The sequence below is a fragment of the Hyla sarda genome, chromosome 3, assembly GCF_029499605.1.
Source record: "Hyla sarda isolate aHylSar1 chromosome 3, aHylSar1.hap1, whole genome shotgun sequence".
NCBI lineage: Eukaryota > Metazoa > Chordata > Amphibia > Anura > Hylidae > Hyla > Hyla sarda.
Window position 1 is genome coordinate 392542421 of NC_079191.1, and position 72089 is coordinate 392614509.

At 44.3% G+C, this 72089-nt stretch overlaps 2 protein-coding genes across 4 annotated transcripts; both read right to left on the reverse strand.

Moving 5' to 3' along the window:
• Positions 1-886: 886 nt before the first annotated feature.
• On the reverse strand, positions 887-15981 carry LOC130360846 (uncharacterized). Of its 3 annotated transcripts, none has more exons than XM_056563401.1 (7): positions 15763-15981; positions 8126-8191; positions 5861-5952; positions 5718-5782; positions 3843-3994; positions 3083-3235; positions 887-1281 (listed from the first exon to the last, which is right to left on the reverse strand). In XM_056563401.1, the coding sequence occupies exons 1-7, from the start codon at positions 15941-15943 to the stop codon at positions 962-964; spliced, it is 1029 nt and encodes a 342-aa protein (XP_056419376.1). In that variant the 5' UTR covers positions 15944-15981; the 3' UTR covers positions 887-961. The 3 variants fall into 3 exon arrangements, with proteins under 3 accessions (XP_056419376.1, XP_056419377.1, XP_056419378.1); XM_056563403.1 differs by having other exon boundaries at positions 1041-1281; positions 3083-3174; XM_056563402.1 differs by lacking the exon at positions 3083-3235.
• Positions 15982-15999: 18 nt separating this feature from the next.
• LOC130361074 (uncharacterized) lies at positions 16000-29671 on the reverse strand. The gene is made up of 4 exons (XM_056563638.1): positions 29588-29671; positions 27189-27219; positions 16085-18282; positions 16000-16032 (listed from the first exon to the last, which is right to left on the reverse strand). The coding sequence occupies exons 1-4, from the start codon at positions 29663-29665 to the stop codon at positions 16000-16002; spliced, it is 2340 nt and encodes a 779-aa protein (XP_056419613.1). The 5' UTR covers positions 29666-29671.
• Positions 29672-72089: the final 42418 nt, after the last annotated feature.

The following is a 72089-nucleotide window of genomic DNA, read 5'->3' on the forward strand; positions in this document are numbered from 1 at the left end:
TAACAGGGTGACTGGGCGAATACTGTTGTCTGTATGACATAGATTCCTTAACAGTTAACTGACGGCCGAGGACACGACAATGATGAGGACAAGACAGACACTAAGCTGCCTGCAAGACAGATGAGAGGGATCTGGAGGAGCTGCTGCAGGAGTAAGCTTTTCCTCACATTGTGGGGCACCTCAACTGCCCCATGCGGCCTTGGGATGTCATTTCAGGTGTCTACATAGAAAGTAGTTCCTATACTAGTACTTGGCCACAGCTTACTTCATTTTTGCAAAAACAGCACCCATGTCCTGTCCAACCCATGTCCTGTCCAACACTACATAATTATCAAACTCCTCATCCTCCCAGCGGCCGGACGCCCTGGGATCTGACATCTTATCCGCTATCCTTTGGATAAGTGATAAGATGTCTAGGGGCAGAGTACATCTTTAACGCCAAATAGGATAAGCATTTTTTTTCTGGCTGTAGAGGCCAAAAAGAACAGATTTTGTATGTTTCTGCAGTTCTTTGGCCGTCTTCATCTTTACAAATGTTTTATTGCTTCTAAAAATGAAGCAGCTCTGCAATATAACAAATATCATTTTGCATTGTGCTGGCAGCTTCTCTACAGACCAATGTGTCTCCATGGTTAGACTACAAACAAAGTATGTTTTCAAAATACATTGTCCTGTACATATGCGCAGTTGCTTAGCAAGCAGTACAGAACACATGACTGACAGGTTAGACTACATGTTTGGTTGTAGTCTGTAACCATGAAGACACAGTATGTCACAGTAGGATATTTTGATTCACAACTAAGTTACAGCAATTCTGTTTTATTTACATGCACTGGAGCAATACATTTAATTATTGGTTATAAAAGTCTGTAGATACCATAGACAACGTTTATTAAATGTTTATTTTTTACTTATTGTTTTTTTATTTCTATACTTTATTCAGAGGCATACAATATAGTTATTAGCATGATGCTTGCTCAACAGTTATTCTTGTTAGCTCAAGTGTGCTCGCTGTATCCCTGGCAGTATGGTGCTCCCTGCCATGTCGGGGTGGTAAATGCCTGGCTTGACTGGAAAGTGGTTGACCAAATTTACCATGACGATCACCTCCTAAATGTGCTCCATGCTCTATTATTGATGGGTCTTGCAGGCTGAAGTCCACTTTGACTTGTCTCTTATGTTTCACCACACAAAGAATGATGATAATAAGCAATAATGTGACAGCGACAGTGACGATAGCACCAATGAGAATTTCCATGTGTTCTGAAAGAGAATGGATCTCTGTTTATAGAGAAAGAAGATAGCAAAGAATGTTAAAATAAAAACGGAAAGCCCATACAAAGCACAATACACAGAACAGCATCAAACGGGGAAAGTGAAACAGAATTTTTCCTGGATTAGCTTAAGTGACCTTTCTAGCAATGATACACAAAAAATAAATAAAAAAATAAAAATAAAACATTGCCTTGCAATAGAGATGAGCGAACTTACAGTAAATTTTTATTCATCACGAACTTCTCGGCTCGGCAGTTGATGACTTTTCCTGCATAAATTAGTTCAGCCTTCAGGTGCTCAGGTGGGCTGGAAAAGGTGGATACAGTCCTAGGAGTCTCTTTCCTAGGACTGTATCCACCTTTTCCAGCCCACCGGAGCACCTGAAAGCTGAATTTATGCAGGATAAGTCATCAACTGCCGAGCTGAGAAGTTCGTGACGAATCGAATTTACTGTAAGTTCGCTCATCTCTACCTTGCAATCAAAACAATAGTAAAATGTGCATAAAACTAAGTTCACAACATTGTATTTTCACGTGTTTAGCAGGGGAAATGGATCCCAATTGAGCAAAATTTAGGGTGTTAGGGATGCCCAGTGGAATATTCTCACCATCAGAATATTCCTCATCCGTGAGCATGGCTGCCTTTTATCATTTCTAAGATATGGCAGTAGGAGACATGGTCAGCATACTTGTTTGTTTTACTACATCTGTATGCAGTGTTCAGATGGCAGCTATTGAAAGTGAATGGCAACTTTCGGATGTGTCCTTTCAAAATGTTTACATGTTACTTTAACTGGACCAGTGGTTATCAGTGATTTATTTGTTTTTTTCTTGGACATAATGTATTTTGTTTGTGTTATACAATGTTCATATTGACTTCATGTTATAGGTCAACTGGATGGCACTGTCGGGCTATGTTGCGGTAGCTGGCCATGGAATTCTAGTTACTTGGCTGTCAGCTACAAGAGGAAGTATGGACATCAACATGGACCGGGAAGAGCCTTTTGTTGACTGGCAGATGTGCATGGTGATGCCTGTGTGCTTTGCCAATATGCTGATAGGAGGAGCAGTCAGGGGGTGATAAAAAGAAAAAAGATTCACTGCAAATAGGTACAGATGGTCCACAAGCAGTGCCTATTGTAACCATTTTGTTTTGGCCTGTGATATAATAAAGCCAGAGATCGGTCCACCGAAGTTGTGGTGAACTGGAAGCTGTTTAGGTTTCATCATCAGGAGAAACAGCAGTGTAAGAGGATAGTTGCAGTGCTTTGTGTAGGCCACTGCTACAGTCATGGCTGGTTCTGCCTATAGGCAAAATAGGCAGCTGCCTAGGAGCGCCCTCTTGATAGGGGCACTGCTCTGCCCACTGCAAGAAAGTTAGTAGCCCGCCAGCATCCGAAGCACCCCCCCCCTTGGGCTCCCCCCTTGGACTCCTATGGTGTTAGCAGGGTGTCAAACTGGTCAAAAGTTATATTCTGTTTACTTCGTGTTTTGAAACATTAGGTCAAGGTGCCACCTTTTAAATGACAAGATCTAGAATATCTGCTGATTATTGCATCTATCGAGTTTGCTGTGCAGTGCCATGTACAGAAAGTAAAATTTAACTGATTGAACTGACCCTGGGCTGCAATTGCCTTCTTTTAAGGAGTAACTACTGATGAACCCCACACATCTACCATAGGAAACTGTATGTGGTAGATTGAATATACATAATATAGAATAAAACAAGCTCTTATGTAAGACCAGTAATACAGATGCAAAAATGTAGATGCAGTAAGATTGTGCGAAACTAATGTTAAGGAGCTCACCTGCAAGCTTGGAATAGATACAAATAGTCCCTGCAACAGTGGCAGAGTGGTCCTCATATCCATCCATACAAGTACAAGAATAAGATCCAATCCTATTGTCACAAACAGCATTAATATGGCATTTATGTATCCCAAGATGGCATTCATTCACATCTATGTGGAAGTAGAAGACAACTATAAGTAAATCAGGAAGAAAAAAAAAAAAACCACAAAAAAAACAACATCATGTCATTCCTACTATAGGTATGATGTGCAGCAGCACAGGGGTCCAATGCTTTCTTAAAGTGTACCTGTAATTTACAAACAAACTTATGACATGTCACAGAAGAGGTCATAGCGCTGAGATTCCCACCAATCATTAGCAGGAGCGGCATGCAGTGATATCTGTCCTGTGCAGAATGGACCAATAGCCTTCTAATGGGGCCATCAGTAAAGCTGGACAAAGATCGCAGTAAAGCACGCTATCACGTGCGTCTTCATGCATTTAAGTTTCATAGCTTACAATTACTAGTAGACTGTTGGAGGAATGAAGGGTGCTTTGTCATGATCTATTGGAGATCAAGGAGACCATATATTGTACTTGCTATAGAGCAGTAGCACCCAGACCCTTGTATCGCAGTAGGTCCATGTGCTTTGATGTCATGTAATATTTCATGTCATTTACATTTGAGCCCAGGTTCTCTACGTTATTCCTCTCCTTGCCAATATTATGTCATAAAGCCTACATAAAACAGCAAGAATATTTAACGATGTCTTTTACCTTCAACTGTGAAAGATATTAGTGTCGCACTGGATGACCCAAAGGGATAATTTTCTAGTGCTTTTAGTTGAGATTTTAGGAAGTGAATCATTCCTTTTCCTCCTTGATTTAGTTGTAGCCAAAAGGTCAGTTTAACTCGGTTGACATTTATCCTAAACAAAATAGAATTTTTAAAAAATGATCCGGCCCTATATGATATGAAGAATAGCCTTATGCATAGATATCTGGTAGTACAAACTAATTCTACAAAACCTTACAATGGGTCAGGTCAGCCATAATCATTTATGTCCCCAGGGGGCCAATTTCTTCTAAGCTTGGGCTGCCACAAGTCCCAGCAAAAATATATCTATATTATACCAGTGTGAGCCCAGTCCTAGTCTCTGGAGTTTCCATGCCCTAGTTGTTCCATTTAAGGGGTTATCCGGGTTTAATTAACTTTTTACTATCTTGCCTATGATGCCAAGTTAGGTCTTAAGTGCTTTACCTGCCTTACATGTGTAGGGTGAGGTGACTCCTATTTTATAATTTCATGGTGCCCCCAGGTTCAGCATTCCTCCAATGTTTGGATGCTGATGTTTAGAGCCTTTTCCAGGATCCTGTTCGGCTTGAGACAACAGCTGATCCCAGAGGCGGCGGCACGTACAGCTGGCCCACACATGTCATCAGTGGCTGGTTTGTCACGGAAGACAAGAAGAAGCCAAGCCCCCCTGTGATCAACTGTTGTCTTGAGTCGAACAGGATCCTTGGAAAAGCTTGAGACAAGAGTCATCCAAACACCGGAGGAAAGCTGAACCTGGGGGGGGGGGGGGGGGGAACCATGAAGTTATAAAAAAAGGGGTCTCTCCAACCCTACATGTAAGGCAAGTAAAGCACTTAAGACATAACTTTGCATCACAGGAACGATAGTGAAAAATTAATAAAACCCAGAAAGTCCATTTGAATTGTCCTTTAGTGACTATGTAGCATCATTATATCGTAGAGTCCACAACTGCCCTATTAGTACTGACCAGGTATAAGGGCTCAGGGGGAGATTTATCAAAACCTGTGCAAAGGAAAAGTTGCCCAGTTGCCCATAGCAACCAATCAGATTTCATATTTCATTTTGCAAAGGCCTTGTTAAAAATGAAAGAAGCGATCTGATTGGTTGCCATGGGCAACTGGGCAACTTTTCCTCTGCACAGGTTTTGATAAATCTCCCCCTCAGTGTATAGGAGTAGCCCTGCCAGACAGCTTGACCACGGATGGTAACTACAGTGGTCCCTCAACATACGATGATAATTCGTTCCAAACGACCCATCGTTTGTCGAATCCATCGTATGTTGAGGGATCCGTGCAATGTAAAGTATAGAAAGCTGTACTTACCTGTCCCCGCCGCTCCGCACCAGGTCCTCACCGCTCCCGCTGCTGTCCCGCTGCTCCGGTGTCTTCTTCGCGATCCTCTGGTGTCTTGCGCATCTTCTGCAGGGTCCGGGCCTCGCTTTCTGGTGAAGTTATTACGCTGCTGCGCCGGCGCGGCGTGCGTAGTGACATAATAACGACGCCAGAAAGCAAGGCCCGGAACCTGGAGAAGATGCGCAAGACACCGGAGGATCGCGAAGTGGACCCGGAGCAGCGGGAATAGGTAAGCGAACCTGCCAGGGATGCTTAAACTGCTATCCGACAGCAGCTTAAGCATTTTGCGCTGTCGGATAGCAGCTAATGCGATGGCCCCGACATATAAAAGCATCGTATGTCGATGCTGACATCATATGTCGGGGCCATGGTAGGTCGGGGGGTTACTGTATACCCCAAGAATGTACCTAATGTGACACCTAGGTAACAGGCCTGTGGACCAATACTTATTTGACACCCATTGTATTTCTCACGGTTACTTACCATCTGAATTCCTTAAGAATTAGGGAGTTCCCTCCACCTGGGAAATAAATCATGCGCTCCATAATCTACAGAATAAAAAGAAAATTTGGGTATTCTCTATTTTTCATCTATGCCAGGACTCTTGTATATTTATTTTGTCTTACTTTATCTCTGACTGACTGGACAAGGTCTTCCTGGAAAACCTTTAAAACGACATCTTTGTTTTCAATTTCAGTGGTTATCACAAATAAGGAGTCTGAAAATAAAATATTTAAATCACACAATTTTACTCTTGAAAAAGTCAGTTGATGAAAGTGAACTTAAATGTATTTATTAAAATTTATTTATGTTTACTATATTTAAATTTAGAGCATATAAAACTGTTGTAAAGGGAAAAGTGTAAAACTCTTTCTGAAACCATCAGTGTTAAACAAATTTATATTATGAAACCTTGATGTGAATCTAAAGCAGCGGCAGTCGATTTAATTTTGTCTAAAAAGGTAGTTCCAAAGTATACAAGTGTTTCAAAGTCTAGAATGACTTTTCCAGGAAATCAGAATACTTGGGAAATAAAACTACCCGTATTTTTCGTTATATGAGACGCTCCGGCATATAAGACGCACCCAATTTTAAAGCATAAAAATCGAGAAAATAAAGATTCTGAACCAAATACAATGTAAAGTATAGCACAGGTCTGCAGGTTGAAGACCACTGGTATAGGAGGTAATACTCACATGTCCCCGCCGCTCCGGACCCGTCACCGCTCATCACCGCTGCCCTGGATGTCGCTTTCCATTGCTGTCACCGCATCCCTGGGGTGTCCCCGTCGCTCCGGAATGTCTCTGCTGCCCGGTATCCTCGCTCTCCTTCGCCGCCATCAAGTCTCTACGCACACCACTACGCACACCGCTACGCTAGCCGCTCCTATTGGATGACGGGTCGGCGTGCGCAACGACGTCATGACAACGAAGGAGAGCGCCGGCCATGCAGGGGATCCTGGCATGAAGAACACACCGAGGAGGCAGGTAAGGTCCCTCCCGGTGTCCTGTAAGCTGTTCAGGATGCCACGATTTCAACGCGGCGGTTCCGAACAGCCCAACTGAGCAGCCGGGTTAGTGTCACTTTCGCTTCAGATGCGGTGGTCAGCTTTGATCGCCACGTCTGAAGGGTTAATACAGGGCATCACCGCGATCGGTGATGTCCTGTATTAGCCGCGGGTCCCAGCCATTGATGGCCACAGGGACCGCCGGTTTTAATGTGTATTTGCCGTATAAGACGCAGCAACTCCCCCCCCCCCCCCCAAGTTCTGGGGAAGAAAAAGTGCATCTTATATGTCGAAAAATACGGTAAGCAAAAAACTAAAAACTGGGGATTTATACTGTAAATCTGCCCATCTCTACTGAATAATCAAAGCTGGATCTGTGGAGGTCTCAATGGAACATCTAGTCACCACCTTCTACATTCTGGAAAGAGGAAACTGGAGAATACTGCTGGAATTTTAGTTCCATACTTTTTCCAAATACCAGCATTAAGTACTGCTATACACTTCCCAAATACCGATGCCTACAGTCTACAAGTCAAAACTACCTGTCAAAGTATGTTTAGAGTAGTGTTGAGCGGCATAGGCCATATTCGAATTCGCGAATATTCGCGAATATATGGACGAATATTCGTCATATTCGCGAATATTCGCATATTCGTAATATTCTCGCTGTATTTTCGCATATGTGAATATTCGCGTGTACGAAAATTTACATATGCGAATATTAGCATATGCGAAAATTAGCATATGCGAAAATTAGCATATGCAAATTTTCGTATGTGCGAAAATTCGCATGCCGGTCTCACACAGTAGTATTAGAGCCTTCTTTACACCACACAAGCTGGAAGCAGAGAGGGATGATCACTGTGATGTGTACTGTGAAAAAAAAAAAAAATTAAAAAAATTAAAAAAACGAATATTCATAATTACGAATATATAGCGCTATATTCGCGAATATTCGCGAATTCGCGAATATGCGATATTCGCGAATAAAATTCGAATTGCGAATATTCGCGAGCAACACTAGTTTAGAGTAGGCTGCACATGGTAATGATGGGATGTGGTAAAGGGGCTCAACGCCTTCAATAGTTGTCACCTGAAGTTTTGCTATGCTGCTCTCTCTTCGTTTTCCCTTCTCTCCTGACCTTACATGATCTGTCAAAAGAGAGTCAGGAGGCTCCCCAATACACATGACAGAGCTGGCCAGTCCTGGCGGGGACAGAGACTTTTCATAAAAGGGTAAGATACAACTTAAAATAAAGAAACTGAAGGAAGCTGTTTCATGCACAAATAATGGCTACTTCTTTAGGATTTTTTTTTAGCAAATACTAGACAGTATAATACATAATATTTATTTTCACAGACATTAACATTACGTTTTACTGACCTCCTGGTTTGTGGTCAAGTGTAAAATCCGACTGATTCCCGAAAAAGTAAACGCCATCCTGCTCATCTAATGGAGAAAAGCACATGCTATTATGTATTTTATTTTCCAATTCTCTGATATCTTGATGCATGGTTAAGCCCTTAAAAGGGGTTGTCCGATAGAATTCATTATGTTACAATTGTCTAATAAAATAAACACTTTAACCAACCTTCCTCCGCTCCCTCATAGCTTCAGTATCTAAGAAGGATCTATATTGGTGTGGTCAGTTCCCCTACCTGTAGGTGCTAAGCTCTGCAGCCCTGAGAATCACCATTCTCCCCGATATTGGAACCACAAGGAAGCGGAGAAAGGAGAATTTAAGTTTTTGTTGTTATTCGGCTGGCTGGAGACAATTGTGAAATCTCTTTAACAGCTGTGCCTCAGAACAAAAATGACATTGTAATTACTATAAAAGTCAGCGCTGTATTGGACTTAAAAGTATAATGTAGATAAGTTATAAAAATCTAAAAAGATTAGTGTATACCAGATAATGAGATGTATCTTATGAAGCTGGAAGTGCTGGAGTGTCCTTAGTTTAATATTGTGCAATATCAATCCTTTGTAGTAATGGCTCCTGGAAAATCAGTCTTTTAATCCTAGAGTTTTGCTCCTATAGTTCAAATGATGTCTGTTTGGGGGATAGCAGGAGTCCGCTCCAGCCGGTGGCGTCTCTACTGCCGTACACCCCACTGCAAGGTTAGCTAGATGGAATTAGTGTGGGTAGTGACATCACTATGGGTCATATATGCAGTCCAAAAAATCCTTACGACGTGTTTCAGAGACTGGGTGGTCTCCTTCATCTGGGAATACGGTTTTCAGGACGTACTTGTCTTTACGTGCTTGCCAGTGGGATTCCTTTTAACTTGCGGAGACCTTCATGAGCATTATCGTCCCAATCCTTCATCCAATGTAACGCAATTTCTCTTAATAGTATGATAGTACTTATAAAAAAGTCTTTATATGCAAATGAAATGGGTACGGAATATTGAATCTAGATGGATATGAATAGCTAGTTTTTACATAAATCTGAACAATTCTAATTCGGCATTCAAACCAAATGGAATTAGGGTGTTCAAATTAAAAATCCATTTGGATTCTGCCCGAGACAGCTGGGCTATATAGTTGCCCCCACTCCAGTGGGGAATTATTTTTTCCAAACGGAAAAACGTTGATCCTACTCCTGAATTTTGAGGTTTCCCTGCAAAATGGACCGAAAGAGGGTGCCCCTCAAATCCCCTCTGAATGTTATATAGGTGTTCTGTTATACGTGTGTGTATCGCTCTTTTTGTTCTACCTATATATATTTTGTCACATGGGCATTTAATACCATAGGATCAGACCTGTAGTTTTACAGTGTATATGTTCCCTAATTTTATATTCAATAGAGTCTTTTCTATTGTTGCATAAATGTCACTGGGATCGTGTTTTTCATTATTGTGCAAGCCTTACATGTTCTGCATGGAAAAAAAACATTTTTGATTGGAAGAAAGTTCTTTTTCTTCATTTGGATCTGTATAGAAGTATTTTTTTTTTTAGAGATTTTATAGTGGGGACTATTTTTTGCCCCAAATTTTGTGCTTTGCTATAGATGAATGTGGGTTTGTTGGTAATATATTCCTCTATAATTTTATCACCATGGAGAATCTCCCAATGTTTTTTTTTTTTAACTATAGTTAGCTTGTTCCATTGTTGTTTTCTTTCTATTTTCCTTCTTCTCCTGGTTTGTGTTGATCAGTGGTTCTCCATTTTTCTTTCTTACTTGTTGCAGGACTTTTTCTACCTGTGTTTTTCCATATCCTTAATTTACAAATTTATTGAGCATCTTTTCGGTTTCCCTGTTGTAATCATTTATATTGTAATACATTCCTAAGTATTCTAAGGAACTGACTGCAAGGGATATTGTTTAAACACTTAAGGACCCATGACGTACCTGTACACCATGAGTCCGCTCCCGTTCTATAACGCGGGGTCAGGCCCGGCACCTGGCAACGGCCGGAACCCGTGGTGCCGCGCGCTATTAACCCTTTAGATGCGTCGTTCAAAGTTGATCGCCGCATCTAAAGTGAAACTAAACTAATGCCGGTTAGCTCAGGGGTATGTTCGGGATCACCGCTGTGAAATCGCAGCATCCTGAACAGCTGTAGGACATGAGGAGGATCCCTTTACCTGCCTCCTGCTGTCCGATTGCTGAATGACTGTTCAGTGCCTGAGATCCAGGCATGAGCAGTCAAGCGACAGAATCATTGATCAATGGTTTCCTATGAGAAACCATTGATCAATGTAAAAGATCAGTGTGCGCAGTGTTATAGCCCCCTATGGGAGCTATAACATTGCAAAAAAAAAAAAAAGGGAAAAAAAGAAAAAGTTAATAAAGATCATTTAACCCCTTCCCTAATAAAAGTTTGAATCACCCACCTTTTCCCACTTAAAAAATAAATAAAAAATAAAAGAAACATTGAAAATAGAAATAAAATTAAACATATGTGGTATTGCCTTGTGTGGAAATTTCCGAATGATAAAAATATATAATTAATTTAACCGCACGGTCAATGGCGTACGCACAAAAGAATCCCAAAGTCCAAAATAGCATATTTTTGGTGACTTTTTTTATAATGAAAAAATGAATAAAAAGCGATCAACAAGTCCGATCAATACAAATATGGTACCGCTAAAAAATTCAGAGCACGACGCAAAAAATGTACCCTCATACGTGGAAAAATAAATAAGTTATAGGGGTCAGAAGAGGACAATTTTAAACGTATAAATTTTCCTGCATGTAGTTATGATTTTTTTCAGAAGTACGACAAAATCAAACCTACATAAGTAATGTATCATTTTAATCATATGGACCTACAAAATAAAGATAAGGTGTCATTTTTACCGAAAAATGTACTGTGTAGAAACGCAAGCCCCCAAAAGTTACAAAATGGCGTTTTTCAATTTTGTCCAAAGCATAGGGGATAAGATGCCTGATCGCGGGAGTCCCGCCGCTGGGGACCCCGTGATCTTGCACGCAGCACCCCGTTTGTAATCAGTCCCCGGAGCGTGTTCTCCCCGGAACTGATTACCGGCGACTACAGGGCGGGCAGCGTGTGATGTCACGCCCCCATGTGATGTCCCGCTCCGCCCCTCAATGCAAGCCTACGGGAGGGGGCGTGACAGATGGGGCAAACACGCAGGATCCTGTGGCGGGAGGGAATCTATCACTGATTACAATACATGACCCCTCTAGCGATCACATACAAACTATTCAGAATATTCCTTTGTCACCACATATTACTATTGTGAGTACTAATACCGAGAGTATCACAAGACTTTCACCACCCACCTTTAGATATGAAGAAAAGACCCTCACTGTAGTACATCGAGACAGTTTTCCCCACTAATGTCAATGAGTGAAAGAAGAGAAGAACACTCAGAGAATACTAATAATAGCAGAGAGAAGAGTACAAGCAAACAAACCATCCCAAATCAACCACCAAACCTACTGTGAAGAAGACAATTAAAAAGGATTATTCTTCACAAAAAGAAGAGGGGTAAGAAACTCTCCAAAAAAGCGACGATTCAACATTGTCAGAACATGAATACACAAGATGGAAGTACAGGAGAAAGGGCACAAAAAATATACAACTTAAGTTAACATATACTGACCCCCAGTGAAGAATCATTGATACAGAAAGGTTTAAAATTTGCTCAGACATGTCCTCTCAATAAATGTGATCCGTACATAGGCCTGAAAAAATTCTTGTGTAACCTTACTCTTAAAAAATACTTTATAAAAAATCCAATGCCTAGTACAGACCCTACCCCTTCGATATACCAACAAATGGATTTAAAAAATCGTTCCACTTTCATCCCGTACCAAGAATATTCTGATCTACGAAAATTTAAAATAAAAAATAAATACCAACGACATAATTTAAGTAACAAAAGAACAGATTGCAGTTAAAACTCTACAGACTAATAACAATATAGTCATCCGCCCAGTGGATAAAAGGGAGGGGAGGGGGGTTGGCAGTATTGTTATTTTGGCCCAAGAAAAATGTCATGTGTGAGGCTTCTCCAATTTAAACTTAAAAGGTGACCCCACCTCCACATATAAGAAAAAATTATACAAATTTATACGAATTGGTAATCCACATATCCCTGTTTTCGATCAAATCCCCAAAGTTCATAAATGTACGGAGAATCCCCCAGGTAGACCCATTATATATATTGACACCCACTTGCAACCTTGTGTAGAAAAACTTCCAACACACCTTAAAGACAACGCATATTTTACACAGTGGAGCGAAGAATATATCATGGGCAGTTGGGCACCTTAGACATCATTTCTTTATACACCATATAAGGAAATAATATGCCCGATACACAAGTGAACTACATAGGAGAATGTATCTCATTCATTTTAAATCATAATTTTTTTTAAATATGAAGATTAATATTTTCTTCAGATATGGGGCATGGCAATGGGGACCAGATTCGGGCCCAGTTACTCTAACCTCTATGTGGGTCTGTGGGAGGAGACTGCTATCCTCCCAGAGTTGGGCGCAGATCTGGTCCTCTGGAGATGCTTTTATCGACAATGTCGTTTTTATCTGGGGGGGGGGGGGGGGTAGAACAGCTTGGCTACTTTTTTAACGGGCATCAATAAAAATGATTATTTTTTAAACTTTACTGCTACTATTAGCCGAGTGGGTATAAACTTTTTAGACCTCAACATTAAAATTGAGGACAATAAAATTATGACTAGTACATATAACAAACCGCCTGACAGCAACAGTTTCATCCATATGGATAGCTGTCACCTCCCTATATGGTTAAACAATATCCCTCGCAGTCAGTTCCTTACAATACGTAGTAATTGAAGCAGTATAAATGATTACGACAGGGAAACCGAAAAGATGCTCAATAAATTTGTAAATAAAGCATATGAAAAAAGCACAGGTAGAGAAAGTCCTACAACAAGTAAGAAAGGAAAATTGAGAAGAACTGATCAACACAAACCAGGAGAAGAAGGAAAATAGAAAAAACAATAATCAATGGAACAAGCAATAATGAAGGTGATACTATAGATGTGCCCATTATCACCCAATATAGCAACCAAAGCACCATCTTCCAACGTATAGTCCCTACTATAAAAACTCTAAAAATAAAAAAAAACAAAAAAACCTTCTATACAGACCCAAATGAAGGATAAAAAGAACTTTCTTTCAATCAAAAAGTTTTTTTTTTCCATGCAGAACATGTAAGTCTTGCACAACAATGAGAAACACTATCCCAGTGACATTTATGCAACAATAGAAAAGACTCTATTGAATATAAAATTATGGAACATATGCACTGTAAAACTACAGGTCTGATCCTACGGCATTAAGTACTCATGTGACAAAATATATATCGGTAGAACAAAAAGGGCGCTACACACACGTATATCAGAAGACCTATGTAACATTCAGAGGGGATTTGAGGGGCACCCCTTTTCGGTCCATTATGCAGAGAAACAGGAGTAGGATCAACTTCTTTTGGTTTGGAAAAAATAACTCCGCACTGGAGAGGGGGCCACTATATAGCCCAGCTGTCTCGGGCAGAATCCAAATGAATTTTTAATTTGAATACCTTAATTCTGTTTAAGAGCAAGTAAAATGTAACCAGCTCACCCCGCCTAGGACAGCAGAGCACGGATCCAGGTGCTGGACGGCACCAGCAGAAAGCAGGAAAACAAGGAAGGACGGATCCAGCTCAATGCAGGTAAAATCAAGTTTAATCCATAGGACAAGGAAGGAACAAGTAACGCGTTTCAAGCGCTATGAGCGCTCTTAGTCATACTGACTAAGAGCGCGCATGCGCTTGAAACGCGTTACTTGTTCCTTCCTTGTCCTATGGATTAAACTTGATTTTACCTGTATTGAGCTGGATCCGTCCTTCCTTGTTTTCCTTAATTCTGTTTGGTATGAATGCAGAATTAGAATTGTTTAGATTTATGTAAAAACTAGCTGTCCATATCCATCTAGATTTAACATTCCGTACCCATTTCATCTGAATATAAAAGGTTTTTTATAAGTACTATCATACTATTACGAGAAATAGCATTACATTGGCTAAAGGATTGGGACGATAATGCTCACGAATCTCTCCGTAAGTTAAGAGGAATCCCGCTGGCAAGCACCTAAATACAAGCAATTCTGAAATCCGTATTCCCAGGAAAAGGAGCCTGCCCAATCTTCAAAACACGTCGGAAGGATTTATTGGACTGCATATATATGACCTGTAGAGATGTCACTACCCATGCTAATTCCATCTAGCTAACCTTGCAGCTGGGTGTACGGCAGTAGAGACGCCACCGGCCAGGGCTGATTCCTGCTATTCCCCAAAGGGACATCGTTTGAACTATAGGAGCAAAACTCCAGGATTAAAAGATTGATTTCCCTGAGGAAGTTGCCGATGGGCAACGGAACACGTGAGTTCTCTAGGGGGCACCTGCCTGGCTACTCCTCCATCTATTGTCCTTTACTGCTTATCCCCCTGTGTTATTCATGAAAGACATTCAGGTTGTATACAAGCTATTGGTGTTGTGGGGTTAGGACTGTATTGGTTTAATACTATTGTAATATGATAGGCTTGTAACCTTTTTTACTTGTGGAGGCAGGTGCCATGGGTGAGGTTCCCCCTTTATAGGGGGCTCTCCCTTGTTAGTGCGGTGGTAATTTTTGGGCCTTTTAATTTATTTTAATTGTATTATCTGCGTTTTGTATATACTTATGTGCAATAAAGATAATCTTTTGTAATACAGAAACTGTGGGTGTGCATTATATTACGTATCTCTTTCTTTTTGGTGTCTCCTAAATTTTACTATCTGAGCTCCGATCTTTTTTTCTCTCTGCACATACAGTTGTAAACAGAGAGAAGATGCAGAGCTTCACAGCCTCTATGCTGGGCCACGCCCCCTTCCACTCTCACACTAGGATGGCTGAATGAGCAGCCAAGAAGAAAATAAATCCGGTAGAAAGAGAGGGTTTTGAATGAAAAGAAACACAGGGATAGTGTTAGTGAGAGAGTCAGGGACAAATGTTATATTGTATACAGAGGCCCATATTAAAAGAGGTTATCCACCATAAGGTGATTTTAGTATGTATCTGCCAGACAGTAATGGACATGCTTAGGAAGGATCTGCGCTTGTCTTGGGGCTAAATGGCTATGTTGTGAGATTACCATAACACTGTGGCTAGCTTTTTGTGAACTGGTATTTCCTGTTTGACTTTTCATTTTTTGACTACAAATCCCATAATTCCATTTTCCTCCCTCTCACACATCAGCCACCCCACCCATTGAAACATAAATGAGCAGCATCCATTCAAAAAGACCTGTGATTTTCAATCAGGGTGCCTACAGCTGTTGCATTAGTTGCAGATTGATCTCTCTCCCACCAAGCGATCGCTCCACCCATTGAAGCAGACAGGCTCCTGTCATCAGCTGACTAGTGAGTCAGGTCTCGGCCGCATTGCAAGCTGGAAAAAATCTGAGACAACAGTCATTTTGTATGACTGTTGTTGTAATTGCACTAGGGCATTAAAACGATACAAAAATGACATACTTACCTAAATAGCCACCCCTTGGTTGACCTGCTGCATTTTTTTGAAGATCCAGATCTGAATCTGTATGGTAGGCATATGTGCTATTCTCATTTCCGGCACTGATCAATTCTTTTGTGGTTATATCCATGTTTAACTCCATGTTATCTGTAGTAATATTTGTAGTTTTAAAATGTGAAATAGGCATACTTATAGGATGTATGGGTATCCTAGGTGTTGTATCCATGGCTCCTAGATTATCTTTTACTGCCCACCAGTCCAAAGCTTTTGTAGGTTCTACAAGAGATCTTGTAATCCTATAGTCAGTTACTATCATATATTCAGTTACAGGCGCCATCTTGTCCATCTTTTCAGTATTTGGAGGCGTGCTCCTAGAATATATAAATTCAGTTGGAACTTCAGGGATTGGGTGAGAAGCCAAAGTACTTTCAAGCATTAGTTGTTGATCAGGAATTACTACAGTGCTTTTTGGAGTTACTGGATCTTGTGGTTGTTCTACAGTGATCCAATATGTTGGGTGTACTATCTGAAAGTCCAAAACAGAAGTTAGGATTTTAGGAGATGAGATAGGTGATGCAGTGCTAGAAGTAGGAATCAATGATGTGTATGATTCTAGTTGTTCAGGATCAGCCATTTCAGTTTTTCCAGCTATAACATTATTTAATGTCTTAGTTGTAGTAATGGGTGGCTGAAGAGCGCTTTCATAGTTTGGTAGAAAGGGTTGCTCAGAAACTTGTAGAGGAAAAAATTGACCATGTAATACTGAGGTATGCCCTTCTGTGAATGAGGTTGACTGAAGCTGTGATTTATTCAAAGAGTCTGGATGTAGTGTAGGATGACTAGATGCTACCTGCCATGTATATTCTGAAACTGGTTCTTTAGGATTAGATTCTATCCTAATAGACAACATTAGTAGGTGTGCACTCTTTGTAGTATTTAGACCCACAGACTGTCCTACTACAGTATGGACCATTTTATTGGTAACAGATTTGGGCACTTCTGAAAGCGTTGTAATGTCGGTTACATAAAGAGGCTTCACCTCCACGAGATCAACAAGTTGGACTGTACTGACATTTAAAACTGTAGGCTCAAAATATTCGGTTAATCTTAAAGATACAGTCTCCTGGAACTCAATAGAACTGATCACACTGACATTTAGGGTCTTAGAGAAAGCCTGGGTTACGTTGAAACTTGGCATACTGATGTGCTCACTAGTTTGGTCCATGATTAGATGTGATGTCTTGGTGGTATGTATTTTACTGGAATGTGTTAAGTCACTTGAAAGTGAAGGCTCAGGAAAATCTGTATGGAATATGTGAACCAGTGAAGATTCTGGAGCATCGGGAGCTAGGGTGGTAATGAATTGAAAATCTCCAGGGGGCTCAAAGTCTTCTTTACTGAGATGTTGGTTCTCAAAAACATTTGATTTTCCTACATATAAGGTTTCGTGGAACACAACAGTGTGAGTTGTGTTAACCTGTGGGGTTTCCTGTAATCTAGTAGGACTGGAGTATGGAGACATTTGAACAACATGAATTGTACTGACATACTTCAACTCGGCAATAGATGTGACCAGACTGTGGGCAAGAACTGCAGAATGTTGGTCTACCTTAAGAAGCTCAGTGGAATGGGTTGAGATTAAATTTGGTGTCTCAGAGACAAATTCAGAGTGAGACATTTTTCCATCAGTTTCCAATTTTGCAACCTGACTTGGTTCCAGGTCTTCTGCTGTTGGCTGAACTGTGTGACCTTTATATACACTAAGGTCCATGGACTGTGTCAAGACTGGCAACTGGGGCTTAAATTTATTATCAATTGTTGAAAGGTTTTGCACTAAAGTCTGTGTAACTGGTAACAGGTCATCTTCAGCGGTGGTTGTAGTTGGGAGGTGGTTTATAGTGTAGGTTGGGCTGTAGGTTTCCACCACAGTAGGTGGTCCCTGAGAATAATGATGTATGCTGCTTTTAAACCTTTTGCTAGATGAAGATTCTGGAAATACAGAATACAGATGGGACTCATTTTTCAGCCTCTTGTCAGGGTATGAACCTTGAATAACTTCGCTGGTTGATATATTTTGCCTATTGGTTAATGAACAATTCCCAGACTCGGAACTTGGTCCAAGGACAGGATCATCAAAGATGTAGTATCTTCCCTCAAAATATCTTTTAGAGCTGATATTTGAAAAACTGCGCCAAAGTAGCACAACATTGACTGCTGAGGCCTCAGTGGCAAACACATGGGTATGCTTATTCCAACAGGCATACACAATGGAGGTTTCTACAGAAGATGATATGCCTTCAAATATTATTTCATCTAGGTTATCACGGCAGCTTTCATTTGTTCTGAAGCCAGTGATGTAGATGACAATATGCTTTCCGGGAGCAGCCAGAACAGTCCAGTTACACCACAGATGTACATCAATATTCCCATAGAATACTGGTGGAGAGAACGTTCCATGGTCACCACTAAGCTGTGAATGGCAGCTTCTTGCGGGAACAAAGGCCAACACTGCAGATGGATTAAACTCTGGAAAGGACAAAAAAAATAAATTATGAAGCCCACAAATTCACACCAAATCTCAAATATATCATCAAAAAAGTGCCTAGTAAGATTCTAAAATGGTCCACACACATTGGCAACAATCTAGTGTTTGTTTTTTTCCGTTTTTTTTTCTTTTCGGGAGAAGGTCTTTACTGCCCACTAAATGGTCCGACTGGCCCACCAAAAAACCAAAAGATCCTCTGATGAGCCCAGACTACAATGTACGACTATGTAGGGCCTAGCAGAAGACAACCTCATTTGGACCCGACTATAATACCATTTACTAGATATCCTATTAGGCCCTGTATGAAAAACATAATAAAAAAAATAAAAGGAGGTGGGCTCTACTTTTCACTAATGGGCCTCAGGAACCTCAATCTGATGATGATTATGTATTATGCATATTATATATATATATATATATATATATATATATATATATATATATATTTATTCAAGTGGCCCAAAAAGAGGTCTCTTACTCTGGAGGACCAGTCTGTGTAATGCTTTACTTGCCCTGCGGGAGTGCTCCAGTCCAAACAAGTTAGAGCTAATAGGGCTTCCTGCAGAAGTTAACCCTATGGGCAGCTTGTTATTGGTTGACCACTTTTATTTGTAAATTGAAGTCCTAAAAATGCTACAAATGGTTATTAGAGCAATCACTGGCTGTGACAAGTTACACCAGTGTTTTCCAAACAGTGTGTCTCCAGCTGTTGCAAAACTACAACTCCCAGCATGCTGTGAGTTGTAGTTTTACAACAGCTGGGGACACGCCGTTTGAAAAAACACTGGGCTACACCTTGTGATTGGCTGCAGCAGACACATGTCAATGGCGCGAGAGACTGGCGGGGGCCTTGAATGTGTTGTAATTAGAGATGAGCGAACTTTTCAAAAATTCGATTCGGGCGATTCGCCGAATTTTCCGAAAAAGTTTGTTTCGATCCGAATTTTTTTTGCGGCAAATCCATATTAAAAAAGGCTATTTCTAGCCTACATACAGCCTCTATAGGGGTATAGAACACTTTGCTGTGTTCTAAAATGCATATGGAGTGTGCTGGGTTAGTAAAATAATACTGTTATTCAGAATAACATGCAGATTACCGACATCGTTTTTAGAACCACTGCCGCACAATTACAGAGCCTGGTGGTGGCATCAGTGTCAGGAGACCAGATAGTGACTGAATGACATAGCGTGGAGGAGTTGGCAGCATGAGGAGACCATTTAGTGGCTGAATGGCACAGTGTAGAGGTGTTGGCAGCATGAGGACACCATACAGTGGCTGAATGACACCGCTTGGATGAGGCTAAAGCATGAGGACACCATATTGTGGCTGAATGACACAGCCTGGAGTTGGCTAATGCATGAGTACACAGCAGGGCTTCCCAATCCCCCCCCCAAAAACACCACAATTTTAGATATTTTTGAAAAAGATTTTGGATAGCGGGTGCTACCTATGAGAAAATTTGAAATTCCCAGACCCAGGCCCAACAGCGCCCTCATTTTTTGATTTGAAATGTAAAACAACCTTTGCGAGTCCCGGACCCCAGCGTGTGGGTACGAAGGACCAAATCCAAAAAGCCCCCACAGGGCTCATGTGGCCGTGAGATTTAGGCACAACGTCTCCACTGCCCTGACCGGCCATTGTTTCCAAGACTTCTCGCCAAGGCAAACCATGTGAAGAACAACGTGACACCGCCGTGACCTGCACACATGGTATGCTGAAGAGCCACTGAGACTTGTCCGGGCAGTGGAGGCGGAGTAGCACACTGTCACAGGACCAACGGGCTGACAGAGTGTAGCAGGAAGCAGCATTGAGTACAAACCAGGGCTTCAGAATCCCAAAGAAAAAACAACCATTTAAAAAAAAAAAAAAAAGAAGAATATTTAGGACAGCGGGTGCTACCTATATATTTCCTGAATGACACAGCCTGGAGTTGGCTGATGCACGAGTACACACTAGGGCTTCACAATCCCTCCAAAAAAACACAACAATTGTAGAAATTTATGAAGAAGACTTATGGATAGCGGGTGCTACCTATGAGAAAATTTGAAATTCCCAGACCCAGGCCCGGCAGCGCCATCAGTAAACCATATATTGCCTGAATGAGACAGGCTGAAGTTGGCTGATGCATGAGTATGCACCAAAGCTTCACAATCCCGAATAAAAAAAAACAAACATTTTTGCCGAAAAATGTTAACGAAAATTTTGGAAAGCGAGTGCTCTCTATATATTACCAGAACGACGCAGCCTGGAGTTGGCTGCTGCATGAGGAGACCATAGAAATGTGTGATTTTTTTATTTGAAATTTAAATCAAAATTTATGTCCTGGACCCCGCCGTGTGGGTAAAAAGGACCTTATCTCACAAGCACCCACAGGGCTCATGTGGCCGTAAGATGTAGGAGCAACGTCTCCAGAGCCCTGACCGGGCATTTTTGTTTTTTGTACCTTTGTTTAAGAACAAGCGCATATCCAAGAGTCCAGAAGACTCTATAATGCAGGACGGTGGACCACCAAAAAACATTCTTCTATAAAATAATTTTTTATGAAATAAAGAAGCAGAGTTCAAAATCACACGCAACAATCGTTCAATGGTGTAATGGTTATTATTGTGGAAAATTCAAGTTTATTACTGTGATAATTATCAGAAAATTTGAAAAAAAACACTACCCAAGAGTGTTTAATAACCCCATACATTGCACCATAAATGTTGAAATTTAAATTAAGCATGTATGTATGTATGTATGTATGTATGTATGTATTTCAAAAATCCTAAAATTAAAGGCCCAAGCCCAGAAGCATCATGAAGTCAAGTAGTTCCTGAAAGAAACAGGAGCAGTCAGGAGTAGGAATCAGCAGTACCCAAGAGGCTTTAATAACCCCTTACATTGCACGATCACTCACGAGATCGAGCAATAACAGGTGTGTTATGCCCTCAGATGTCCGGGGCTGCTCGCGCGCTACACTGAACGGACCAGCGTCTATCTTTCACCGACAGGTGTGGGTAACCCGCTGAATCCCGTTCGCGCTAGGGATCAGGGATTGCAATTATTTGACAGGAAAGAAGAATCACAACTAAGCGCGGGTCATAAGCTCGGGTTCATTAAGTCCCTGCCCTTTGTACACACCGCATGTCTCTACTACCGATTGGATGGTTTAGTGAGGTCCTCGGATCGGCCCCGGCGGGGTAGGAGAAGGCCCTGGCAGAGCGCCAAGAATTTAAAGATCATTGTTGAAATTTGCATTAAGCAAGTATTAGCTACTGCTAAACTTCCAAAAATTGAAAGCCCAAGGCCTGAGGCATCAGGGAGGCAATTATTTCCTGAAAGACACAGAATGAGTCAGGAGCAGTCATTCGCAGTACCCAAGAGGGTTTCATAACCCCTTACATTTAAAGATCAATGTTGACATTCATATTAAGCATGTATTTAGCTACTGCTAAACATCCAAAAATTGAAGGCCCAAGGCTTGAGGCATCAGGGAGGCAAGTAGTTCCTGAAAGACACAGGATGAGCCAGGAGCAGGCAATCGCAGTACCAAAGAGGGTTACATAACCAACCATAATTGGGAAATGTTGGTGTAACAGCATGGTGCATCTACTCTGAAGCATCTGGCATTGGTGGCTGGAAATCCTGGCTGATCCATCACTGATTCATCTTCACAAACGTCAGTCTCTCCCCATTTTTAGTGGACAGACGAGTTCGCCTTAGGGTGACTATGGCCCCGGCCGCACTAAACACCCGCTCTGATGGCACACTACTGGCCGGGCAGGACAGCTTTTCCAGGGCAAACTCTGCTAGTTGTGGCCATAAATCAAGTTTGGCTGCCCAGAAGTCCAGCGGATCTTCAATGGTTATTGGCATGGCCATGTCAAGGTATGCCACCACCTGCTGGTTCAGGTCCTGCTCCATGTTTACCTGCTGCTGATGAGTTGCGGGTGAAGAAAGCTACTCATCAGCGACTGTAGACCTGCGAGTGGATGGACCATGTGGCCAATAGGCATCAGCCAACTGACTACGTAGAATATCTCTGTAGTAGGTCAGTTTGTCCTCCCTCTCAGTGGGTGTAAAAAAGGCCCCCATTTTGGGGTGGTAGCGAGGGTCTAATAAGGTGGAGATCCAGAAGTCATCCCGTTGACGAATTTTGACAATTCGGGGGTCACTACGCAGGCAACTGAGCATGCATCGTGCCATATGCGCCAGTGACTCGGAGGGACTACCTGCCTCCATCTCCACTGCATACTGCCACGGTGTGTCTGGGTCCTCTGTCTCAACTTCCTCGTAACCCTCCAGCTCCTCTGGCTGCTCCTGCTCCTCCTCTCCTGTCCGATGACTAAAAACACCGGCCATCTCATCCAACCTAAACTGTGCTCCGCTCTTCCCCTCATCATCCTTCTCCTCCAGTTCAGCCCCCACAGGGCTCATGTAGCCTTGAGATGTAGGCGCAACGTCTCCATTGCCGTGACCAGCCATGGTTTCGATCATTTGTTGTAGGAAATATAGGAGTGGAATTATGTCGTTCATGGCGTAATCCAGGCGACTCACAAATAATGTGGCTTCCTCAAAGGGCCTCAGCAAACGGCAGGTGTCACGTATGAGCTGCCACTGGTTCACATTGAAGTTACACAGGGGAGTACTCTTTTCTGCTTGGATCATCAAGAAATCGGTGATGGCTTTTCTTTGTTCGTATAGTCTGTCCAACATATGGAGGGGGAATCCCAACGTGTGGCAACGTCACGAATAAGACTATGTCGTGGGATACCGTTCTGACGCTGCAGCTCAAGGAAGGTGTGCTTGGCGGTGTATGAGTGGCTGAAGTGCATGCACAGTTTCCTTGCCATTTTCAGGATGTTTTGCAAATGGGGTGAAGACTTGAGGAAGTGCTTGACAACCAGATTCAACACGTGTGGCATGCAGGGCGCATGTTTCACACTTCCTTGTCGCAGCGCGGACACGATGTTCTTCCCGTTGTCGATCACCATGGTTCCCATTTCCAGATTTCGTGGAGTAAGCCATACTCAGATTTCTTTACTAATGAACTTTAGCAGTTCCTCCCGTGTGACTCCGTTCGCCAAGGCAAACCATGTGAAGAACAGCTCGACACCGCCGTGCCCTACACACATGGTACGATGAAGGGCCACCGAGATTTGGACGTGCAGTGGAGACCAAGGACACTGTGGAGGATGAGGAGGCATCGTCGCACACTGTAACAGGACCAACTGCCTGGGAGCGAGAGCGTGGAGAAGGAAGCGGTGTGACCTGTCCAAGTTGCTGTTGTGGCTGTGCAGGAACCACATTTACCGAGTGGGCCATAAAAGACAAGTATTGACCCTGCCCGTAGTTACAGCTCCACACGTCGGCACTGCAGTGCACTTTTGAACACACTGACAGGCTCAAGGACTGTCCCACCTTCTCTTGTACAAACTTATGCAGGGCTGGTACTGCCTTCTTCGCAAAGAAATGACGGCTTGGGACTCTCCACCTCGGCTCGGCACAAGCCATCAATTCTCTGAAAGGTGCAGAGTCCACCACTTGAAAAGGGAGGGACTGCAACACCAGCAACTTGGATAGGAGCACATTCAACTTTTGCGCCATTGGATGAGTGGTACCAACAACCTTTAGGGGTAGCCCCCCAAGGGGTTAACCCTAAACTAGAAACCCCCCCTAAAACTTAATACTTTATAAGTGTATGTGAATGTGTATTTAAAAACTCCCATGACAGTCAGCGTGAGATGACGAAACGTCGGGTTGTGGAGGGCTATCGGTGACAGCTTTAACTAGCAGCCAGCAGTGGTCATTTCAGGACAATAAGATGCACCCACTGGAAAAACCATAGCGGACAAGAATTGCATACTTTATGGGTGCATCTTAAAACCAAGTTCACACACTTGGCTGTGTTTTTAAAAACACATTCACAAGGGATACTTTGTTTTAACTGACACTAAAAGTTTTAGGGGGGGGGGGTTCTAGTTTAGGGTTAACCCCTTGGGGGGCTACCCCTAAAGGTTGTTGGTACCATTGTATGCCCTGAAATCCTTCAGGGAGTTATGTTGTTGGTTTATGGTTGTTGGATGAGTGGGCGCATAACTGTTGTCTCTTGGACATGGCTTCGCCGATGGATTGTTGGCGGAATGGCTGACTAAAAGTGGGAGAAGCAGGAGCGACAGAAGGAGGGTTTGACACACAGCTCCCTTCGGCTGAGGTGGTGGAAACTTGGCTGGATGAAGTAGGGAGCGGATGGCCACTGGGTGATGCAGAAGGCTGGACCACTACATTGGAGCCATGGTTCTCCCAGGCCGCTTTATGGTGGCGAAGCATGTGTTGACGCAGGGCCGTGGTGCCGACATTGGGACCCTGGCCACGCTTCCCCTTCTGCCGACAGATCTTGCATGTGGCTACGTGAACCTCCTCCGGATGCCTTATGAAAAACTTCCACACCGCCGAGTAGCTGATTTTCCCACCCGCAGTCCGCACTAATTGACTGCTACTGGCGCCGTCTCCAGGAACCCCTGTTCTACTACCTCCCGGAAAGGTAGGCTGCCGCGAAGCAGGTGGTCTCCCCCGGGCACGTTTGGCTCCTGAATTTCCACTACTGCCACCACGCTGACTGCCAACTGTGCTACCGCTTTGCTGCCTCAAGGGCAACCTGCAACTCTCTTCTCCTGATGATGATGAAGCCCCTTCTGTACCAGGCTCCCAATTGCAATCGGCTTCATCATCATCCACAGGTGTGTGCACGTCACCGATGTCCTCCTCAGGTTCCCCAACAGTGTCTGTTTCTGGACCCTGAACCCTTGCAACACCGCCACCCACGTCACTCTCCGCATCACTACTTGGCCGCCTAGCGGAGCAAGCGGCGCATGTCTCCTCCCCTTCTTGACTGGGGGTGTCAGATTTCACTTGTGATGATGTGGATGAGCGTGTTAACCAATCGACGACAGCAGATGGGTTGCTGGTGGAGACACGACCGCTGGCTGATAACGGGAGCTCAGGCCTCTCACTGCGACTCCTGCTGCCACTAGCCCCAAGTCTGCTGCCAACTCTGCCTGAAGTATTTAGGCCTCTGCCACTCTTCTGTGCACGTCCTGGCACTTCTTTGCCTGACATACTTAGTGCGTTTATGAGGGTATTACAATACGCTACACTACTCTTTAAACAGTATTTGTCTAGAACAGCAGCAGGTGATTACTTACGGCTGTCCTTGAACCGTATGTAGGCCCTTGACAGCTTAACAGGTACTAAATGGTACAATACTTGGATGTACCTATATGCGGTATGCACTGATGAGGGCAGTAATATGCCTAACTATACGCAGAAAAAATCTGTATTTTTGTAAAACACCAGCCGGTGGATACTATTGTTTGGACTTTGACGGATGGAGCACCTTGACAGCTTAACAGGTACTAAATGGTACAATACTTGGATGTATGTGGTATGCACTGATGAGGGCAGTAATATGCGTAGCTATACGCAGAAAATACTATTTAAAAAAAAAAAAAAAAAAAAAAAAAAACAGCCGGTGAATAGTATTGTTTGGACTTGCACAGTATGTAGCCCCTTGACAGATTAACAGGTACAAAATGGTACAAATGCACTACAGTCCACTGAACAATCACGTATTTCTGAACAGCAGCGGGACCCAACAGTGCAGCACCACAAAAAAAAAAATCCAGGGATTAAACCCTAAATTGCACTCTGTCACACATTTCTGAGCAGCAGAAGACTCAATTGGGCTGAACAATGAGGAGATAAGATGCTTCAGAAAGTTCAGGCAGCTTGGAGATCTGTATGAGGCAGCTGACAGCTATCTGCCCCTCTCTGCTGCAATGCTCAATAACGTGAATAGGAGGTTTAGCTATCAATGATCCTTCTCAGTGTAACAGCACAGCACTCTGCACTCCTGCCTTTCCCTAATGCTGATGTGACTAGCAGTTGCAGTGTAATGCTGTGGTATGAGCTATTCACACACACGCAGTCCCGTCCTCTCCATCTGAGTGCATAGATGAAATGAAGAGAGGCAATATGGCCGCCGATTATATAGGGGCTGTGACATCACAGGGGTCAGTGAACAAGGATAGGCTGCATCTCACATGTGATTCAGGGTCAGCCCGCCTACCTTCATTCCCGCCGCTGTTTCCTGCCCTCCCATAATCCCCTGCCCCATGTACTCACATATGGATCCGACATCTTAGGTCTCCAATAGCCTGGAACGCTGTAAAATGGAGTTTAAAGAAGCGATTCGCGCGTCGTTGCGAATCGAATTTTTCATGAAATTTGTAATGAATTCGGGTTCGTCAATTTCGATTCGCTCATCTCTAGTTGTAATAGATGAGGCAAGTATTTATTTTTTTTTTTTTTTACAAGCAATTAAAAAAATAACACTGAATAACTCCTTTATATTGGCCATTTGCACAATTTTTTTTTAACCCTTTCCTTTCCAGGTTCCTATTATCAAACTTTTGAAAGGAGATATCATGTCAAAAAACTTCTCTCCTATCCATAAGATTTTAGATGGGAGGGGATCCGACTGCTGTCACCCTCCGCGATCTACTAAACGACACAGGGGCTTGTAATTCCCGCACAAAGCGGTGGCAAACACGCCCCCTCCATGTATCTCTATGGGAGAGCCGTTTGGCAATTGCCAGCTCTCCCTAGAGATACATGGAGGAGCTGTGAATGCCGCTGCTTCATGCTGTGGTCGACGCACTCCAGTACGGGGGTGCCAGGCCCGGTGCAGGAGATCGCTAAGGTCATAACGGTCAGACCCCCCCTCGATCTAAAACTTCTCCCCTATCAAAAGGATAACCCTCTGCATAAGTTTTTTTTTTACTATGATATCACTCCTTTAATGTCAGTTTGCATTCGTCTAAATTTACAGAATAAAAGACTTACCTATTTGGAAATCATTTTCAGCGTAATTCTCCTACAAAGTAAAAGAAATATTATGAATGGATCTTATAGGAGGAGGCCCCTGTAGTCATTACAGCTATTAGAACATTGTTAATGGTGGCATGGCTGTTGTATAAATCTCATCTAGATTTGTGTCTTTTCAACAAAGTGAGCACTTTTGAGCTGGGTTTACACAGCGGAAAATGTTCAGAATATCTGCCTGGGAAACATGGGGGGACAATACACACATTTTAATTATCCGGCAGATGCTAGGACTGAGCAGTATCTGCAGAAAGAATAGACAGGTCTATTTTTTCTGTTAATGCCGGAATTGAGAATTTCTGTTTCTGCCATGAAAATTTCGCTGTATGTACAATGCTGCAGAATCCCATTGAAATCAACGGGACTCTACTGCAGCGGAATGTCCATGTGCACATACCGATTATTATTATTTCAACGCATGTAAAGTAACTCTCCAGGAGTAGAGAAAGCTTTTCTCGCTCTTGGTGCTCCACTTAAGCCTCCTTATTGTGGTGTCGGGGAGAGATGTGAGGTGTAGGGGTAGATGGTATTAACCCCTTCGTGTTCGTGACACCAGGGCGAGGTTTACCTATGTAACCACCTTAAGGTAATCCCGTTAGTCCTAGGTTAGGCAGGGGTAAATAATAGTCCAAGGCCAGTTTAAGGTTAATGGTAGCACAACTGAAGTTGAACAGGGCAGTAAGGTTTCCAGAGAGGTGACCAGTAACACGAGGGACCTCGCAGCTTGCTGGGACTTGCAGTGACTTGACAGACTTTAGCGCAGCCACACTGACTATAACTGACTTGAGTTGACTGAAGATAGTGACAGCAGACAAAGATGACTTGACTTACTGACTTGTGGCTGCAATTTAGGCTTGTGGCCTCCAGATGTGCTGCACACTGGCTCTGAGACATCTGGACTGGACTGGACTGGACTTGACCTCAGGATCTAAGAGAGTGATTGAAGTACCTCCCCCCTTATAAAGGGGGGCTGAGCAAGGAGCCCATAGGCTATCCGTGGGTCATCTGGTCACCATGTGCTCTCTGGGTAACAAAACATGTGACAACCCTTATGTGACTAAATCATGTGACCATATCAAAAGGTCCTTTACCGTTAATATATAACATACACATTATGGGGAAACACTGAGTCCCTGTACGTCCTCAAGACTCACCTGCAACCTGACTGGACTGTAGGAGCATATCCTGTACTGGGACATCCCATTATCATCTTGGAAATATCATTAATTTTCTGAGACTAAGACTTTCTGAATTTCTGTTTTTCTTTCCCGGGACTTTCAGTCCTAAAGTTTTTTTCTTTAAAATATTTTCATTGGCTGAATTTCACCTTTCTTTGGCTGTAGTAAAAGCATGTGGGATATATTTTGGGCCATCTATGTCCCAAAATATGGCTGTATTTTAAACAGTATGTTTTATTTCCGTAAAATTAATGAGGGCAAATATATCACTGTCTGTGTAAATCAAGTTGGATGCACTTTCCGCACACTCAACAGATAGGTACATGTTCTTCATTAAAGGGGTATTTCGGCCTTATACATCATATCCCCTATGTAAAGGATTGGGGATAAGATGTCTGATCGCAGGGGTCTGGCCGCATTCTGTAACCCTATAATAGCAAAGTAGCTAAGTTTTGCAACAGATGGAGTCATACTCCTTGGGAAATATTGGCTAAGGCTATGTTCACAGGTGCCGTCAGAGGTGGTACCTTTCAGAAATGCGGCATCTCCATAGATGGCAATGCACTTCCAAGTGGATTCTGCATAAGGAATTGACATGTGGAGATCAGAATTTTACATTTCTGCACCACATTTCAGTGTGGAAATTTCGCCGTGTGCACGATGCAGCAGAATCCTATTAAAAACAATGGGTCTCTGTTGCAACTGAATTTCTGAGCAGAATTTTGTTGCCGTGTAGGGGGGGGGTCAGCCCCTAGAATGACTAAACTCCAGTACACTGTACTTATAGTGAGAAAGTCCCACAGACTGTCATGCATCTTTCAGCCACAAGAGGTCACAGTTGTTGTAAGTGAGAATAAGACAGCTGTTGTTGTGGCTTTAAGAGAAGAGATCTTTCTGGAGAGGAGGAGGAGCAGGAAGCTCCTGGGACTGTGTGGTGTTCGGCTCTCTATAGCTGTGCTGAGCTGAGGAAAGGGACTGTACAAAGTGGCCTTGAGGGACTGTACAAAGTGTAATCCAGGGACAGAGCAACAGTATCCTGCCAGAGGAGACAGAGCTGAACTGTGATGCTACAGACTGCAGCTGAGAACCAGAGAAAGAGAGGAGAACATCCCAGAACAAGCAAGTTACAGAGCAAGGGAGCAGACTACAGTGACCTCCAAGTGACAGAACAAGATAAGCAACCTGCAAAGAAACCCAGACCAGTGCATTATAGACTGCAGCTGTAGACAGCAAGGGAGAGATCCAGAGACCTGACTGCATCCACCATCACAGAGACTGAGACAAAGCAGCTGTACCTACAGAGCTGTGAGTGTGCACCGGTGCTGACCTGTGATAGGGCATAGAGCAGGTTCCCTTAGACAGAACGTTGCAGCAACGTGTCCCGGTTAGCGGGAAACAGATAGGATCATATAGCAGAGTAGCCTGTATTTCTGTGTGTGCGTTGGCGGGAGCGCCATTTTATGTATCACGTTACAGTTAACTTTGCTGCAAACCTATGTAATCTGTTATTTCTGTTAACATCATTTTCCTGCCATTATACTCAGTTGGTTAATAAAGCCGGTTTCTGCTTCAGCCTCATTGTCTGCTGTACCGTACTTGAATCCTGCACTGCGGTCCCCTACTCCTCTGACCGCTACAGTCGCATTCCACATGGAAATTCTGCCTTGTGAATGTGGCCTCCGGCTATGTTCACATGGCAGAATATTTGTGAAAACATGGGCGGATCATTCCATAAATAGCAGTGCCAGCAGAAAAAAGTGGGCAAAGCATTTCTGAGAGAATGCTGCCGAAAGAATTGACATGTGAATTCTTTCGGCGGAGGCCGGAATCAGGATTTCCACGACAAGTTTCCACAGTGCAGCAGAAGCCCAGATTCTACTAGGAAATTCCATTGTGTGAACATGGCCTTAGAGGGAAAAATACAACACATAGCAACCATTCAGATCGCTTCTTTTGTTTTTCAGAAGCTTTTTTATTTTTATCTTATGAAAAAAGCTATCTGATTGGTTACTAATGGCAACTAGTCAACATTTCCCTGTACAGGTTTAAGATAAATCTCCCCCAGTGCGTAATCATTGCACCAAAACATTGGCGCAAAATATATTACAAGGCAGAAAGTAAACTAACAAATAGAGGATGTAAAACTATGACGTGTAGCAACATACATTAAATTTATCGGCATGAGCCACTGTGAACAATCTGGCACAACTCCAGAATACACAGTCTATAGATTAGGCAGGATTATAAAATTTCACCCCCAGGTGTCTAAGTTCCCTACAGAAAGTTTTGACAGCCCAGTTCATACTTACACTTCTATATCTTCCATAGCCAAGATTTCCAAAAAAGCCTTCATTCAATGTTCCCTTCAGAACCATCACAAGCAAGAGCTGAGGAACCACCCAACATGGTGGCATGGCGAAGATCCTGGGAGTTCTTCATCAAAAACTACAAAAGATTGCAAATTATATAGAAAACAAGTCTCCCTCTAGTGGAAGAAAGAGTGTATGACAAGTCACAACAATCAGACTATACCCAAAGCTTTTAATAAGTCACACTTCAGTCTTTATTTTTTGTTTTCATAGATCAGTGCATCTCCAGCTGTTGCAAAACTACAACTCCCAGCATGGCCGGACAGCCTTAATTTTGCAACAGCTGAAGACACACTGTTTCTGAAAACACAGCCATTTTCTTTGAGATCAGCCAATATAACATCATCAATGAGGCCTTGTTCTCGCTGAACAGAATTTGTATCACCCTATTCCCCCATAGATTGTAAGCTCTTGTGAGCCGGGCCCTTCCTCTTGTTTGATACTTTACTATGCAATATCTCATTTTGTCTGTATATGTATTGTACAGTGCTGCCGAATAGGTTGGTGCCGTATAAATAAATGCAATTATTATAATTACTGCATGTGCTTTATTTTTTCAGTGTTCTTACATTGAAAACTACCAGTAAAAACCATGGAACATTTTTTTAATTTCTTTTTTTATTTTTACTTTGCATTGTTTCTAAGGCTATGTTCACAAAGCGCATTTCAAGAATCAAAGATTTGCTTGTTTTTTAAAGCAAAAAGAGCAGCGCAGATCAAGTAGTGTGTGGTGGCCCAGTACAGGATGGTGTGTCCCCATACATTTATCCTGCCCTGTCAGGCAGAGTCCCTCCATGTCCCCATGGCCCCCCTTACAGTGTAACCCTTATTGTATATAGGTTTGTATTACTAGTGTACTGTTGCTTTAAATATTATACCATGTGCTTGTTACCCAGGAAGCAGTAGTGACCAGGTGATCCCCCAAGTGACCTATGGGATCCTTGCTAAGCTCTCCTATAAAAAACAGGGGAGGGGCTGCAATCTCTCTCTTCCAGCATTCTTGCTCCTGCTGAGGTCCAGTGCAGTCGTCTCAGTGTGTGTGTCCAGAGCATTGGAGGGCTCAAGCCTAAAGTCTACAGCCACAAAGTCAGCTCAAGTAAGCTCAAAGTCATCTTCATGTCAATTGTCAACCAGCATCTTAAAAAGGGAGCTCGCACTCAATTCTTCTTAAAGTGACAGCGCACTCAAAAAGTCTACAGGATGTCGGCACCCAGCTTTCCGGATCAACCATGCGACAGTGCCCCTTCATCTCCAGCAGCTGGATTTTCTGTTGACCCAGTGGCCGGAATGCTACCAGTTCTGCCTGCAGTCCCCATCAACAACCTGTGTGTTCCAGCATCAGCACCGGTATTCATGGGGAACCCTGTCCTCCCTACCTACAATGGAGACTCCTTCATCCTGAGGGATTTCAAGGAAAGGATCTAGAGTCTGTTTGCCTTTTACTCTTTCCCTCCTAATCAACAGGTGCAATTGCTCACAGGATAACTACAGGGATCAGCACTAGAGGAAGCCCACACCCAGCCAGTCTCCAAGAAAGCAACTGCAGAGCAGATCTTTAAAGGCCTGTACCAGGTATTTGAGTTGCATTCTCCATCAGAGGTACGTATCTGGCTGTATGAAAGGCGACAGAAGCCAGGTGAGACTTTTTTTTTTTTTGCAGTTTTGGTAACTCAATACCCTATAAAGATGTGGGGGAGGGGACTGGAATCATACCTTGGTTTTTGCCAACAAGACCAAGATAAATGCTGTTCTATGCCCCAGCCACCACAACTGTTAAAAAGGTGGGCTCTTCTTTTTGGTCAATGAAGTTTTCTAGTCTCACCTCTGAGACTTTAAGAGCTTATGCCATAGCCCTACAGAATGCCCTAGAGACTGTTCAAAAACTAGATGGTATAACTCCCGAGCAGGGCAACAAGGTGTTACTGGTCAGATTTATCGATGGGGCTCATAAATGGGACAAAGCCCAATTGATTTGTCCTTCCCCACTTTTAAAAGACTGGCTATTCAAGTGATTGAGTCTGGGACTGAAGGTAAAGAGGAGAGACAGCACCGATCCAATCAGCGTGTGCAAGTAATCATCCGGGAATGCCAACCCGGAAAGGCATACAAAAGTCCAAAGTGGATACAGCACCAAACAGCTGAGGACTCAATCTTGTAGATAGAGTGAGACTTTATTTGCTATCCATGTGCAACGTTTCGGCAACAAACTGCCTTTTTCAAGCATATCAAATCAAACAAAGTGACTGTTCATATATATAGGAATCACAAAATACTGTGATTGGTTACAAAACAGGTGTTCCACACATGTCATTACAATCAATAGCCCCATCCTATTGGCTGAACTGTGTTGTCATGGTGAATCAGATACATTAACAATATAAATATAGAAAAATTAAGAAAACAGCCATCTATAACATATATAAACTTCGGATGTGTTCACTGGGACTTCAATTACACTGATCCATGTCACCGATTGCATCTTCATCTAATGGATCACATAGAAATCCTGCGTCTGTGTGTTACAGCATCGCTTGTAAACAAACAGACTGCGGCTGCGTGGCTCCACTTCGTGCACTTCCGATCAGCTGACCACTATAGGTCAGCTGATGCAGGAGCGTCATAGATGCCCAGGATCAAAACAGTATGGTCCGCGCAAGCGCCAACTACTTGCGCATGCGTAGTGCGACTGAACGTGTCTCTGCACATCAGTAAATCAGCCAGCGTATACAATATGCGCTCGCCGATGTCCGAGGCGCACCTGACAAAAAGCGCACTGTCAAGAATACATATGAGTCTGAACAAACTTCTATACATGTACTTAAAGATAAACATTTTTATTAAACCCAGGCATCTATGTTAGTTATAATAAATAAATATCACAAGAAGGTGCCATATTAAAACAAGGATCAGTGTAACACAGAATATATTCAAATTGTAAGATCTTCATTTATAAAAATTGTTTTCAAGGAGTCCTCAGTGAATTCATCCTCCGCTGTAATCTTCATATATTTACATGTGGCAGAATTTACATGTGGCAGAATTTACATGTGGCAGATGAATCAAGAACAGGATGGGAACCACCGTAGACGATGAGCCAAACCACATCATCGTCAGAAACGCTGTGCCCATAAAGAGGGATTTTTGTCAACTGCCTTGAATAGTGACTCTTCCGAGGGTCCCCCTCCCCATTCTTCTTTTTTAGCCAGAGCCCAGAACACCCCCGCAAAACCCAGTGGGGAGGCCATAAACACAGGAGAAGCCAGTGTCCGTACACACCAGAGGACCCAGCCACGTCAACCGAGGGGGCGAGGGATCACGACATAGAGGAATCCCTTCTGGTAAATATATCTTCTGTATCTTTATCCCCTATGGAACTTAATGTATTGCAGAAAGGATTGTCATTTTGTCCAACAATGGACACAGATTGGTTTGTACTTTTGATTGACCTGGAGGGATTTTTTTTAGACGGTTGCGCCTGAAGGGCTTTTTCCAGGACACTTCGTTGAATAATAATGTTGACATTAATACTAGTATGATTCAATCTGCTGAGTTAACTTTAAAGAATGTTAATTTGTTTAACAAAAGTCATTTTATGCCACCCAGAACCAATAATGGAATTGAAGCATTTGTGGAAGTTGTTACCAAACAGATCAATATATTAAAAGAAAATTCTACTCATTCCGGTTGGCATAACTTGACCCGCAAGGAACATGATATACTATCTAGATTACAAAAAAACTCTGATATCACCATTAAAGCGGCGGATAAGGGGGGTGCCTCTTTATTTAGCCGAGATTACCAGACAGGTTTCTGATGTCACAGTTTACAGTAAACTTAGGAAAGATCCTTTTAAGGAAATTCAGGCTGACATTGCATTTCTTTTACAACAGGCGGTTGAGAACAATATTATAGATGCAGAATTGGAAAAATGTTTGACTCAGAAATATCCTATAGCACCTGTCATATATGGTTTACCTAAGATACATAAGAACCTCCAGAACCCTCCCGGACAACCTATTGTCTCCGGGAGTGGTTCTGTGTTCTCCCCCGTTGCTATCTATTTGGATAAGATTCTAAGATGTCATGCCACTTCAGCTAAATCGTTTATTCGTGACACTGGTGATTTCTAAAATTCAGAACTTTGTTTGGCCCCCTGGATCCCTTTTGGTGTTGTTCGACGGGGTTAATCTTTACACGTCGATCGAACACTCAAAGGGGATCCAGGCGGTCGCCAATTGTCTTTTAACCACTAATCTTTCTGCAGGGGGCACGTTCCCTTGTTTTGGACCTATTGGGAGTCATCCTCAGACAGAATTATTTTCTGTTTGGGGATGACTTCTATGTTCAAAACCGGGGAACGGCCATGGGGTCCAATGTGGCTCCCACATATGCAAATGTATATATGACGGAATTTGAGGAAAATTACATCTACAAATCAGAATGGTATCCTCATGTACGGACTTGGTTCCGTTACATTGATGATACCTTTGTGATTTGGACAGGTACTTTGATACAACTTCATCTGTTCTTGAATGAACTGAATGGTATATATCCTGAACTTCAGTTCACCATGGTGGCGTCCGAATCATCGATTCAATTCTTGCACACACGTTACAATAATTGACGGTAGATTATCATTGGATCTATACACAAAGAAAACAGACAGGAATAGTATTTTACAATATGATAGTTTCCATCCTAGATCCACAGTTAAATCACTCCCATGGAGATATTTCAATGCCTGGTCACATATTACAGTTCGGAATATGAGGACGGGATGAGAGGTCAAGATAGGAGGACGGGGAAAGGGGGGGTCGGGGAAAGGGGGACGGGGATCGGAGGACAGGATCGGAGGACGGGATAGGAGGACGGGATAGGAGGTTGGGATATGAAGTCAAAAGCTTCCTCCTTTGTTTATTTTCCTCCCCGATTAGGAAGGAAAAACTGGGCAACGCCGGGTACTCAGCTAGTTCTATGATAAAGGGTGATTCTTTAAATCACCCACATACAGGCAAACCGTTCAAAATTTATGGTAGATATACATGCCGCTCATCATTTGAAATCTGTTGACCTGCCCATGTGGGCTCTATTATATAGGTGAAACCACCAATGAGTGCCGGATAAGATTAAATGGTCATATATCTTCTATTAGGACTAAAAAGGTTGATCTCACTCTACATAAGCATTTTTTTTTTATTTGGCCACAATATTAGTCAATTAAGATTTCGTATTATAGATCATGTACCTATCTTGAGACGAGGAGGTGATAGGGAGAAATGATTACGTCAGAAAGAACTTAAATGGATTTATATGTTAGACACGATGTATCCAAAAGGGATTGAATATGGATTTTGGCTTGAAACCCTTTATGTAGGCATTTACACTATCCTCCTCCCCATTTTTGTTTTTCTTTTCTTTCTTGTTTTTCCCCCTCTCCCCTTTTTTCCCCGTCCCCTCCTTTTCCTTCCCCTTTTCTCTTTCCTTTTTCCTCCTTCCCCTTCCCCCCCCCCCCCCTCCCGTCCCTTTTTTGTCTCTCCTTTTTCTCCTTCATTATCATTTTACATTTTTTTCATCTACCATTTTATAATTTTTTTTCTCTTTTCCTTTTTTCCCCCCTCTACCCCTTCCTTTTTTTCCTTTTCTTTCCTTTCCCATTCTCTTTTGCATCTTTTTCCTTTTTTTCCCCCCATTTTTTTTCTTTTCTTCCTCTTTCCCCCCTCCTTTTTTTCTTTTCTTTTTCCCTTTTTTTTTCTCACTCTTTTTTGTACTTTATTTTATTTTTATTATTTTTATTTATTTTTCTTATTTCTTATCTTTATCCATTTACTTTAATATTTTTTCACTACTTTTTATTTTTATTTTTTTCTACCTGTTCCGTGTATTTAACTTTTATAAGTGACAACGAGGTTTTGGATATTTTTTCCATGATGATATTTTAATATTTTTCTATATGTCTTTTTAGATTCACTTCACTAATTATTCACTGATTCACTTTATATGAAGATTACAGCGGAAGATGAATTCACTGAGGACTCCATGAAAATTTTTTTATAAATGAAGATCTAACAATTTGAATATATTCTGTGTTACACTAATCCTTGTTTTAATAATGGCATCTTCTTGTGATATTTAATTATTATAATTAACATAGATGCCTGGGTTTAATAAAAATGTTTATCTTTATAAGTACATGTATAGAAGTTTGTTCAGACTCATATGTATTCTTGACAATGTGGTGCGCTTTTTGTCAGGTGCGCCTCGGACATCGGCGAGCGCATATTGTATACGCTGGCTGATTTACTGATGTGCAGTGACACGTTCAGCCGCACTACGCATGCGCAAGTAGTTGGCGCTTGCGTGGACCATACTGTTTTGATACTGGGCATCTATGACGCTCCTGCATCAGCTGACCTATAGTGGTCAGCTGATCGGAAGTGCATGAAGTTGAGCCACGCAGCCGCAGTCCGTTTGTTTACAAGTGATGCTGTAACACACAGACGCAGGATTTCTATGCGATCCATTAGATGAAGATGCGATCGGTGACATGGATCAGTGTAAGTGAAGTCCCAGTGAACACATCCGAAGTATATATATATGTTATAGATGGCTGTTTTCTTAATTTTTCTATATTTATATTGTTTATGTATCTGATTCACCATGTCAACACAGTTCAGCCAATAGGATGTGGCTATTGATTGTAATGACATATGTGGAACACCTGTTTTGTAACCAATCACAGTATTTTGTGATTCCTACATATATGCACAGTCACTTTGTTTGATATGCTTGAAAAAGGCAGTTTGTTGCCGAAACATTGCACATAGATAGCAAAGTCTCACTCCATCTACAAGTTTGAGTCCTCAGCTGTTTGGTGCTGAGTCCGGGACTGAGTTAGAGGAAGTTTGTACCCCTGTCCAAGAGCCACTAGGGGTGGTAGTTAGGCCCATACCAACACCATCACCGGCCCCGCCCCAGTATCATCTGCTTTGCCAGTCACCACAGCCGCTGACCTACAAAGTGTTAAGCCGGACATTGAACAGTTGACTAAGGTGATGAAGGAGCTCGCCACCCGGGCCACTCCACTTGACCGTGAACAGCCCCTACATAGGAAACCTGTCCCTGTTCCTGCCCCCCGCAATTCCAACCCTCCGTCCAATAGGCCCAAGGGGAATTCAAGGCCCTTTTGTACTTTCTGCAATAAAGTCAGGACACTCGAAGATGCAGTGTTGGGATTTAAACGGATTTCCCCTGAGGTCGTGGAACAGCCCTCAGGAAAACAGTCACCAGGTCAAAACCCCGAACGACTTTACTCAGGACATTCACTTTATGTTGCCTCCTGCCCCTATGTAAAAATTATTGTAGAGGTTGTACAGTTGGAGGCGCTGATAGATATGGGGTCACAAGTGTCTACTAGGAAGAAATGCCAGCGAGGTATAGCGGATCCCAGATTTATTAAATGGATAAAAATAGGAACGGTAAATACAGGGTTACGCGTTTCAGGCGTGTAACAGAACGCCCTTAGTTATACAGAGTAAGATAAAAAATGCCCAACTTATATAGGGGAAATGATGTGGGGAAGGGAGGAGTTCCCATTCCCACAAGACCTTAACCCTTGCATAAATACAAGTGGGAAGAAGATTTACCAAGTGTAAATAAAAACCTTTTTCATCATGATCACAAGCACAAAGATGTAATAGTTCCCCCATGTAACATTATAAAATATTTAGTATGAATACAATTAAGGCCAACAGGAATCTAAAGTCATGATCCAGAAAACCTCCCGTGACAGGAGTTTTTTTTTCTGTGATCACCTCCTCGTAAGGGAGCAGTGACACGCTCAATGCCCTGAACATGCAGGGTGGAAGCTCCACCTGCATGTTTTAGGGCACAATGTGAGGAAACAGTAGAGATGTGACGTGAATTAAAATGTGCAACATCTGATAAATGCTTCCTGATTCTCACTTTGAGAGGTGTTGATGTACATCCCACATACTGGGTTTTACATGTCCTACAAGAAATTAAATAAATGACAAAGGTTGTATTACAGTTAATGTACTGCTTGATCTTGTATTCAGACCCAGTGGCGTAAGAAGTGAACGTGTCACCAACTTTCATCCTGGTACAACAGGTGCAGACAGAGTGTCCGCATCCGTATGAACCAGGATGACGGAGCCAAGTAGCGGTAGCTTTAGGAGTACTCAAAAAAAGACTAGGCGACAATAATTGAGCCAAAGTGGGGGCACGCCGAGATATGCATCTATAGCCCCCTGTCATAGACGTGGCGAGTCCAGGATCAGACAAAATAATAGGCATAAACTTATGTACGATTACGCAAACGTCACGAAAATCATTACTATATAGAGTACAAAACATAACCGGTTTGCGGTGAGGATGGGAGGACAGCTGATTTTTACGTTCTAGGTTGGATTCTCTAGGTTGAATGAGTTGAGATCTATTTTTAAGGGATACTATGTTGGAGGCCCGTTTTAAAGTCCACTCAGGATAACCTCTATTCTTCAATCTGGTCGTCATGTCACTCATTTCCTTGTCAAAGTCCTCAGTACGGGTACAATTTCTACGGGCGCGTATGGCCTCTCCTATAGGTAAATTTTTAATGACATGGAACGGGTGACACGACGATGCATGTAGGGTAGAATTAACATAGGTATCCTTACGAAATGTCTTAGAAATAATTTTAGATTGTGTAGGATCACCTATTAGGGTGAGATCCAAAAAAGGCGCCTCCCTATTGAACAGAGTGACAGTAAAAGATAGATTGTCTGCATTAGAATTTAAATAGGAGATAAATGATGATAAATGCTGTTCATCTGATCTCCAAATGTAAATGCAGTCGTCTATATAACGACCATAGTGGGAGATGAATTCCTTAAAGGGATTATTATCCGTAAAGAGGTATTTCATCTCCCACCAACTCATGTATACATTGGCCAATGAGGGTGAGAATTTGGCCCCCATGGCCTAAAATCAGCTGTCCTCCCATCCTCACCGCAAACCGGTTATGTTTTGTACTCAATATAGTAATGATTTTCGTGACGTTTGCGGGATCGTACATAAGTTTATGCCTATTATTTTGTCTGATCCTACACTCGCCACGTCTATGACAGGGGGCTATAGATGCATATCTCGGCGTGCCCCCACTTTGGGACAATTATTGTCCCCTAGTCTTTTTTTGAGTACTCCTAAAGCTACCGCTACTTGGCTCCGTCATCCTGGTTCATACGGATGCGGACACTCTGTCTGCACCTGTTGTACCAGGATGAAAGTTGGTGACACGTTCACTTCTTACGCCACTGGGTCTGAATACAAGATCAAGCAGTACATTAACTGTAATACGACCTTTGTCATTTATTTAATTTCTTGTAGGACATGTAAAACCCAGTATGTGGGATGTACATCAACACCCCTCAAAGTGAGAATCAGGAAGCATTTATCAGATGTTGCACATTTTAATTCACGTCACATCTCTACTGTTTCCTCACATTGTGCCCTAAAACATGCAGGTGGAACTTCCACCCTGCATGTTCAGGGCATTAAGCATGTCACTGCTCCCTTACGAGGAGGTGATCACAGAAAAAAACTCCTGTCACGGGAGGTTTTCTGGATCATGACTTTAGATTCCCGTTGGCCTAAAGGTCTGAACAAGAGACAAGATATCCTTTTACATTATTAATATGTCTCCTGTTTTTTTCCTTGCGCTATACGGTTCTATGTCCATTCCAATATACTAACTATTTCTCGTCAGGCTGTTCTGTTCTTGTTCATCCCCCATAACATTATTTTATATTTATTATTATTTTTGCTCATATTTACATGTTTTTCAGTATGGATAACCTATATATTTTTTTTTACATATTTCTTAATTGTATTCATACTAAATATTTTATAATGTTACATGGGGGAACTATTACATCTTTGTGCTTGTGATCATGATGAAAAAGGTTTTTATTTACACTTGGTAAATCTTCTTCCCACTTGTATTTATGCAAGGGTTAAGGTCTTGTGGGATTGGGAACTCCTCCCTTCCCCACATCACTTCCCCTATATAAGTTGGGCATTTTTTATCTTACTCTGTATGACTAAGGGCGTTCTGTTACACGCCTGAAACGCGTAACCCTGTATTTACCGTTCCTGTTTTTATCCATTTAATAAATCTGGGATCCGCTTTACCTCGCTGGCATTTCTTCCTTGTTTCTGCATTCGGTGCTGCCATACACCTGCCGTGCGTTGGTTTTGGGAGGATGGTCCGGTGGTAGCTGATCAGCTCGTACTCCACAAGTGTCTACTATACCTAAATATAGCATTGGGATGCTAGTTTATTGTGTAAGCCTGATGATGTTGACTTTGGAGTAGTGGCGGGTAATGGGCAACCAATACCCAGGCATACCCACGCACGGTAAAAGATGTCAGAAGCTTCCTGGGATTTGCCGTCTACTACCGCCGCTTCATTCCCCACTTTGCCCAGATTGCAGAACCCCTCACAGCTCTCCTGAGGGGTATGGTGAAGGAGAACTACAGTGGAAGACTACCTGTTGAATGGGCCGAAGAGCAAGAGACAGCGTTCCGAGCTGTTAAACGTCTGCTGACAGAACCACCATCCTAGTGTATCCAGACTACAGTCAGCCATTCCGGCTATATACTGATACCAGCTTCGAAGGTCCGGGAGCTGTCCTGTCCAAAGTGCAAGAAGGGCAAGAGCGTGTGATAGCCTATGCCAGTCATAACCTGCGAGGAGCAGGAAAAAAAAACACTGCAAAAGTACAGCTTCTTCAAGTTGGAACTTCTCACCCTCGTATGGGCCGTGACTGAAAAGTTTAAAAGGACTACTTGGCTGCCATGCCATTCACTGTCTACATGAATAATAACCCGTGTGCCCATCTGAATACTGCCAAATTGGGTGCCATCAAGCAGCGTTGGGCCTCAAGATTGGCCAAATACAGTTTCACCATCAAGTACCGGAGCGTCAAGTCAAATAACGCCGATGTACTGTCTCGGATGACCCCCGGTGAAGAACCACCTGTCGAAGACGAGTGTTAAGATGTGGAGATGCCCCCATTTTATCAGAAGTTTGTGAATCAGAATGTTGTGACCGCCCTTGAGGATGGTGAACCCAGGTCCGAGAAGGTCCAAGATGACCTATACACCTGGAAGACACTACAAGACAAAATTTGAGTCGAGTCATGAAGGATCTGTTGGACTAACTTCTGACGGAAAAGGTACCAACCCGCCTATGCCGGGCCCAGTGTGACTACGAGTTGAAACGTCTGTGGCGACAGAGGAAGGGACTGTTCGTGCCCAAGGGACTGTTGTACCGAAATTCTTTGGATCCGGTCTCTGGTGATCGACTTCATCAGATTCTGGTTCCCCAAAGAGACGCGGCAATGGTCCTCAACGCATATCATGTCATTGGGACACTTTGAAGTCCACAAGACCGAGGCTACTGTCAGGCAAAGATTCTACTGGATTGGGATGCGGAACGACATTGAGAAATGGTGCAGTCAGTATGCAGTCTGCAACATCACCAAGAATGCGCACAAGGACCCAAGAGCACACCTCCATTCCATCCAGAGTGAAAGGCCTAATCAGTTGGTCGAGCTAGATCATGTCAAGTTGTCTCCTAACCAGTCTGGGTACACTTTTTCTCTTACCCTGGTGGATCACTACTCCAAGTGGGTTGTCGTGGTACCCTGTAAAGACCTCAAAGCCAAGACAGCGGCCCAGATGTTCTACTCCAATTGGGTACAAACCCTTGGGTGTCCGGAGTCTGTCCTAACGGACTCTTTCAGGAGCTGTGTCGGTTACACACCTGTAAGAAACTTCAGACTATATCCTCAAGGGAACGGGCTCTGTGAGCGCATTAATCAAGTCTTCATTCACATGTTGCGTGAAGCTTCTGTATCCAAGCATGAAGAGTGGCCCTGATTATTGCCTGAATTGTTAGAGATTTATAACAACATGGTCCATTGTTCTACCAGGTACACCCCTTTCTACCTGATGATGGGACGGCATGGGCAGCTGCTGAAGGACCGGACTTTGGGCTTTAGGCCCCATTCAATAACTCCCCACAAGCTTCCATGGAGTGAGTCTCTGACCATCAAAGAAGGATCCAGAAAGCAAAATAGATTGTTTGGAAAAAGTTGGGCGAGGCTCAACGAAGACAACAGCAAGATTATAGCCGTCACGCCTCCGCCAAACCCCTCCTGCTAGGTGACAAAGTCTGGCTGCAGAAGTTCCCAAGAACTCAAACTGGACTCTATCTGGGAGACAGAACCATACACAGTGACGGCCGTACCCTATCCAGACTCTGACGTGTACGAGGTACAAAAACTTGGGTAAGAGCCGCAAGTTGTCCATCGTAAAAGAATCAAGCTGTGTCTCAAGGAAGACCTAACTGTGTTCCCAGCACCTTCTCTACCAGCTGTCAGACCTGCAAGGGAGTATGTGCCAGGCAGGGGAATCTACTCATCCATGGATGTCCCTATGTTCTCCCTAAGTCAAACTGCGGTCTTCTGTATCTCGCCAAACCCGGGAACGGTTCAACCAACCTTAGTCACCACACCAGTCTATACCTCAATCTCCCGATCACCTGCCTTACCAATGTCTCTGTCAAAAAGTCCAAGTCCTGCCAGTCCCGAACCACTACCTACTCCAGCATTCTAAGAGGGAGAGCCTGTTGCAATTCCAATCGAGTCAAGAGCTCCAGAAGAAGTAGGCATTCCTAAATCCGAAGAGGTGGTGCTGCGAAGGTGCCAATGTTCCACTCAAGGCCAAGTTCCAGCTAGGTATAAAGATTAAAATACCACAAAGTCCTGTGCTACACATAGTCCACTGACACCACGTTAAGTCATGCACATATGTCTATAATCACAATAGGGCTGTAGCATATTACCAGTCCACAAAATCTTTATAGTGTTTAATGTCTAGTGTTTCCTTGTGTCCACGTGCCCAGGATACTTTACTGGCCAGAAGGTATTCCTGTTAACCCACTGCGCACATACAAAAATAAGGTAACAAATGTCTAATGTTGTATAGCAATGCATAGAGTTCTGGGGAGAAGTGTGTCCACCGAGGGACCCCAGTAGTCAAGGCATTGGGTAAAAAGCCTCCGGCAGCTCAATACGTTCAAGTTGTGTTTATTGTCATGTATAATGTATTAGAGTCATACCCTTAAAACAGTTATAAGGTTAACAAGTCTTCATATAGTTCAGAGCGTGTATGGACATTTTATGCTACAAGGACTCTTTATATTCATCCAATTACTAATTTCAGACCTGGAGATGGACATTGCTTGAAATGCCCCAGGAACTGTCTGGCCTCTGTGGTCATTCCGGGCCTCTGCCCTCCAGGACTGGGCATCGAGGACAAGGCAACTTCATTAATATCCCTCCTTGGGATATTAGCTGTTCTGCATAATACTGTATCACCTGTTTAACCTCAGTAAAGCTACCATTGTCCGTCACTTGGTGACGGTGTCTTCATTGCCCCTGTGCCTAGCCCAGGACCAGCGGTATTTCCTTCGGGTGGTTAAAGGGGTACTCTGGCCCGATTTCCACTTGTTTTTTTTCTAGCAGTTTTGGGAAAACTGCCACTTCAGCCAAAGTCAGAAGTGGATCCATAAGGTAGGAGAAGTAGAAGCCCTTCCTTTATATGTCCTATTCCTTTTGAATACATTTCTGGTTTTGGCTCAAAAACTGCTGTGGCAGTTTTCCAAAAACTGTCAGAAAAAAAAACCAAGTGGAAACTTAGCCTAAGACATCTTATCCCCTATCCTAAGGATAGGGGATAAGATTTCTGATCGCGACGGCCATCACGCCCCCTCCCATAGACTTGCATTGAGGGGGTGGGGCGTGACGTCACATGGGGGTGGAGTCGTGACATCACGACACTCCATCCCCGTGGCTGGGAGGCATTAGACTTGGAGCCTTCAGCGCTTCCTACAGTGGGTGCTGCATGCTAGATTTCTGGGGTCCCCAGCGGCGGGATATCCTAGGGGATAAGATGTCTTAGAGCCGGAGTACCCCTTTAAGGCTAAACCACGCCCTGGCATCATGACAAGAAGGGGTTAATAACATCTGCCCCTTGGATGACCACAGCTACCTTGCATTGCACCCCGCTATACCACAATTGCATATTATATTATTTATTTTATTTTTTTATTTTTTTTTGTAGCCATTTTGCAGGTATTTTAGGCAAAGCAGGATTATCCTTGCAATTTTCAAGGCATTTATGCACTAAAAAAATTTTTTTTTCCAAAAACATATGCGTTTTGGGCATCAAATGGCTGTATTATGTCATATTTTATGTATTATTATAATGGCGGAGATTTATCAAAACCTGTCCAGAGGAAAAGTTTCTGAGTTGCCCATAGCAACCAATCAGATCGCTTCTTTCATTTTTAACAAGGCCTCTGCAAAACGAAAGAAGCAATCTGATTGGTTAGTATGGGCAACTCAGCAACTTTTTCTCCCTATATTTTATATATATATGTGAAAAAAGACTGAACGAAAAGGGGTTTTCCCATTGAATTCTATGTCATTTAATTGGAAAAAAAAAAAGGAATATATTTTGGTCATAAATTGCCATTATTCGCTTTAAAATATACTGCAAAGACTGTGTGTGAACATACCCTAAAGCTGCAAGTGCAGCTACATGTACTTTAATGATCCCAACTAGAGATGAGCGAACTTACAGTAAATTCGATTCGTCACGAACTTCTCGGCTCGGCGGTTGCTGACTTTTCCTGCATAAATTAGAAAGGTGGATACAGTCCTAGGAAAGAGTCTCCTAGGACTGTATCAACCTTTTCCAGCCCACGGGAGCACCTGAAAGCTGAACTAATTTATGCAGGAAAAGTCATCAACTGCCGAGCCGAGAAGTTCTTGACGAATCGAATTTACTGTAAATTCGCTCATCTCTAATCCCAACCGCCGGATTATTCAAATGTGCTGAATTTTGGCCGTGTGAACCTGGCCTTAGGCTATATTCACACGCTTCACATTCTTTTTGCTGAAAAAAAAAAGTCTTCACCGGCTTTGAGAGGTTATCAGGGAATAGAAAGACAGAGCTAATTTCTTACAAAAACAGCACCACACCTATCTTCAGGTTGCATGTGGTATTACAACTTGGCTCCATTCACTTTAAAAAGTGTACCTGTCGTTATCAAAAACTTTTAATATACTGTAGATAACAGCATATGTATATTTTTACATTGATTTGTGTTTTTGGGTGGAAAAAATCTCCCTATTATATATATATATATATATATATATATATATATATATATATATATATATATATATATATATATATATATATACACATACATACATATATGTGTGTGTGAAATAAAGCTCACTATGTGAACAATAAGGTGTTTTCCCATTGAGTTCTATGCAATATAATTGGGAAAAAAAAGGAATATAAAGTGGACACATATTTTGATCTTGAATCACCATTATACACTTTAGAATACACTGCAAAAACTGTGTGTATGAACATACCCTAAAGCTGGACGTGCAGCTACAAGTTTTCAGTGATCCCAACCGTAGGCAATTGTTCAAAGTGCCATTTTTTTAATTCCTTTCAACAGGGCTAGGCATAAGACTACGTAAGTGTACGTTCAGACGAGCGGATCCACAGCGTATTTTACGCTGGGGATCAGTCACCGAAGGACTGCTACAATATGCCGCTACGACCAGACAAACTGCGATGTGCGAGTCGCCGCACGCAATATGCAATATGCAATATGCTGCTATGAGCAGACACACTGCGACATGCGAGTGGCCGTGCGCAATATGCCGCTATGAGCACACTGATGTACGAGTCACCGCACGCAATATGCCGCTATGAGCACACTGATGTACGAGTCACCGCACGCAATATGCCGCTATGAGCACACTGCGATGTACGAGTCACCGCACGCAATATGCCGCTATGAGCACACTGCGATGTACGAGTCACCGCACGCAATATGCCGCTATGAGCACACTGCGATGTACGAGTCACCGCACGCAATATGCCGCTATGAGCACACTGCGATGTACGAGTCACCGCACGCAATATGCCGCTATGAGCACACTGCGATGTACGAGTCACCGCACGCAATATGCCGCTATGAGCACACTGCGATGTACGAGTCACCGCACGCAATATGCCGCTATGAGCACACTGCGATGTACGAGTCACCGCACGCAATATGCCGCTATGAGCACACTGCGATGTACGAGTCACCGCACGCAATATGCCGCTATGAGCACACTGTGATGTACGAGTCCCCGCACGCAATATGCCGCTATGAGCACACTGCGATGTATGAGTCACCGCACGCAATATGCCGCTATGAGCACACTGTGATGTACGAGTCCCCGCATGCAATATGCCGCTATGAGCACACTGCGATGTATGAGTCACCGCACGCAATATGCCGCTATGAGCACACTGTGATGTACGAGTCCCCGCATGCAATATGCCGCTATGAGCACACTGCGATGTACGAGTCACCGCACGCAATATGCCGCTATGAGCACACTGCGATGTATGAGTCACCGCACGCAATATTCCGCTATGAGCACACTGCGATGTACGAGTCACCGCACGCAATATGCCGCTATGAGCACACTGCGCTGTACGAGTCACCGCACGCAATATGCCGCTATGAGCACACTGCGATGTACGAGTCCCCGCATGCAATATGCCGCTATGAGCACACTGCGATGTACGAGTCACCACATGCAACATGCCGTTATGAGCACACTGCGATGTGCGAGTCGCCGCGCGCATGCTTAGTATACTTACACATCCTGGCTGCTCTCGGCCTAGCTCAGGGAGCAGGGGCAGCGGCCGCGATGTGTGCGAGTACACTGTGCATGCGCGGCGACTCGCACATCGCATCAATATGAGTCCCCGCATGCAATATGCCGCTATGAGCACACTGCGATGTATGAGTCACCGCACGCAATATGCCGCTATGAGCACACTGTGATGTACGAGTCCCCGCATGCAATATGCCGCTATGAGCACACTGCGATGTACGAGTCACCGCACGCAATATGCCGCTATGAGCACACTGCGATGTATGAGTCACCGCACGCAATATGCCGCTATGAGCACACTGTGATGTACGAGTCACCGCATGCAATATGCCGCTATGAGCACACTGCGATGTACGAGTCACCGCATGCAATATGCCGCTATGAGCACACTGCGATGTACGAGTCACCGCACGCAATATGCCGCTATGAGCACACTGCGATGTACGAGTCACCGCACGCAATATGCCGCTATGAGCACACTGCGATGTACGAGTCACCGCACGCAATATGCCGCTATGAGCACACTGCGATGTACGAGTCACCGCACGCAATATGCCGCTATGAGCACACTGCGATGTACGAGTCACCGCACGCAATATGCCGCTATGAGCACACTGTGATGTACGAGTCCCCGCACGCAATATGCCGCTATGAGCACACTGCGATGTATGAGTCACCGCACGCAATATGCCGCTATGAGCACACTGTGATGTACGAGTCCCCGCATGCAATATGCCGCTATGAGCACACTGCGATGTATGAGTCACCGCACGCAATATGCCGCTATGAGCACACTGTGATGTACGAGTCCCCGCATGCAATATGCCGCTATGAGCACACTGCGATGTACGAGTCACCGCACGCAATATGCCGCTATGAGCACACTGCGATGTATGAGTCACCGCACGCAATATTCCGCTATGAGCACACTGCGATGTACGAGTCACCGCACGCAATATGCCGCTATGAGCACACTGCGATGTACGAGTCACCGCACGCAATATGCCGCTATGAGCACACTGCGATGTACGAGTCCCCGCATGCAATATGCCGCTATGAGCACACTGCGATGTACGAGTCACCACATGCAACATGCCGTTATGAGCACACTGCGATGTGCGAGTCGCCGCGCGCATGCTTAGTATACTTACACATCCCGGCTGCTCTCGGCCTAGCTCAGGGAGCAGGGGCAGCGGCCGCGATGTGTGCGAGTACACTGTGCATGCGCGGCGACTCGCACATCGCATCAATATGAGTCCCCGCATGCAATATGCCGCTATGAGCACACTGCGATGTATGAGTCACCGCACGCAATATGCCGCTATGAGCACACTGTGATGTACGAGTCCCCGCATGCAATATGCCGCTATGAGCACACTGCGATGTACGAGTCACCGCACGCAATATGCCGCTATGAGCACACTGCGATGTATGAGTCACCGCACGCAATATTCCGCTATGAGCACACTGCGATGTACGAGTCACCGCACGCAATATGCCGCTATGAGCACACTGCGATGTACGAGTCACCGCACGCAATATGCCGCTATGAGCACACTGCGATGTATGAGTCACCGCACGCAATATGCCGCTATGAGCACACTGCGATGTATGAGTCACCGCACGCAATATGCCGCTATGAGCACACTGCGATGTATGAGTCACCGCACGCAATATGCCGCTATGAGCACACTGTGATGTACGAGTCACCGCATGCAATATGCCGCTATGAGCACACTGCGATGTACGAGTCACCGCATGCAATATGCCGCTATGAGCACACTGCGATGTACGAGTCACCGCACGCAATATGCCGCTATGAGCACACTGCGATGTATGAGTCACCGCACGCAATATGCCGCTATGAGCACACTGTGATGTACGAGTCCCCGCATGCAATATGCCGCTATGAGCACACTGCGATGTACGAGTCACCGCACGCAATATTCCGCTATGAGCACACTGCGATGTACGAGTCACCGCACGCAATATTCCGCTATGAGCACACTGCGATGTACGAGTCACCGCACGCAATATGCCGCTATGAGCACACTGCGATGTACGAGTCACCGCACACAATGTGCCGCTATGAGCACACTGTGATGTACGAGTCACCGCATGCAATATGCCGCTATGAGCACATTGCGATGTACGAGTCACCACATGCAACATGCCGTTATGAGCACACTGCGATGTGCGAGTCGCCGCGCGCATGCTTAGTATACTTACACATCCCGGCTGCTCTCGGCCTAGCTCAGGGAGCAGGGGCAGCGGCCGCGATGTGTGCGAGTACACTGTGCATGCGCGGCGACTCGCACATCGCATCAATATGTCTGCAGGCACATCTGAGGCACCCTGTAGGGGTCCTTCTGCGGCAGATCCGCAGCGTGAAATACTGCAGATCCGCAGCGTAAAATTTGCTCGTCTGAACGTACTCTTAGGCAGCGTTTTGCAAACAGTGTGCAGCCAGTTGTTGCAAAACTACAACTCCAAGCATGCCCGGGCAGCCAACGGCTGTCCGGGCATGCTGGGAGTTGTAGTTTTGCAACTGCTGGAGGCTCACTGGTTGGGTGGCACATACAGCATTCCTGGTTCTTCTTTTTTTAAGAAATGATTTTAGTGCCTCTAAGGGTAAAACTGCACAGCCCACAATACAGCCCTCTGCTCGTTGGGCTGAACTTGCACCCAAGATGCACTTAATATGTTACAGGAAGATTTTTTTGATCCAAAGCATTGAAACTGCACTGTGTGAACATGGCCTCAGATATGAGGAGGTTGATCCAGGTAATAGACAATATACTAGTAGATCCATGACACACTAGACGGTTCAGACATCATCGGGGTCTATAGTGTTCATAATCCCAAAATACTCACAGAAATGGAAGACTTGCCATGTTTTTCCTGTTGGTTCCAGGGCCCTTCTGACCTGATCAGCATCTGAGCAAGTGCACCTGACCCACCTAATGCCAGGCCGGCCAACCAAAGCTAAGGGAAGCCGTTAACCCATTATTCACCTGCAGGATACAACAAGAGATGAATGGATTCTATGCAATCCCACATATGAGAATTTACAAAGTACATACAAATCTACACCATGATATAGCGTTCACAGATTTTGGTAAACGTACCCTTAAGAATATGTTCAAACAGCGGGATGTCCGTGCAGAATTCGGCTGGAATATTCCGCATTGGACATTGTGCACACGGTGGGAACATCTGCCGCAGAAATCCCGATTCCAGCAGCTGCAGAAAGAATAGAATTTCTGAAGATTCCGCTTAGAAATGCATTGCTGTCTATGACGGCGCATTTTTGAGTGGTCCTAGCGCCCACCGGATTATTCAAATGTGCAGAATTTCGGCCGTGTGAACCTGGCCTTAGGCTATATTCACACACTTCACATTCTTTTTATTGAAAAAAAGTCTTCACTGGCTTTAGGAGGTGATCCAGGAATAGAAAGACAGAGCTAATTTCTTACAAAACAGCACCACACCTATGCTCAGGTTGTGTGTGGTATTACAACTTGGCTCCATTCACTTTAACCCCTTCCCGCTATAGAACATACATGTTTGCGCGGTGGGAAGTATGCATACGTCCTAGCGATCTCCTGCACTGCTGCTGGCGGCGCAGGAGATCGGCTGCGCGAGCCAGCTGTCAATTACAGCTGGCGTCCCACCGCAGCTGCCATTCCCGGCAGCATTAACCCCATAGATGCCGTGATCAATTCTGATCACGGCATCTATAGTGTTGACAGGGGGAGCACGCTTTCCCTGTTCACCAGCGACGGCACGGCGATTCGATCGTGGGTCGCCATTCGTTGCTATGGCAGCAGGGGGTCAGATTATGACCTTCTGTCTGCCTGCTACGGAAGCCTGTGAAATCCAACCACAGGCTGGATCACACAGGCTGTACCGTGTGCTCCTGATCATGTCATACTTTGCTGCAGTAAAAATGTATTGCAGCCTAGTATAACCTGTAAATTAAAGTGTAAGAAATAAAATGTTCTTCAATAAAAATATGAAGCGTAAAAAAAAAAAAAAAAAAAAAAAATAATGCTTAAAAACACAAATCACATAATAGCTATTGCCATGTCCGCAATGACATTTACTATAAAACCAGGGGCGTACCTAGAGCATTTGGCACCCGGGGCGGACCCTTTGTTTGGCACCCCCCCCCACACATACACACACGCACCCCCCCTTAATTACACCCCCTCCCTCCCCTCCCCCAAGGAGCGGACTGACAACACTCGGGGCCCCCGGACCAAAAAAAGGCAAGGGCCCCTGCTAGGCTCTGCAGCTCGTCAATCTTCTGCCACGCTCCTATTCCACCCAAATCCCACACACAATAAACTAAAATTTATATATATAAGAAACACTTTAACGTAGGTAAATTTCTATAACCAATAATACTGGTATACAAGGAGTAAATATATACCACCACACAATAACTGGATAAGGCTGGGTTCACACTACGTTTTTGCCATACTGTTTTCAATCCGTTTTTCTAAAGAAAACCGTATGGCAAAAAAACGGATGGAACAGTATGGAAAAAAGTAAACCGTATGCGTTTTTAAACAGTATACTGTTTTTAAAAGTGCATACAGTTCCGACAGCTTTTATTAAAAAAAAAAACATAAGTTTTTGAAAATTTTTCCATTTTTAATGGGAGGGGTCTTGGGTGGGGACTTTAGGATTCAAATGCGCATGTGCAAAGTAAAAACGTATACGTTTTTCCCGTATGGAACCGTATACATGTGCGTTTCCCATTGACGTCCATGCAAAAAAAAAAAACGTATGCGGTTGCAGTACGGTTTTTAAACCGGAGACAAAATTGTGGTCAAGTTGTAGTTTTGCAACAGCTGGAGGTCCACAGGTTTGAGACCACTGCTGTACGCTGTATACCTATGCCCGGGCTGCAAAAGATACAGAAAATAAACTTAACTCACCCACGTCGGTCGCACGCTGGGGACAGGAATGCCGGACAGCCGTCAGCCTATCACCGGCCAGAGCGATGCCCCGCCGTAAGTTAAAAACAATACTGTGATACACATATATGGTCATACCGCCCAGCCCTAGGTATATGCAGAGCACCCCCCCTCTCCCCCCTTCCCTATAGGTGTATGCAGAGCACCCCCCTCCCCCTTCCCTATAGGTAAATGCAGAGCACCCCCCTCTCCCCCCTTCCCTATAGGTATATGCAGAGCACCCCCCTCCCCTATAGGTATATGCAGAGCACCCCCCCTCCCCCCTTCCCTATAGGTAAATGCACAGCACCCCCCCTCTCCCCTATAGGTAAATGGAGAGCACCCCCCTCTCCCCCCTTCCCTTTAGATAAATGCAGAGCACCCCCCCTCTCCCCACTTCCCTATAGGTAAATACAGAGCACCCCCCTCCCTATAGGTAAATGCAGAGCACCCCCCCTCCCCCTTCCCTATGGGTATATGCAGAGCACCCCCCCTTCCCTATAGGTAAATAAAGAGCACCCCCCCCGTCCCTCTAGGTAAATGGAGAGCACCCCCCCTCTCCCCCCCTTCCCTTTACGTAAATGCAGAGCACCCCCCCTCCCCCCTTCCCTATAGGTAAATGCAGAGCACCCCCCTCCCTCTCCCCCCTTCCCTATAGGTAAATTCAGAGCACCCCCCCTCTCCCCCCTTCCCTATAGGTAAATACAGAGCACCCCCCCTCTCCCCCCTTCCCTATAGGTAAATGCAGAGCCCTCCCCCCTCTCCCCCCTTTCCTATAGGTAAATGCAGAGAACCCCCCTCCCTCTCCCCCCCTTCCCTGTAGGTAAATGCAAAGCACCCCCTCCCCCTCTCCCCCCCTTCCCTATAGGTAAATGCAGAGCACCCCCCCCTTTCCTATAGGTAAATGCAGAGCACCCCCCCTCTCCCCCCCCCCTTCCCTATAGGTAAATGCAGAGCACCCCCCTCCCTTCCCTGTAGGTATATGCAAAGAAAAAAAAAAGGATGCTCACCTGACGTCCCACGCAGCGATCTCCTCAGCTGCAGGGCCCGCATCTTCTCCCCTCCACAGTACAGGCGCCGATGAGTGACGTCACCGGCGCCTGTACTGCATGCTGCGTGGGGGCGGAGGTCACGTCTCCTCTGTGTAGCTGCAGATGCGGCTCACACAGAGGGGACGCCTTCTCCTGTATGTGCGTGTATCGCGCATACAGGAGAATGTAGCGCTGTCAGCTGGGGATCTGGGACGAGTGTCCCGGACCTCAGCAGCGGCGGCAGCGGGTCAGTCCGCCCCTGGCACCCCCCTTGAGAGTGGCACCCAGGGCGGACCACCCCCCGCCCCCCCCTTGGTACGCCACTGTATAAAACTACAATGTAATTTATCCCGCACGGTGAACGCCGTAAAAAAGAAAAAAAATTAAAAAAAAAAAAATTTGCCAATTTTGGTACAAATAGTGGAATAAAAAAGATAAAAAGGTAGCATGTATTGCAAAAATGATACCAATAAAAAGTACAGCTCATCCCGCAAAAAATAAAACCTCACTCAATGGCGTCGGACGAAAAATAAAAAATTTACACCTGTTGGAAAATTAATGGCAGAAAAAGAATTTTGCTCAGAAAGGGAAAAAAAAATAGAAAGCTATAGAAAATGAGTATCGCCATAATCGTACTGACCCACAGAATAAATATAACATCACTTTTTCCGCACAGTGTACACAATAAAAAAAAAATTATTAAAAAAAACTCCAGAAATTTTCCAGTTTTTCACAATATTTTGGAGTTTTTCACAAAAAATGCTGCATGTTTCAACAAAAATGCACCACCAAAAGTACAGTATGTCACGAAAAAACTCTCAGAATCTCTAGGCTCAGAAAAAGCATTCTTAAGTTATTATCATTTAAAGAGACCCAGTCAAATGAAAAAAAAAAAAGAGCCTGGTCATTAAAGGGGTACTCCAGTGGAAAACATTTTGCAACTGATGCAAAAAATTTCAACAGATTTGTAAATTACTTCTATTAAAAAATCTTAATCCTTCCAGTACTTATTTGCTGCTAAATACTAAAGAGGAAATTCTTTTCCTTTTGGATTTTTTTTTCTGTCAGTCCATAGTGCTCTCTGCTGACACCTCTGTCCAGAGGAGCATATATTTGCTATGGGGATTTTCTCCTGCTCTGGACACTTCCTGACACGGACAAAGGTGTCAGTAGAGAGCCCTGTGGACAGACAGAAAATAAATAAAAAAAAGAAAATCACTTCCTCTGTAGTATTTAGCAGCTAATAAGTACTATAAGAATTAGGATTTTTTTATAGAAGTCATTTACAAATCTGTTTAACTTTTGGCACCAGTTGATTTAAAAAAAAAAAAGCTTTTTCCACCGGAGTACCCCTTTAACCCTTTAAGGACGCAGGGATTTTCAGTTTAGCATTTTCGTTTTTTCCTCATCACCTTCTAAAAATAATAACACTTTCAATTTTGCACCTAAAAATCCATATGATGGATAATTTTTTGTGCCACCAATTCTACTTTGTAATGATATTAGTCATTTTACCCCCAAAATTATTGTGCGACAAAATGGAATAAAAAACGCCATTTTGTAACTTTTGGGGGCCTCCCTTTCCACGCAGTACATTTTTCGGTAAAAATGACACCTTATGTTTATTCTGTAGGTCCATACGGTTAAAATGATACCCTACTTATATAGGTTTGATTTTGTCGTACTTCTTAAAAAAATCATAACTACATGCAGGAAAATTTTATAAGTTTAAAATTGTCCTATTCTGACCCCCATAACTTTTTTATTTTTCCATATATGGGGCGGCATGAGGGCTCATTTTTTGCGCCATGATCTGAAGTTTTTATTGATACCATTTTTGTTTTGATCGCTTTTTATACATTTTTTTATGGTATAAAATTTACCAAAAATCTGCTGTTTTGGACTTTTGAATTTTTTTTTTTTGGTGCGTACGCCATTTACCGTGCGGTTTAATCAACAATATATTTTTATAGTTTGGATATTTATGCACGCAGTGATACCACATGTTTATTTTTATTTACACATTTTATTAATTTTTTATTGGGAATAGTGGGGTGATTCAAACTTTCATTAGGGAAGGGGTTAAATGATCTTTATTAACTTTTGTTTTCCACTTTTTTTTTGCAATGTTATAGCTCCCATAGGGGACTATAACATGTGGTACATTGATTCAATACACTGATGACTGCCATTGCATTGGATTTCAGGCTCGGAGAAATCAATCGCCGATCGGACGCGCAGGAGGCAGGCAAGAGACCCTCCTGTTGCATTCTAGCTGATCAGGATATCACAATTTTACCACAATTGTCCCGTTCAGCCCGACTGAGCTGCCGGGAAGCTTTTACTTTCACTTTAGACGCGGCGATCAACTTTGATCGCCGCGTCTAAAGAGTTAATGCCGGACATCAGCCCAATTGGCGAAGTCCAGCATTAGCCACGGGTCCTGGTTGCTTATAGCAACCGGGACCCACCAGGTATGATGGGCGCTCACCTGATGAGCGCGCGTCATACCTCGGGAGCCGCATATGGATGATTATAAACGTCCATATGCGGCAAGGGGTTAAGGTAAAAAATGAGTCCATCCTTAAGGGGTTAAAGTGTACCTGTTGTCGTTAACAAAAACTTTTTATATAATGTAGATAATACCATTATATGTATATTTGTACATTGATTAAAAAATTGTATGTTTTTGGGTGAAAAAATGCTGTCCCTGCAGCTATTGTCTATGTTTCTCTAAGAGGAGTCCAAATACAGGAAGTGAGGGCAGGACAAGCAGGGCTCTGTGCAGACTTCTGTGTGCAAATCCCTGATTGTCCTCAGTGTACAGAGCCTTTCTTTTCTAAGTGTACAGAGCCCTGCTTGTCCTTAGTGCACAGAGTCCTGCTTTTCCTCAGTGAACAGATCCCTGCTTGTCCTCAGTGTACAGATCCCTGCTTGTCCTCAGTGTACAGAGCCCTGCTTGTCCTCAGTGCACAGAGCCCTGCTTGTCCTCAGTGTACAGAGCCCTGCTTGTTTTCAGTATACAGAGCCCTGCTTGTCCTCAGTGTACAGAGCTCTGTGTGTCCTCACTGGACAGAGCCCTGCTTATCCTCAGTGCGCAGAGCCTTGCTTGTACTCAGTGTATAGAGCCCTAATTGTTCACAGTGTATAGAACCCTCGTTGTCCTGGGTGCACAGAGCCCGGCTTGTCCTCAGTGCGCAGAGCCCTGCTTGTCCTCAGTGTACAGAGCCCTGCTTGTTCTTGGCACACAGAGCCCTGCTTGTCCGCATTTTACAGAGCCCTGCTTTTCCTCAGTGTACAGATCCCTGCTTGTCCTCAGTGTACAGATCCCTGCTTGTCCTCAGTGTACAGAGCCCTGCTTGTCCTCAGTGTACAGAGCCCTGCTTGTCCTCACTGCACAGAGCCCTGCTTGCCCTCACTGCATAGAACCCTGTTTGTCCTCAGTGTACAGAGCCCTGCTTGTTTTCAGTACACAGAGCCCTGCTTGTCCTCAGTGTACAGAGCCCTGCTTGTCCTCACTGAACAGAGCCCTGGTTATCCTCAGTGCGCAGAACCCTGCTTGTCCTCAGTGTACAGAGCCTTTCTTTTCCTCAGTGTACAGAGCCCTGCTTGTCCTCAGTGCAGAGTCCTGCTTTTCCTCAGTGTACAGAGCCATGCATGTCCTCAGTGTACAGAGCCCTGCTTGTCCTCAGTGTACAGAGCCCTGCTTGTCCTCACTGTACAGAGCCCTGCTTTTCCTCAGTGCACAGAGCCCTGCTTGTCCTCAGTGTACAGAGCCCTGCTTGTCTTCACTTCACATAGCCCTACTTGTCCTCAGTGTACAGAGCCCTGCTTGTCCTCAGTGTACAGAGCCCTGCTTGTCCTCAGTGCGCAGAGCCCTGCTTGTCCTCAGTGTACAGAGCCTTTCTTTTCCTCAGTGTACAGAGCCCTGCTTGTCCTCAGTGTACAGAGCCCTGCTTGTCCTCAGTGTACAGAGCCCTGCTTGTCCTCAGTGTACAGAGCCCTGCTTGTCCTCAGTGCATAGAGCTCTGCTTGTCCTCTGTGCACAGAGCCCTACTAGTCCTCAGTGAGTGAAGCCCAGCTTGTCCTCACTGTACAGAGCCCTGCTTGTCCTCAGTGTACAGAGCCTTTCTTTTCCTCAGTGTACAGAGCCCTGCTTGTCCTCAGTGCAGAGTCCTGCTTTTCCTCAGTGTACAGAGCCATGCATGTCCTCAGTGTACAGAGCCCTGCTTGTCCTCAGTGTACAGAGCCCTGCTTGTCCTCACTGTACAGAGCCCTGCTTTTCCTCAGTGCACAGAGCCCTGCTTGTCCTCAGTGTACAGAGCCCTGCTTGTCTTCACTTCACATAGCCCTACTTGTCCTCAGTGTACAGAGCCCTGCTTGTCCTCAGTGTACAGAGCCCTGCTTGTCCTCAGTGCGCAGAGCCCTGCTTGTCCTCAGTGTACAGAGCCTTTCTTTTCCTCAGTGTACAGAGCCCTGCTTGTCCTCAGTGTACAGAGCCCTGCTTGTCCTCAGTGTACAGAGCCCTGCTTGTCCTCAGTGTACAGAGCCCTGCTTGTCCTCAGTGCATAGAGCTCTGCTTGTCCTCTGTGCACAGAGCCCTACTAGTCCTCAGTGAGTGAAGCCCGGCTTGTCCTCACTGTACAGAGCCCTGCTTGTTCTCAGTGCACAGAGCTCTGCTTGTCCTCAGTGTGTGGAGCCCTGCTTGTCCTCACTGTACAGAGCCCTGCTTGTCCTCACTGTACAGAGCCCTGCTTGTCCTCACTGTACAGAGCCCTGATTGTCCACCCACACTTCCCACATTCCAGATAATAACTGTAGGGACAAAAATATTCACATGTTTAACCAATGTATATTACAAACATACATATAATGGTATTATCTACATTATATAAAAAAAGGTTTTGTTAACAACATGTACACTTTAATGAAGCTGAGCTGTAATACCACACACAAACTGAGGACAGGTGTGGTGCTGTTTTTTTTGTTGTTGAAGAAATTAGTTTTGTTTTTCTATTCCTGGATAGAAAGGGGCTGTCCAGGATCAATTTAGCTGCTTTCTTCCAGAAATAGCTCTACTCCTGTCCTCAGGTTGTGTGTGGTATTGTAGCTCAGTTTTACTGAAGTGAATGGAGCAGAGTTGCAATTCCACATGTGTTGTCCCAGCACCAAAGGCTGTCCTGTGGGCTAAAGATTGCTTCGGGCATCCCTTCTGGCTATATGTTGGGCCCATTGCTCCATTGTCTTACTTGCAATAATGTGATTTATTGCTGTGTCACGTTATGTGTTAACTTATGCTCTGTACCTTTTAGGGGATTGTGGCAGAGGGACCAGGTGACCCTGACACCCAATGGGAGAACCCCAAACCTAGCCCTCATGTAGTGTAGGGGCAGAGGAGAGTTCCATTTCATCAAGTAGATAGAAGAGACAATGGCACTCGAAGGTATCCAATGCACTTAAAAACTCTTTATTGCGGCACACAGGTTACATAAGCAAGGTGTGGGCTCACTACAACAAGCACTAGTTTCACGTCATGTGACGCATCGTCAGGGCATGGTAGAAGGAGACATTGTTGTGTCTTTTAACCCTCTGGTTTACCCAACATGCAATGTTACAATAATAACAAGTTAATTCCAAAACAAATTAAAAACCACAAGGTTTACACCAGATAGTATAATAGTCATGTAGAATGGTATCGACATACACATTTTCATAAAAATGAAGATAAATTATTACGTTCATTGAGACCCAATATTCCTGTTGCACCTGCACGAATAATCCACACTGCCTCTGCCTGGAGGAGTCTGGTATGTGGATCTATTCTGCTGTCTGACTGCAAGATTCGCTGGAGCCCCAGGAATCTTAACCCCTTCATATCATTGGCATGTACTGTACATTCTGGATATGAAAGATCAACCTTGGGCATCCCTTTCCAGTTTTCACTTAATTAATATGTTCTCTGAATCTGTGAAACATAGGACATATTTTTTTTTTTTAACTAATATAAAAGTGATTACAAGAACATATTAGTGCATAAACCGCCATAGTCCGAACAACATGTAATGAAGTCCATGACCACATGGTTTATGCATCCTAACTGAACGATACATGATTTCTCCAAGGATTCACAATCGGGTCAATGTCTGCATCTATGATTACTCTTGGGACGCCCTCTCTGAATCCAATTCTCCCTACATGTGGTCATCTGACTTTTCACCAATACGTCCCGCAGATTCGTCGTTCTGCGGAACGCTATTAGGGGAGGTTCAGAGGATATACCTGTAAGTTCCTTGTGGTGAACCAGGAGAGTTGTGGTGTCTGGGGTGTTGCGGTGATGTAAGTGCAGGGTCTGGTGGTTTTAACCCTTAGATGCGTGACGCCAGGGTGCGGTTTCCTTAGTGTTAATGTTCCTACCTCCAACCGTCCAAGAAATGGTAGGGAAAGTAACAGTATGTCCACAGCAGACTTTATGAATAAACTGAAGAACTTTACTTGAAGATTTTATGCAACAGTCTTTATACATAACAGTCTCTTAAGAGGTAACCGGAATGCAGGTTCCTCATATGCTTTGCTGGGACTTTGAAGCAATGAGATTTGATGCAGGCCACTGTGCTACTAATTATAATATTTTTGTTGGTAGTAGTCACACAGGATTTGATAGATTGAGCTTGGTAACTCACGGTTTAGTGGCTGCAGGTTCTTAGGCTTTGGCCTAGATGAATTTAGATTTCTGGGGAGATGTTTGTGCTTGCTTGATAATCCGGAGCTAAGAGCAGGAACTAAGAGAGAGAATTTACGGACTACAGCCCTTTATATAATAAGGGGCTGGACTAAGCTCATTGGTCAGCAAACCTGTAAGTCCTGAACCCAGTGAACTCAGGGTACATCACATGACCCTGGAAGGTCCTTAAGCAATTATATATTATAACTGTACATCACTTGACCCCGAAAGGTCCTAAATATCTATACATCCATTATAATAGATCACGTGACCCTACCTGTGTAATATACATTTATATTATCTATATAGATTAAACAATATACAAAACTTATATGAGGCGACCAGGGGTAAGCCCTGCAGGAGAGCCCTATTATCTGATCTCTCCACCAAGGACCTAATTGCTCTAACCCCCTCCTGATGGCCGATCCGGGTATAGAGACCGACGACATCCATCGTAGCCAGGCTGTATCCCGGATGCCATTCCAGATCTCCCATCATCTGTAGGATGGATTTAGTGTCCTCCAAATAGGAGGGAACTGACTTGAGTAATGGTCGGAAGTACAACTATAGGTAGCAGGACAGGGTTTCCGTAAGGGAGCCCCTGCTTGCCACAATAGGTCTCCCCGGTGGCTTATCATAGGTTTTATGTATTTTTGGTATAATTTCTCTGCCGTCTTTTTTGTTATCATGTTCTTTTCAACTCCTTTCCTAAGTAATGATTGTAGTCTGGTAGAATATATACTTGTGGGTTCTTTATCTAATTGTGTGTATGTCTCAGTGTCTCCAAGTTGTCAGTGAGCCTCCTGGATGTAATCACTCTTGTTTCAAATCACAATATTACCCCCTTTGTCCGCAGGCTTCACTGGTGATGAGCGGCATTGCCCATATTCAAATTCGCGATATTTTGCAAATTAGACGAATATTGGTCCTCTATTTGCGAATTTCGCATATTCATTATATTCGCATATGTGAATATTCGCATATTCGCGTATTTGAGGAAGACACCAGTGAGGGGGTGGGCAGCTTTGCTATTGGTTGCTAGGGATGTTGTTGATAACCTCTGACAAGTGTATTTGCATCATTCTAATTGGCCCACAAGTGAAAAGAAGGAATATGCGCATATGCGGGAAAAAATTAATATTCGCAATTTCTAATACATAGTGAATATATTCGCATTATTCACAAATTTGCGAATTTGCGATATTTGCTATAAAAATTCGATTCGATATATTTGTGCCCAACACTAGGCTTCACTATCAGTTTATCATCTGCAATGTTTTTTTCTCTGCAGGTGTAAGGTTATCTGTGGCTGTAGGACATATCAAGCTTTTCATTTCTGACAGCATTACCGTATATCCCGGCGTATAAGACGACTTTTTAACCCCGAATTTTCTTCTGAAAAGTCGGGGGTCGTCTTATACGCCGGGTATTGAGGTCCGGCATAGGAATACCTATGATTATCTGCCCGGGCTGCCTCCCGTGTGTGGCTGCAGGCGGGGGCCGGCCAGAGCATGTAAAAACTAATTACTGATATTAAGGCAGAGTCTGATCTGCTATGCATGTCAAGGAAACACTGGCAGCTGTCAGTATCAAGTAACCTAGTGGAACAGTAAAAAAAAAAAAAGTAAAATAAAGTAAAAAAAATTAAAAATAAACAGTAAAGAAATAAAAAAATCCCTTTTCCTCCCTCCAAATACGGAAGCCGATCAAAATACAGCAAATAATAAAGAATAATAAAGAAAAATTAATAAACATACACAATCTCCCTCACCCCCCCCCCCCCCCAAATTGTTGGTTCTTATAAAATGTTGAACCTTTTAACGTCTTGAAACAAGTAATTTTTGCGGGATTTTAAATAAGGAAAAGTAGTAGCCAGCTTTCAATTCCTTATGCCAATGTATATTTACATATGTCATACATTTTTGGTATGAGACTTATTGTATCATGATTGCCAGATTATGAGATTCCAGGCTATGGGAACTTTCCTGTTTATTTCCACTTAAAATTAGTAAGGCAAAGAATTGGTCACCGACACCAAATGGGAAATGGACAGGAAGGCTGAAGGGGTTGAGGAGGCCTATATTTGCGCACCGTGACTTTTCAATCACTGTACGCAAAATGTGTAATCTAGTAAAGCTCTCATAGCCTTCTATCTCATTGTCTCAGGGTAGTAGGAAATTGGTTGTGCTTATGTTACCTTGCCACTGGTTATGGAAGCTGATCAGGCTCTTCCCGAGGCAGAGTCTGATCTGCTATGTATGTCAGTGAAACACTGACAGCTGTCAATGTTACACTGATCTGTACTGCAATGTATTTTGAGTGTCAAGTCACCTAGTAAGACAGTAAAAAAAAAGGAAAATAAAGTAAAAAAACTAACAAAATACAGTAAATTATGTAAAAAATATAAAAATGAATAAATAAAAATAATAAACATACACAATCTCCCTTTTCCTCCCCCCAAAAGTTTTCATTTTCATAAAGTGTTGAACCTTTTAACATCTTGAAACAAGGAATTTTAGTGTGATTTTAAATAAGGAAAAATAGTAGCCATATGAAAATTCCTTATACCAATGTATAATGACTTATGTCGTACATGTTGGTATGAGACTTATTGTATCAGGATTGCCAAATTATGAGATTGTAGGCTATGAGAACTTTCCTGTTTATTGCCACTTAAAATAAGTAAGACAAAGATGGTCATGACATCAATTGGGAGATGGACAGGAAGGCTGCTGTTACGCCTAGCGCTCCGGGTCCCCGCTCCTCCCCGGAGCGCTCACGGCGTCTTTCTCCCTGCAGCTCCCCGGTCAGTCCCGCTGACCGGGAGCGCTGCACTGTCATGGCCGTTGGGGATGCGATTCGCACAGCGGGACGCGCCCGCTCGCGAATCGCATCCCAGGTCACTTACCCGTTCCCGTCCCCTGCTGTCATGTGCTGGCGCGCGCGGCTCCGCTCTCTAGGGCGCGCGCGCGCCAGCTCCCTGAGACTTAAAGGGCCAGTGCACCAATGATTGGTGCCTGGCCCAATTAGCTTAATTGGCTTCCACCTGGTCCCTGACTATATCTGACCTCCTCCCATGCACTCCCTTGCCGGATCTTGTTGCCCTTGTGCCTAGTGAAAGCGTTTTGTGTGTCTAAAGCCTGTGTACCAGTACTTCTGCTATCCACCCTGACTACGAACCTTGCCGCCTGCCCCCGACCTTCTGCTACGTCCGACCTTGCTTCTATCTACTCCCTTGTACCTCGCCTATCATCAGCAGTCAGAGAGGTGAGCCGTTGCTAGTGGATACGACCTGGTCACTACCGCCGCAGCAAGACCATCCCGCTTTGCGGCGGGCTCTGGTGAAAACCAGTAGTGACTTAGAACCGGTCCACTAGCGCGGTCCTCGCCAATCCCTCTCTGGCACAGAGGATCCACTACCTGCCAGCCGGCATCGTGACAGTAGATCCGGCCATGGATCCCGCTGAGGTCCCTCTGCCTTATATCTCTGATATCACCACGGTGGTCGCCCAGCAATCCCGACAGATCGCCCATCTAACCCACCAGCTGTCGGAAATGTCCACCATTGTGCACCAACTTCAGTCACAACTTCAGCAGCAATCATCTCCTCCGCCAGCTCCTGCACCCCTTCCGCAGCGAGTGGCCACTCCTAGCCTCCGCCTGTCCTTGCCGGACAAATTTAATGGGGACTCTAAGTTTTGCCGTGGCTTTCTTTCGCAATGTTCCCTGCACATGGAGATGATGTCGGACCAGTTTCCTACTGAAAGGTCTAAGGTGGCTTTCGTAGTCAGCCTTCTGTCTGGAAAAGCCCTGTCATGGGCCACACCGCTCTGGGACCGCAATGACCCCGTCACTGCCTCTGTACACTCCTTCTTCTCGGAAATTCGAAGTGTCTTTGAGGAACCTGCCCGAGCCTCTTCTGCTGAGACTGCCCTGCTGAACCTGGTCCAGGGTAATTCTTCCGTTGGCGAGTACGCCATACAATTCCGTACTCTTGCTTCAGAACTATCCTGGAATAATGAGGCCCTCTGCGCGACCTTTAAAAAAGGCCTATCCAGCAACATTAAAGATGTTCTGGCCGCACGAGAAACTCCTGCTAACCTGCATGAACTCATTCATCTAGCCACTCGCATTGACATGCGTTTTTCTGAGAGACATCAAGAGCTCCGCCAGGAAAAAGACTTAGATCTCTGGACACCTCTCCCACAGTCTCCACTGCAATCTGCGCCTAGGCCTCCCGCCGAGGAAGCCATGCAAGTGGATCGGTCTCGCCTGACCCTGGAAGAGAGGAATCGCCGTAAGGAAGAGAATCTTTGTCTGTACTGTGCCAGTACCGAACATTTTTTGGTGGATTGCCCTATCCGTCCTCCACGTCTGGGAAACGCACGCTCGCACCCAGCTCTCGTGGGTGTGGCGTCTCTTGATGCTAAGTCGGCTTCTCCACGTCTCACGGTGCCTGTACGGATTTCTACTTCAGCCAGCTCTTCCCTCTCAGCCGTGGCCTGCCTGGACTCTGGTGCCTCTGGGAATTTTATTCGGGAGTCCTTGGTGAATAAATTCCGCATTCCGGTGACCCGTCTTGTCAAGCCACTCCACATTTCCGCGGTCAACGGAGCCAGGTTGGATTGCACCGTGCGTTACCGCACGGAGCCCCTCCTAATGTGCATCGGACCTCATCACGAGAAAATTGAATTTTTGGTCCTTCCCAATTGCACTTCCGAAATTCTCCTTGGACTACCCTGGCTTCTACACCATTCCCCAACCCTGGACTGGTCCACTGGGGAGATCAAGAGTTGGGGTCCCTCTTGTTCCAAGGACTGCCTTAAACCGGTTCCCAGTACTCCCTGCCGTGACCCTGTGGTTCCTCCTGTATCCGGTCCCCCTAAGGTCGTTAGGGACTCTGCCTGCCACAGAAAATGCCTCTCCCCCCCTCCCAGTCCACTCAGGCAAGCCTCGGTGCCTCCTCATGGCCCTCGTCCTGGTGTCACACTGCCCCGTGCCAGGCCTCGCCCTCTGCCCTCCCTCCCCATTCCCACTCCTGCTGTACTGCCTGCCATTGAGGAAACCATCCATTCCTTCCCGGTGTCCTCATCCCAGGGGAGGCAGTCACCGGACAAAAAAAAGGGGAGACCTAAGGGGGGGGTACTGTTACGCCTAGCGCTCCGGGTCCCCGCTCCTCCCCGGAGCGCTCACGGCGTCTTTCTCCCTGCAGCTCCCCGGTCAGTCCCGCTGACCGGGAGCGCTGCACTGTCATGGCCGTTGGGGATGCGATTCGCACAGCGGGACGCGCCCGCTCGCGAATCGCATCCCAGGTCACTTACCCGTTCCCGTCCCCTGCTGTCATGTGCTGGCGCGCGCGGCTCCGCTCTCTAGGGCGCGCGCGCGCCAGCTCCCTGAGACTTAAAGGGCCAGTGCACCAATGATTGGTGCCTGGCCCAATTAGCTTAATTGGCTTCCACCTGGTCCCTGACTATATCTGACCTCCTCCCATGCACTCCCTTGCCGGATCTTGTTGCCCTTGTGCCTAGTGAAAGCGTTTTGTGTGTCTAAAGCCTGTGTACCAGTACTTCTGCTATCCACCCTGACTACGAACCTTGCCGCCTGCCCCCGACCTTCTGCTACGTCCGACCTTGCTTCTGTCTACTCCCTTGTACCTCGCCTATCATCAGCAGTCAGAGAGGTGAGCCATTGCTAGTGGATACGACCTGGTCACTACCGCCGCAGCAAGACCATCCCGCTTTGCGGCGGGCTCTGGTGAAAACCAGTAGTGACTTAGAACCGGTCCACTAGCGCGGTCCTCGCCAATCCCTCTCTGGCACAGAGGATCCACTACCTGCCCGCCGGCATCGTGACAGCTGCAGGGGTGGAGGAGGCCTATATTTGCGCACCATGACTTTTGAATCACTGTGCTTAAAATGTGTAATCCAGTAAAGCTCTCATAGCTCTTTATCTCATTGTCTTTTTCATATTTTGCCGATCGTCATTTGGTGTTGTGTAGTCATAGCTTTGGAGAGAAATTGCCAGGGTAGTAGGAAATTAGTTGTGCTTATGTTTCCTGGCCACTGGTTACCTGGCTACGGAAGCTGATCAGGCTCTTTCCTAGGCAGAGTCTAATCTGCTATGCATGTCAGGGAAACACGCATAAAACATTGTGTGGTGTCCAGGTACCGTATTGTATACGAAACCTGTGTAAGAGGTCCCCATTGCCAGAGTCCCTAGGACGTCGGGGTCCCTCTTTTGTAGATCTCCTCTTGTCACCTCTCACTTAGTCAATAAGTATATAGCAGTTTTATTTAATATTTATAAAATTATAAGTATACAAGTGTATATATTTAGTTATCTACCTGTTCGGAGCATAGCAGGACCTTCGGGTCACGTGATTAGGTAGAAACTCTATGGTTTTGCTACAGGACCTTTGGAGGTTCCCGTGAGGTATACACCCACAATGCACTGTAACGGTGAGTTGCTGACTCTGGAAGAGGTAGGACCTCCGCAGCTTACAAGACTAATTACTAGGCCAAAGCCTTGCGGCCTAGGCCTATAGCATAGCCGATAGACTAAGCAATTCCCCGCTACTCATCGCAGGATCACTGGACCTCAATATTCCCCTAAATCCAGTGGATCTCTGCTATACAATTCTCCACAAGACTGTCAATCGCTGCTCAAGCCTAATGTAAAGAGACTCTGTTATCTGGACTGTTACTGTTACTTGATGCACAGAAACTCCTCAGTAAAAGTTCCTGCAAGTTTTCAGTTAACAGCGATTGTGGATAATCCTTTATTTCTACATCACCTATTGCTTTTGGGAAGGGTGGCAATAGGCCTATCAAGAAAACACAGTATTTAACCCCCACCCTGGCGTCACGAGTGACAAGGGTTAACAGCGCCCTTAATTATCCTGCACAACGACACCCTAGACACCCTACAACCCCACGGGACAGTGTCCTCTCTACCGCCACCACAATTGCAGTTCAGATCTGTTCTGCAATGTATTATGAGTGTCAAAACACCTAGTGAGGCAGTGAAAAAAAAAAAAGTTAAATAAAGTTTAAAAAAAAAAGTAAAAAACAAACAAAATACAGTAAATAATTAAAAAAATATAAAAATGAATAAATAAAAATAATAAACATACACAATCTCCCTTTTCCTCCCCCCAAAAGTGTTGGTTGTCAAGGAAAAAAGTTTTTATATATATCCACTGGCTCCAGAAAGTAAAACAGATTTATAAATCTTAATCCTTTCAGTACTTATGAGCTGCTGAAGTTGAGTTGTTCTTTTCTGTCTAAGTGCTCTCTGATGACACCTGTCTCGGGAACCACCCAGTTTAGAATCAAATCCCCATAGCAAACCTCTTCTACTCTGTGCAGTTCCTGAGACAAGCAGAGGTGTCATCAGAGAGCACTGTTGCCAGACAGAAAAGAACAACTCAACTTCAGCAGCTGATAATTATTGGAAGGATTAAGATTTTTTAATAGAAGTTATGTACAAATCTGATTAACTTTCTGGAGCCAGTTGATATATATAAAAAATGTTTTTTCCTGGAATACCCATTTTTTCCTGGAGTCTGATCTGCTATGCATATCAGTGAAACACTGACAGCTAATAGGTATAATGCATTGCAGATCTATACTGCAATGTATTGTCAGTGTCAAGTCACCTAGTGGGACAGTAAAAAAAATAAAGTAAAAAATAAAATACAGTACATAAATAATAAAAAAAAATGAAAATTATAAAAAAATGAAAAAAAAAACAAAAAACAAATTAATAAACATACACTTTTCCTCCCCCAAAAGGTGTTGGTTTTTATAAACTGTTGAACCCTTTTAAGTTCTTGAAACAAGGAATTCAAGTGGGATTTTAAATGAGGAAAAGTAATCTCCAGATGTCAATTCCTTATACCAATATATAAAGACATATGTCCTACATGTTTGTATAACAATTATTGTATCAGGATTGCCAGATTATGAGATTCTAGGCCAGCGATTTTCAACCGGGGTGCCCCGGCACACTGGGGTGGTGTTCACCACTGCCAGCGGTGCCATGGGATTTTGCCGTCAAAAATGTGTTTTTAATTTTATTTAAATTTCCTGCCCCAGCCTGCGCCCCTGTGGCTCACGGCGTTGCAGAGGGGAAGGGAAGTATGTGTGCGCTTTGCTGTGCATGTGTACACAGCGTCCCCTGCGTCCCCAAGCATCCCCCTCCCCCTGCGGCCCAGTGAGTGAGTGCCCTGGCGGTGCTCTGCGCGATTCCCGTGCCGGTGGAGTGACCCGTGCCCCAGAGCCCCCCTGTGGCACAATGAATGAGTGCCCTGGCGGTGCTCTGCCGGATTCCCATGCTGGTGTAGTGACCCGTGCCCCAACGTCCCCCTCTACCCAGTGGCGCAGTGAATGAGTGCCCTGCCGGAGAGCGGAGGAACGTGGAAACTGCGCTGGATTCCTGTGCAGGTGTAGTGAAGAAAAATGGCTTGCTAAAGATACTGTACCCTTTCCACCCCTCTGTTACCCCTTCTTAACCTTGCCCACCCCCCCTCCTGTCATCCATGTCCACCCCCCCTCTCACTAGTGTTGCTCGCGAATATTCGCAATTCGAATTTTATTAGCGAATATCGCATATTCGCGAATTCGCAAATATTCGCGAATATAGCGCTATATATTCGTAATTACAAATATTCGTTTTTTTTATTTAAAAAAAAATTTTTTTTTTCACAGTACACATCACAGTGATCATCCCTCTCTGCTTCCAGCTTATGTGGTGTAAGAAGGCTCTAATACTACTGTGTGAGACCGGTGTGCGAATTTTCGCATATGCGAAAAATTGCATATGCAAATTTTCGTATATGCGAAGTTTCGCATATGTTAATTTTCGCGCACGCGTATATTCGCATATGCGAAAATAAAACGAGAATGTTACGAATATGCGAATATTCACGAATATGACGAATATTCGTCCATATATTCGCGAATATTTGCGAATTCGAATATGGCCTATGCCGCTCAACACTACCTCTCACCCATGTTATCCATGTCCACTCTTGTCATCCATGTCCACCTTGCCTACCCCTGTCCATCCCTGTCACCCATGTTCAAGCCCCCAGTCTACCCCCTGTCACACATGTCTACCCCCCAGTCTACCCTGTCACCAATGTCCACCCTCCTATTCACCCCTCTGTAACTTTGTCACCTGTCACCACTCTTTTATCTCCCTTGTCATCTTTGTCCACCCTCCTGTCATCCCTGTTCATCCCATATCTCCCATGTCCACCCTCCTGTCATCCATGTCCACCTTGGCCACGCCTCTGTCACCCCTGTCCATTCCCCTGTAACACATGTTCACCCCCCACCTTTCCACCCCTCTGACCACATTCCAGTCAACACCTGTCACCCATGTCTACCCCCCATTCACCCCTCTGTCCCTTTGTCACTCCTGTCCACCCCTTTTTTAACCGCTTGTCCACCCTCCTGTCATCCATGTCCACCTTGGCTATCCCCCCCTCTCATCTCTGTCCATCCCCCTGTCACCCATGTTAACGCCCCCATTGTCCACCCGTCTGACCACATCCTTATCACCCATGTTCATCCCTCTGTCCCTTTGTCACCCCTGTCCACCACTGTTACCACCTTGTCACTACTGTCCTCCCCGACGCCCCTGTCACCCATGTACACTCTTCTACACCCCTCTATCACCCATGTACACTCTTCTACACCCCTCTGTCACCCATGTACACCCCCCTATGCCCCCTGTCACCCATGTACACTCCTCTACACCCCTCTGCCACCCATGTACACTCCCCTACACCCCTCTGTCACCCATGTACACTCCTCTGCACCCATCTGTCACCCATGTACACCCCTATGCCACCCATGTACACCCCTCTGTCTCCCATGTACACCCCAATGTCACCAATGTATACCCCTCTACACTCCTCTTTTACCCATGTAAACCCCTCTGTCACCTTTCTACACCCCTCTGTTACCCCTTTACACCTATACGCCCCTGTATTCCTCTTCACTTGTAAAAGGGGAATCTGGAGGCTGATGCTGGTAAACTGTGGAGCCCAATAGGTTTGTTTTGCAGGTTTAAAAGTGAATAGTTGTGGCTGGAAGAAATGGTCATAATGGCCCGGACCAGATGGAGAAGAGAAGGGAACGACGCTGATCAGAGAAGACGTCACTTGTGAGATGTATAAAGCTAAACTACATACCTAGACACCCACAGATAAAAAGATATTGTGCATTGCGTAATTTTCCTTATTTTTTTTTCTTTTTTGCTCACCAACTTCGGTAGGGGTGCCCCTCGAAAAATGTTATTTTCAAGTGGTGACCCAAGCCAAAAAAGGTTGGGAAACACTGTTCTAGGCCATGGAAACTTTCCTGTTTATTGCCACTAAAAATGAGTAAGGCAAAGATCTGGTTATGGCATCAATTGGGAGATGGACAGGAAGGCTGCAGGGGTGGAGGAGGCCTACAATTGCCTTTTGAATCACTGTGCCCAAATGTGTAATCCAATAAGCTCTTATAGCCCTTTAGCTCATTGTCCTTTGCATATCGTGCCGAGGGTCATTTGGTGTTGTGTAGTCACAGTTTTGGAGAGAAATTGCAAGGGTAGTAGGAAATTGGTTGTGCTTTGTTACCTGGCCACTGGTTACCTGGCTACGGAAGCTGATCGGGCTCTGCCCGAGGCAGAGTCTGATCTGCTCTGTATGTCAGTGTAACACTGATAGCTGTTATTGTTACAATGATAGGCATAAGGCATTGCAGTACAGATCTGTACTACAATGTATTATGAGTGTCTATTCCCCTAGTGGGATAGTAAAAAAAAATTTATAAAAAAGATACAGTAAATAAATAATAAATGAAAAAATATATATACAAAAATAATAATTCATAATCATACACAATCTCCCTTTTCCTCCCCTCAAAAGTGTTGGTTTTTATAAAGTGTTGAACCTTTTTAAGTTCTTGAAACAAGGAATTACAGTGGGATTTTAAATAAGGAAAATTAGTCGCCAGATGTCAATTCCTTACACCAATATATAATGACATACAGCTTAAATAGAGTCACTAGGCAGCTTGGTTCAGGCCATTGAAATGAATGGCATCCGCTGTTCTCCACCACAGTAAACATCGACACCCTCTTTTCTGTGGAAAGTTGACGAAACAGGAGCACTAACATAGTGTTAACCTAGCCTTACATCAGTGTTTTCCAGTGTTAATCCAGTTGTAGCAAAACTACAACTACAAGCATGCCATGACAGCCGAAGTCTAATGTCTCCCGCACATGCTATCTTAGGTGCAGTACATAGGAGTCATTAGAAACAATTGGTTGTATAGGTTATAGTACTGGAGAACAGATTTACTTAGCTAATACAGCTCTTAGTAATTTGCAGTTACATCACATGTAATTTTATTCTTCTACCACTAGATGTCTCTACTTACTGCAGTTTTGGTAGCATGAGACTAAACTAACATTACTCAATGCTTTTATGCCAAGTTAGGTATGGTTCACACTGTGTTTTATGCTTAGATGTAGGAGATGTTCACATGGTGGAATGTCCATGTGGAATTCTGCAGGAATTTTCCACACGGACATTCCACTGCACTATTTCAACTAACTTCATTTCTATGGGATTGTGCTGCATTGTTCACAAGGTAGAATTGCCTGATCCGGTAGAAATCCTGATTCCTGTGTCCGCATGTCTATTCTTTTTGATTGTGCTCGGAAATTCATTGCCGTCTATGAGACAGCGCATTTCCAAGTGATCCTTGGGCCT

Bases quoted from the DNA above. Each gene is read 5' to 3' on its own strand.
- LOC130361074 (XM_056563638.1), bottom strand. From the start codon at position 29,665: ATGCAGTCAGGTCTCTGGATCTCTCCCTTGCTGTCTACAGCTGCAGTC. The intron at 18,283-27,188 runs GTAAGTCTTTTA...TGTCCTTTCCAG, and splicing joins TGAAAATGATTTCCAAATAG to AGTTTAATCCATCTGCAGTG. The intron at 16,033-16,084 runs GTAACTGAATAT...GATCTCTTGTAG, and splicing joins AGATGGACAAGATGGCGCCT to AACCTACAAAAGCTTTGGAC.
- LOC130360846 (XM_056563401.1), bottom strand. From the start codon at position 15,943: ATGCCTATTTCACATTTTAAAACTACAAATATTACTACAGATAACATG. The intron at 5,953-8,125 runs GTCAGTAAAACG...TTTTATTTTCAG, and splicing joins ACTTGACCACAAACCAGGAG to ACTCCTTATTTGTGATAACC. The intron at 3,995-5,717 runs GTAAGTAACCGT...TATTTTGTTTAG, and splicing joins ATTCTTAAGGAATTCAGATG to GATAAATGTCAACCGAGTTA.